This window comes from Carlito syrichta, unplaced genomic scaffold (genome assembly GCF_000164805.1).
Source record: "Carlito syrichta isolate Samal-C Ts95f unplaced genomic scaffold, Tarsius_syrichta-2.0.1 Scaffold308954, whole genome shotgun sequence".
In the NCBI taxonomy this organism is placed as follows: domain Eukaryota; kingdom Metazoa; phylum Chordata; class Mammalia; order Primates; family Tarsiidae; genus Carlito; species Carlito syrichta.
The window spans coordinates 207,072-276,157 of record NW_007253050.1 but is presented as its reverse complement, the minus strand read 5'-3'; the positions used below and the strand labels follow the sequence as shown (position 1 = coordinate 276,157).

General features: G+C 38.1%; 1 protein-coding gene across 2 annotated transcripts; it reads right to left on the bottom strand.

Moving 5' to 3' along the window:
• Window positions 1-16,206: 16,206 nt before the first annotated feature.
• Window positions 16,207-43,043, bottom strand: DUSP19 (dual specificity phosphatase 19). Of its 2 annotated transcripts, XM_008066472.2 has the most exons (4): window positions 42,638-43,043; window positions 33,713-33,759; window positions 23,523-23,675; window positions 16,207-16,621 (listed from the first exon to the last, which is right to left on the bottom strand). In XM_008066472.2, exons 1-4 carry the CDS (start codon window positions 42,861-42,863, stop codon window positions 16,382-16,384), a joined length of 666 nt encoding a protein of 221 aa, XP_008064663.1. In that variant the 5' UTR covers window positions 42,864-43,043; the 3' UTR covers window positions 16,207-16,381. The 2 variants fall into 2 exon arrangements, with proteins under 2 accessions (XP_008064663.1, XP_021572470.1); XM_021716795.1 differs by lacking the exon at window positions 23,523-23,675 and having other exon boundaries at window positions 42,638-43,027.
• Between the last annotated feature and the right edge of the window lie 26,043 nt (window positions 43,044-69,086).

Below are 69,086 nucleotides of genomic sequence, written 5' to 3'. Positions count from 1 at the left end.
TTTTTTTTTTTTTTTTTTTTGAGTTGGAGTCTCACTCTGTCACCCAGAGTGGAGTACAGTGGCCGCTCCTGGCCACCATAGCCTCTACCTGCTGGGGTCCGGCAATCCTTCCACCTCAGCCTTCCAAGTAGCTGGAACTACAGGTGCATGCTACCACACCTGGCTAATTGACATTAAGATTGCAACTCCTGCTTTCTTTTCTGTTCTGTTCACCTGAAAATTTGTTTTCCATCATCTTACTTTGAATCTGTGAGTGTCCTTTCTGGTAAGATGAGACTCTTGAAGACAACATAGTGTTGCATCATATTTTATCCAATTTGCCATTCTATGTCTTTGCAGAGGTGCGTTTAGTCCATTCACATGCAGGCTAATTATTGAAATGTGAGAGTTTATCCTTGTCATGAGGTTCTTATAGAGTTTGTTGTTGTTGCTGTTTGTTTGTTTGTTTATTTGTTTTTTTGTCTTTCTTTTGATATTTTAAGTTGATTTGTGTGTGATTTCAATCTTTTTCCTGCATTCTTCACAAGGGTGTTGTTGTTTTGTGTCTTCTGTGTTTAATATTTTCTTAAGTGTTTCTTGTAAAGCTGGTCTGGAGGCCATGTAAACTCTTAGAGATTGAATGTCTGGGGTGGATTTTAATTCTCCAACACTGATGAAACTTAGTTTAGCTGGGTAGGTAATTCTTGGTTGAAATTGGTTATCTTTAAGAACTTTGAAAATTGGACTCCAATCTCTCCTAGTCTTAAGTGTTTCTGTAGAAGAGACTGCAGTTATTCTAACTAGTCTTCCCTAGTAGGTAATCTAACCTTTCTCTCTTGTTGCCTTTAGGATTTTTTCTTTTATACCTACTTTGTATAATGAATTACTAGGAGTTGGTTTTCTCATTTGTTGTCTTGCAGGGGTTCTCTGAATCTCTTGTGTTTGAATGGCCATGTCTCTTATGAGATGAGGGAAGTTTTTTGGATAATTTCATGGAATGTTTGTTTCAGGATGGTCTCTGTCTCTCTATCTGCCTCAGGAATTCCAATTAATTTTAGGTTCAGTCTCTTGATATAATTACTCACCTCTTGGAGACTTTGTTTTGTCTTTTTAAGTTTTTTTCTATGTTTTTAACAGTTTGGGTTAATTCCATATTTTGATCCTTAAGCTCTGAGATTCCTTCTGCTGTTTGGTTAATTCTGCTTTCTATGCTTATCAGTTTGTTGTTTATTTCATTCATTGTATTCTTTATGCTGTTATCTCAGTTACCAACTCCTCCATTCTTTCCTCTTGTCTCTCCTTTTTTCTATTTATTCTCTGAATTAATATCTTTCTATCTGAGTTTGTGGTTTGAGAACAGTCATTCTGGGGCTCTTCATTGTTTGAGTTCTGAAGGCTGTATTCTCAGTATCTGACTTCCCAGTAGTCTGTGTGAGACTCATATTCTTCCTTTGGTTTTTCTTCATTTGTGTAGGTTTCCCCCCCATCTTTTTTTTAAACTCTTCTTTAATTCTGTTGTTCAGTGATGAGGGCATAGCTTTTACTTGTGTTTGCTCAGTCTCCTATTCTTCCTTATGTAGATCCTCTGACTTTGTTCAATTTTGAAGCTGGACTGGGGGGGTAAGGAGCTGTGCTTTTTGCAGTGTTGATATTTATTTAAGGGGAAGCTGTGATTCAGAAGCTATCTGCAAATCCCAGTATCTGCTGACAGGTGCATGGGCCCCCTGGAACCCACTTCCCACCACCTTACAATCTGCCCATGCAGTGGGGATGTATGTTTGCCCCTCTGAGAGCAAAATGAGATAAGAAAAAGGAAAATAATTGAAAAAGGAAGGAGGGAAACAAAAGGAAGATGGAGAAAGAGAAGAAGAAGAGAGAAAACAGGTATACCAACTAATGAATAAACAGAGAAACAAAGACAGAAAAAAAAACCCCAAAAGCATACAATCATACAAATAAACAGAAAAGCCCTTATAGATGTACTCACCATCAAAAATACTCCTACAGTAACAGAAAATTTTAAAAACAAAATTAAAATAACTAAAACCAAACAAGTGCAAAAATGTAATTAGAGAGAGGAAAAAAAACTAAAACAATTTTTAAAAAGAAAAAAACTTGCTCTGTGGCCATTTCTGTAACCTCAGATCCCTTTCAGCTACCACTGCTGCATTAAAGTGTGGCTCTGGTCTCCAGCCTGTTCCCTCTGCTCTTAGCACAGGCTGATAATGTTGTTCTTAGCATGGGTCAGATGTCCCATGGACTACTGTGGGAGGAAGATGTGTTAGAACCAGACTCACCCAACTGGTCTGCTGCTGTCACTGCTGTCAAGTCTCCCACAAATCTGATGTGTCTGTGCTTGTTCCAGCATGGGGGGAGGGGCATCTGTCTCTAAAATAAGAGCTGGACAGGGCAATGCACGTCTCTGCCCTGTCCCAGGACAGAGAAATGGCACTGGTCAGTGTCTCCTTACTGGCGGCAGGGCTGGGTTCCAGATTTTCACACCCTGCCTTCTCCATAGTTCCTGGGACTCATGCTGGTCTGCTGCTGCAGGTGCTGTCTTGCGCAGGTGCTAGGTGGTGAGGAGCAGCTGTTCTCTGCTGCCTTCTCTCAAGAAAGCCTGAGAACAGCAGATGATACTGTGCACCAGAGGCTCCTATCTCAGGGTGGTGGGTTGCAGTCTATGGGGGGCCAGCCCCTGCAGAGAGATTTAGAGGGTCCCTGGAAGGTGGGGCAGCATCGGTGATTATTCTGGAGAAATAAAGAGAAAGAAAGAGAAAGGGGGAGAAAGAAAGAGACTGGACTCTGTCTAGTGCAGAAGCCAATTTAATGGGGCAAACCGTAAGCCTTTTATCCTGAAGTTTCACAGGCAAGATCACAAGATTTTCACGCATGAGGAAGGACAATCCCAATATTATTTCACTGTTCCTTATGCTTGGTTAATGTTCCTCACAAACAATACAACAATTCTAACATCATAATATTCTAACAATCAATAACTTCTAAAACTTATGCATACCCAACACCTAATGACTGACTTAAATCATAATACCTTTCTATTCTGTGCTAATTTTACCTGTACTATAAAAAACTCTTAATTATAACTCAAACCAGTTCCTAAAGAATGTGGCCCAGTCCAAAGATCATGCTGGGTCGTTTCCAAGAACAATTGATTATGATCTCTTAACAAAATGGCTATTCTAAAATCCTATGTATCTATCTTATTTTCTATAAAAGTTTCTAATTCCTAATCCTAATATATAAAACTGATCATCAGCAATAAAGCTTCTAAAATAAACCCAAATACAAACTGTAATTGTACTAAAGCCAAAACTGCAATTAGTAGAAAGTGGGAACAATGAAATTTCTAAAGTTAGCTGTATTCTTATAAAACCTCAAAGTATCATGTTTGATCATGCTTGAACTAACATAATTCCCTGACATAGCATGACCTATTCTACAATACTTTCTATGAGTAAAATAAATTCAGCTTCTATAATAAGTAGAAAAAACCTACACTAATTGTAACTAAAAAACTGGTTTAAAAGAATGCAGCCCAGCCCAAAGTGGACGCTGGGCCCTTAGGAATGTGGCCCAGTTCAAAGTTTGTGCTGGGCCATTTCTGGTAACTCTAGATAATCATCTATACCATCTAAAGCTGGAAACAACTCTCTAAATGTATATACTAATTCTACAAATATACTTTTAAATCTTATAAAGAAGTTTTTATCATATATAAGGCTCCCAAATGTGACCCGAGTTTGAACTGTGTTAAGTTTAAAGCCGAAACCACAGTCTGTGAGAAATGGGAACAATGGATCGCTAGGGTCAGCCATGCCTGTCATACTCTCAGAACTTCATGCTTAGATCATCAAAGTCCCTGCTAGTGGGTCATGCCAAACAACAAAGAAGGGAGGAAGGAATGGGCCTTCAGCTCCTGAACCCAACCTGGTAGTCTCAGGGTCCGCAGCCCACCTGGATCCCTAATGCTCAGGTGGGCCTCCTCTGGAGGAGTCACCTCTGGAGGAGAGTCACCTCTGGAGGAGAGTCCCAGGTGCATGAACCTCTCAGTCTCCTCTCAGATGGATTTTCACTCACCTACCAGCACACACCTACTCACACAGAGAGTCTTTATGGACACTCGTTTTTATGGAGACTCTCACACTCTAACCTGTTCTGTCACCATCCTGCCTCTTGCCCTCTCTTTTCTAATATATGCCTATACATTTCCCTTTCAGCACTGCTTTACCTAAATCTCACACATTTTATCTTCTGTTTTCATTTTCATAAAGTTCAAAGTATTTTTATTTCCCTCGAAATATTTACAATATTTATCTTATGGATTATTTTGAAGTGTGTAGCTTTATTTTCAAGTATTTGGAGATTTTCCTGGTATCTTGCTGTTATTTATTTGTTATATTTTTTCATTGTAGTTAGGTTATACACTGTATGATTTCAATTTTTAAAAATATTTGTTGAGCCTTGTTTTATATCACAGATTATAGTTTATCTTGGTATATGTTTTATGGGCACTTGAAAAGGATAAGTATGGAATGTTCTATAAATTTCAATTAAATCCTATTGGTTGGTTTTGTTTTTGTTTGGAGATCTTGTTTTAAGCCATCCTTCTAAGGTAGATCTGATGACCACAATTTCTCTTAGTTTTCCTTCATATGAGAATGTCTTCATTTCCTCCTAAGTCCTAAAGGATATCTTCACTATATATAAGCTTATGGTTTGACAGTTATTTTCCTTAAGCACTTGAGAAATATGATGCCACTTCCTTTTAGCCTCCATGGTTTCTGATGAGAGATCCACTTTCATTCAAACTGTTAATATATAGACATAGAGATAGTGTCATTTTCTCTGCTACTTCAAGAATTTTCTTTAGTTTTTGGATGTTTAATTATGATGTGTCTTGGTGTGCATTTTGAAAGCAGGAGTATCCAATTAGAGTATGCTCTAATTCTTTAATCTATTGGTTTATTTCTCAGTTCAAATTATGACATTTTCAGCCATTATCTTTTCAAGTACTTTTTCAAGCCTGACTTTTCACCCCTCTTTCCAGGACTCCACTGACAGAAATATTAGATATTTTATTATAATCCTACACATTTTTGAGCTCTGTTCATTTTCTTCAGTTCATTTTTCTCTGTTCAGATAGGATGATTTTTATAGTTCTGTCTTCCAGTTCATTGAGTCTGTTCTCTGCCCTCTCCATTCTGCTACTGAGTGTGTTTTTTGAGATTTTTATTTAGGTTATTATATTTTTAAGATCTTGAGTTTTCATTGAGTTCTTCCTTATATTTTCTATTTATGCGATGAAGCTATTTTTTTTATTTGTTTCACTCACGTACATAATTGCTTATTGAAACAGTTTTGTCATGATCGCTTTAAAATCTTTTTTCAAATGCTCAATAAATGATAACTTAACTTCACAATTAATTTCACAAAAGAAGGCAGGAGTTGCAATCTTATATCAGACAAAACAACCTTTAAGTTATCAAAAATTTTAAAAGATGCAAAAGTACACTACACAATGATAAAAGGTTCAATCCATCAACAAGAAATATCCATCCTAAACACATATGCACCCAACACAGGAGCACCAGCATTTATAAAACAACTGCTAAATAAATTTTAAAAAGATATTGATGCTAACCATATTATAGCAGGAGACTTGAATACCCCTCTGACAGCCCTAGATAGATCATTGAGGCAAAAAATCAACAAGGAGATCCAGAACCTAAACTTGACACTCTACCAAATGGACTTAATAGATACCTACAGATTATTCTGCCCAACAACCACAGAATATACATTCTACTCATCACCACGTGGAGCATACTCCAAGATTGATAACATCCTTGGCCAAAAATCAAGCATAAACAAATTCCATAAGGTTGAAATCTTGCCATGCACATTCTCAGACCACAGTGGAATAAAAATAAATATCAACACTAACAACATTTTCCCAAAGCCCACAAAGACATGGACACTAAATAACATGATGCTGAACAACTACTGGGTCAACACTGAAATCAAAGCAGAAATTGAAAGATTCCTAGAAACAAATGAAAATGAAGAAACATCTTACCAAAACCTCTGGGATGTCCTGAAAGCAATTCTCAGAGGGGAATTTATATCTCTATGAGCACACATCAGGAAAATGGAAAGATCAGAAGTTGAAAGCCTAACAAATCACCTAAGGGAGCTGGAAAGAGAAGACCACCAAAACCCCAACTTTAGCAGAAGAATCCAAATCACAAAAATAAGAGCCCAAATATAAGACATAGAAAACAAAAATATCATAGAAAACATCACAAAACAAAAAACTGGTTCTTTGAAAGAATTAACAAGATTGATGGGCCCCTAGCCAGAATGACCAAGAAAAAGAGAGAAAAAGTCTAAATAAACACAATCAGAAATACAAAAGATCAAATCACAACTGACCCCGAAGAAATACAAAAGATTATCAGAGATTACTATGTATACCTGTATGGAAACAAACTTCATAATCTAAATGAAATGGAGGACTTTCTGACATCACCCAACAAATACAGGCTGAAACAAGAAGACATTGAGACACTAAATAGATCGATAACAACCCAGGAAATTGACTCTGTCATATGAAAACTACCTACCAAAAAAAGCCCTGGACCAGAGGGTTTTCCAGCAGAATTATACAAAACATAAAAAGAGGAGCTGATACCAATCCTACTGAAAGTATTTCAGGCAATTAAGAAAGATGGAATTCTCCCAAAATCACTTTATGAACATCACACTGATACCCAAACCAGGTAAAGATCCAACAAAGAAAGAGAACTACAGGCCACTTTATGAACATCACACTGATACTCAAACCAGGTAAAGATCCAACAAAGAAAGAGAACTACAGGCCAATATCCCTTAGGAACATAGATGCAAGAATTCTAGAAAATTGGATCCAAAAACACATCTCTAAAATCATCCACCATGACCAAGTAGGTTTCATCCCAGGATGCAGGGCTGGTTCAACATCTGCAAGACCATAAATGTCATTAAATACATCAACAGATGTAAAAACAAGAACCACATGATTATCTCATTAGATGCAGAAAAAGCTTTTGATAAAATCCAGCATCCCTTCTTGATAAAAACTCTCAAACACTTAGGTATAGAAGGAACATACCTCAAAATAGTAAATGCCATTTAAGACAAACCCACAGCTAACATATTGCTAAATGGACAGAAACTGGAAACACTTCCCCTTAAAACTGGAACAAGGCAAGGCTGCCCACTCTCATCCCTCTTGTTCAATATTGTGTTGGAACTCCTAGCCCAGACAATTAGACTAGAGAAGGAAATCAGAGGTATCCAAATAGGAAAAGAGGAAGTCAAGTTATCCCTCTTTGTTGATGATATGATCCTATACCTTGAAAATCCAAGAGAATCTGTCAAAAACCTGCTTGCACTGATAAAGGACTTTGGCAAAGTCTCAGGGTACAAAATAAATGTGCAAAAGACAGTTGCATTTCTATATACCAGCAACAGGCAGGCAGACCCAAATAAAAAGCACAATCTCATTCATAATAGTCACAATAAAAATGAAATACCTTGGCATCTTCCTAACCAGAGAAGTGAAAGACCATTACAATGAGAACTACAAAATGCTGCTCAAAGAAAGCCAAGAAGATACAAACAAATGGAAAAATATTCATGTTCATGGATAGGAAGAATCAGCATTATTAAAATGTCCATCCTACCAAAGGCAATCTACTGATTCAAGGCAATACACATTAAGTTACCAAAATCATTCTTCTCAGACCTGGAAATGACAATACAGAAATTCATATAGAAACATAAATGACCACGAATAGTCAAAACAATCCTTAGCAAAAGAAACAAAGCAGGAGGTATCATACTTCCAGACTTCAAACTTTACTATAAGGCTACAGTTATCAAAATAGTCTGGTATTGGTACAAGAACAGACCCATAGACCAATGGAACAGGATAGAGATTCTGGAAGCAAAGCCTTAATTCCTCAACCAACTCATCTTTGACAAAGCCTCCAATAACCACCACTAGGGAGAGGAGAACCTATTCAGTAAATGGTGCTGTGAAAACTGGCTGACAACATGCAGAAGATTGAAACACCATATACCTATCACCATACACAAAAATTAACTCTAAATGGATCAAAGACCTCAACATAAAACCTCAAACTATAAGAATCTTAGAAAATGCAGGAGACACCTTTATGGAAATTGAAACTGGCAACCAATTCCTATTCAGAATCCTAAAGGCCAATACCTTAAGAAATAAAATAGGCAAGTGGGACCTCATTAAACTAACAAGCTTCTGCAAAGCAAAAGAAACCATCAAGAGAGCAGGGAGACAGCCCACAGATTGGGAAAAAGTATTTGCCAATTCTATATCTGACAAAGGCCTAACATCTAGGATCTACAAGGAACTCAAACACGCCGAAAGGAAAAAAACAAACAGCCTCTTAAAAAGTGGGCAAAAGACATGAATAGACACTTCTCAAAAGAAGATATACGGGCAGCCAACAGACACATATAAAAGCGCTCAGCCTCATTCATCATCAGAGAGATGTAAATCAAAACCACATTGAGATACCACCTAACCCTTGTAAGAATGGCCATCATTAATAAAACAAACAATAACAGATGCTGGCGAGGATGTGAAGAAAAAGGAACACTTCTACACTGCTGGTGGGAATGCAAACTACTGTAACTTCTTTGGAAGACAGTGTGGCGATTTCTGAAAGAACTAGAAATTGACCTTCCATATGACCCAGCAATTTCCCTATTGGGAATATACCCAGAGGAACTCAAATCATTCTACAAAAAAGATATCTGCACGTGTATGTTTATTGCTACTCTATTCACAATAGCAAAAACATGAAACCAACCATGTTGCCCATCAAAGCTGGACTGGATAAAGAAAATGTGGTACATATACACAATGGAATATTATGCAAGCATAAAGAAGGACAAATATATGGACTTTGCAGCAACTTAGATGGATTTGGAGTCGATCATACTCAGTGGTTTATCACAGAAACAAAGAACAGAGTACCATATGTTCTCATTCATAAGCAGACCTTGAACAATTATACTATAAGAAAGCATTTGGCAGTAATGGGAAACTGTCAGGGGAGAGGGTATGGGATTCGCAGTTGAGGGAAACTGCTAGGAGAGGGAGGGGCATACCTCAGCAGCAAGGGTACCTGCATAATCAATGTTTGTATACCTAATCTTGAATTGTACTCCACGTCTTTATAATTAAAAAAAGATCAATTAGCTATTGATAAACTTCAGAACAGAGTCTCAAAATTTGCCTATTACATAGTTTTTTTCTTGTTACAAACAGCCATTCAACTTTTTGTACCCTCTTCCTACTAACATCATTGAAAAATGCTGTAACCCTGTGCTCTTCATCTATGGCTTCTACTACCATCTGTCATTCTGGCTTAATACCTAAGCTGTCTCTTATCCAACAACTTCTCTACAGCTTATGTGTCTTCTAATTATTTTTTTATATAGTCTACAATTATATTGAACCTTTTCCAAAAAAAAAAAAATAGTATTTACAAAGAATGAACAGCATGCTTGCATGAGCATGGGGGGTGGGTGCCAGACTATGTCCAAATAATCTCAAGGCAGTCATGATTAGAATATTCAGTAGTTTAATCTGACAGTAACTCAGTGTCTTCTCTAAATTTAAAGTACTATTTACTTGAAATAGAAAATTTTAAGTATAAGTTATTTTTTAAAATATACCAATGAAATCAAACCATACATTTGTTGACCGTAAATACCGTTGTATGTATTTCAAGAATATAAAGCTTCAAAATTTTCTGGGTTTTTCTTTTGTTTGTTCGTTTTGAGCCGGGGTCTTACTCTGTCACCCAGGCTAGAATATAGTGGCATGATCCCAGCTCACTGCAGCCTCGACCTCCTGGGCTCAAGAGATCCTTCTGCCTCAGCCTCCTGAGTGGTGGGGACTTCAGGTACCTGCCACCATGCCCAGCTAACTTTTGTATTTTATGTAGAGATGAGGCCTCCCTATGTTGCCCAGGTTGGTCTTGAGCTCCTGAGCTCAAGCAGTCCTCCTGCCTTCGCCTCCCAAAATGCTGGGATTACAGATGTGAGCCAGTACAACCAGAAGCAAAGTCTCTGGTTTAAATTCCCAAGTAACTACCGAGTAACTAAATATGCTCAAGATCCTTTGGATAGCAAAGTCAACTCTTTAACATCACCTGGAAAAACCAAATAAATCATCATGCTACATTTCTGTTGTTGTTGTTGTTGTTGTTTTTTAATTTATTATGGTTTTGCTTATAAAGACATTAATTCTTTGAGTTAACTGACTAGGTTAGGTTATAAGATGATATTCTGATTTATACTTGTTACATTTAAGAATATTTGGAAAAACAACATTTGAGGGGAACATTTTACATACATTTGAACAGTGTTAAAAATAATCAAGTTCAGAAGTTTTCTCCACCACCACTAAAATTATCAAATTCAAAGCCGAAAAAAAAAAAATCCAAGTGCTATATTTATACACTTCAATCAGGATTCAATAGGAAGAAAGGAAGAAAAAATAAAATAATAACAAAAACTTAAATACTATACTCCATTGCCTTTGAAATCTTTGTTTTTGAGTTCATATATTGGTCTTAATTTTGCCCCTAAAAATTTAAGAAAATTATTTTTTCAAAAATCTACGTTGCCTTTTGGGGTTTCAGTTCAAATTATATGTAATTACAAACCTATATTAAAGTACAAAGTCAGCAAAACATTTTTAAAACATTAATGTCAAACAAATAGAATTTTTTCATATGTTCCAGTGCATTTGCTCTACTCATCTTACTTTTAAAACATGGTAGAAAAAGTCTGTTTAAAAATAGAGGCAAAAACTCTGAAATATTTCTTCCTCTCCCTCAAAGCAGACCTGTGTTTGGTGCACATGTGTCTTTTTTAACTTGTAATATGGGAGATAGAGGTTCATAATGATAATGTTTCTTTTTAAAAGTAATTAGGTATGACAGAGTGACCTACGGGAAGTGCAATATACATATTATACATATGACCCATCACTGGCTTACATGGTACTGAGGACTAAACTCCACCTTCTTCTTTACCATGCTAAATTCCTAACTAAGGAACCTGGGGAGACACGTTTTTAAATTAACCCTATACAATGTTTACTTTCCAACCTGATTGTGCATTGTGTAACAGATAAGGAAAATCAAATATGACCCTGCAAAGCTGTCTTCTGGGGACTCTGGGAACATTTTAAGACACTTCTCTGTTTTCTCTGAAGTCTGCCACCTATAAAGCTTCATCTACATATCAAGAAACTTGGGAGCTCCTTCCCTCCACACCCTCCTCCCCCTTATTGCAACAGGACATCTCTACTGATTTCCAAATTCCTTAGATAGGAACTACAGACTGCCAGTCAGAAAATCTTTGAATCCACCTCTAACTTGCAATCCCCTGCTTGGAAATGTCCTACCTTCCCGGGCTGAACTAAGTTAAATCCTACATGTATTGATTTAAGGTCTCTTATAACTTCTGTCCCCCTAAAATGTATACAATCAAACTATGATTCAATCACCGTGAGCAGATGTTCTCAGGACCTCCTGGAGAAAGGTGTCACAGGTCCAAGAACACTGACATTTGGCTCAGAATAAGCCATCTTAAATATTTTAGAGTTTGGTATCTTTCATCAACAGTACCCCTAAGCCAGATGCAGTGGCTCAGGCCTGTAATCCCAGCACTTTGGGAGGCCGAGGTGAGAGGACTGCCAGAGTCCAGGGGTTTGAGACCATCCTGGGCAACTCGACAAGACCTCATTTCTATAATAAATCAAAAAATTACCTGGGTGGGGTGGCACACACCTGTAGTTCCAGTTACTTGGGAGGCTGAGGTGGAAGGATCGATCCCCTGTGCCCAGCAGGTCAAGGCTGCAGTGACTGTGAGCATGCCACTGTGCTCCAGCCTAGGCGACAAAGTAAGACAACAACAACCACAATAAAAAAACAGTACCCCTAATTTAGAAGACTGAATTATATTCATTGGTCTATTTTAAATGTAGTAAACTAGCATGATTTAAGATGAAAACAAAATTTGATATTCAAAGCAGTTTTGTAGATGATACAAAAGGTAAGTGTTTGAACCATAACCAGATCACTGCAGGCAACAACTAAGCGTACAAACCAAATACAAACATAAATATTCTATTAATTACGAACAAGTTTTACCAAGTCATGTGACAACATGTAATGGCTAACAACTACATAACACTCTGCAAAAGAAAATGTATTTAAATACTTTCATGTGAATAGAGGAGGCTCACCCAGTAAACTGGCAGCAATACTGACTGTAGATACAACATTATTTATCAGTCTATATTTAAAAGGCTTCTTCCTGCCTTGGTTGGTTTCACTGTAGGTAGATTATATATAGGTTGCTTCTTTTTTTAAAATTTATTTTTATTTTAGAGTTGTAGGGTACATGTGAGGATTAGCTATATAAGTGGATTGTGTGAAGGTGAAGTTTGGGCTTCTAGCAAACCCTCTGTCTCGCAAGTTGTGGACATGGTACTCATTGGGTCATTGTGTGTCCCTTATTCTCTCTCCCTCCCTCTCTCCTTTAAGCAGTGCCCAGTTTGTTGTTCCTGTCTTTGTGCTTGTGTGCATAATGTTTAGGGTCCGCTTATGAGTCAGAACATGCGGTATTCAGCTTTTTGTTTCTGTGATAGTTCACTTAGTATCATGGTCTCCAGCTGCATCCATGTTGCCATAAAGGATGTGATTTTGTTCTTCTTTATGGTTGTGAAATGTTCCATCATGTATATGTACCACATTTTCTTTATCCAGTCCACTTTCGATAGGCATCTGGGTTGGTTCCAAGTTTTTGCTATTATGATTAGTGCTGCAATGAACATATGTGTGCAGGTGTCTTTTATGGAAGCTCAACCTTTAGTTCTTTTGAGGAAACACCACACTGCTTTCCACAAAGGTTGAACTAGATTTCATTGCCACCAACAGTGAAAGCATTCCCTTTTCTCCACATAGGCCGCTTAACAGAAGCAAAATACTCATAGCACTGCAAGTGACTGCATCTTCTCAGGCTGTAAGTAATCTCAAAACATAACTTGTATTTATCACTTCTACTTTTTGCTCATGACAGCACAAAAAAGCTTGCCTTCTCCAATTCACAGATGTGTTCAATGTACACTTTCCAACTTATGCTTGCTGTCTGTAATGTGTCTTTAAGAAGAGCTCAGGATGAACCGGGCTCAGTGACTCAGCCTGTAATCCCGCACCTTTGGGAGGCTGAGGTGAGTGGATTGCCTGAGCCTGGGGGTTCAAGACCCACCTGGGCAACTTGGTGAGACTTCATCTCTACAATAAATCAAAAACTAGCCGGGCGTGGTAGTGCATGCCTGTAGTTCCAGCTACTTGGAAGGCTGAGGCGGAAGGATCACTGGAGCCCAGCAGGTCGAGGCTGCAGTGGCCAGGAGCGGCCACTGCACTCCAGCCTAAGCGATAGAGTGAGACTCCAACTAAAAAAAAAAAAGAGCTCAGGAATTCTTAATATAAAATCTACACGGCAATGATATTCTTAAGTCCTGAAAGGTGACATGAAAACTATTAAATTCCATCTTAATGAGTGTTTTAGGTAAAACTCCCACAGTATGTTTTTCCTCTTCTCTCACACCACCAGTGCAACAGTCATCAACACAGAGAAAGACTTCTGGGACCAAAGGTGTGAGGAGGTTCCTCCACACACCAAGCAGCAGACACAAACTGGGTGTCCTCTAATTCAATTCTGACACAATTTACCTGAAGATAATGTCAGATCCCATGGGGTGAGGGTTTAGTTCCCAAGACTGACCCCACCCCCTGCACTAGTCACAAGTCTGGGCCTCTGGAACTTCTCACTGACTGATTTTGAGTCGGGATTCCCACAACTTCCTCTTTGTGTTTGATTAATTTGCTGGGGCAGCTCAAAGATCTCAGGGAAGCATTTACTTAACCTTACAGTTTGTAATAAAGGACACATAAAAGATGTATAGGGTACAGTAGGTACAGTACAGGGGAAGGGATATGAAGCTTCCTTGTCCTCCCTGGGCTCACCTCCTCAGGGAACCTCCATGTGTTCAACTATCCAGAAGCCCTCTGAATCCTGTCCTCTAGGGTTTTTATGGAGGTTTCATTACCCAGGCATGACTGACAAACATATAAATGATTGGACAAAAAAGCATAGGATCTAAACCCAGCAAGCCCTGTCCAGACTTTTCTTGGCTTCTCTGTGAGTAAGCCTCTGTGGAGGGGTCCCCAATCCCCAGGCCACGGACTGGTAGCACAGCAGGCAGTGAGAGGTGTATGACTGGTGATCTGCTTTCTGTCAGGTGGGGTCGGGGGGGCATACAGGTCTCATAGGAGTGTGAACCCTACGGTGAACTGGGCATGCGAGAGATCTAGGTTACTTGCTCCTTATGAGAATCCAATGCCTGGTGATTCCCTGGCCCCTTGGAAAAATTGTCTTCCCAAAACCAGTCCCTGATGCCAAAAAGGTTGGATACTGTTGTTCTAGGGTATGGGACAAGACTCTGGAATGAGGATCTTCTGACCCACAATCATATTAGAGTCTTGCCTTGGGCAGGTGAAAGAACAGGGAAAAGTCAGAGGGAGAGATTCTGTGTCCTGAGACCTAAAGTGGTCCAACGTTATAACAAAAGACAGTAAAAAGGGCTATGGGAGTTACACCACGATTACTATGTTTAATTTTAAGTATACTTTATTCTGAAGAAAAAAATTTAAAATCTTTAAGCAAATTTAAAATGTACCAAGTTCAGTCTTGCCAATATGGAGCTATTAAAGAAAAAAAGAAACCATTGTGATCAGCCCAGGCAACTTGGCAAAACCTTGTCTCTACAATAAATCAAAAATTAGGCAGACATGGTAACGTGTACCTATAGTTCTGGCTACTTGGAAGGCTGAGGCGGAAGGATCATGGGAGCCCAGCAGGTCGACATTGGGGTGGTCAGTGAGTGTGCCACTGCACTCCAGCCTGGGTGACAGAGTTAGACTCCAACTCAAAGAAAAAAAAAGGACTTATACAAAGGCTTGGCCAGAGATAAAATTGTAAATGATTACAGCTTCCTAACAATGTACTTTAAATTTCTTAGAAAACCATAACTCACCTTTCCCTAAAAATATGTTCTTTGGTAGAATATTGGAATAGAAAACAAACCACTTAACAAATCACTTCTGAAAAATAATCTTTCAGTATAAAATATTTTCCCAAAGATCCAAAGAGATCAAAAAATTATGACATGGGACCCCAAAAAACAGACTGTTAGGCACCCAAGATAAAAAGCATAAAATGAAACAAAATAGACCACCTAATCAAAGAACCAAAAGCTCACAATCATGTAAGAGTGAACAGCTATACAAACATTTTAAAAATAAAAAAAGAAGTATAGGTAATATAATTAAATTTTGAAATCTAGGCCAGGCATGGTGGCTCACACCTGTAATCCCAGCACTTTTGAAGATAGAGGCGAGAGTATCACTTGAGCCCAAGGTTTCTAAGCCAGCCTGGGCAATTTGAATACCTCACCTCTACAAAAAAAAAATCAAACTATTAGCCGGGCACGGTGGCGCACACCTATGGTTTCAGCTACTTAGAAGGCTGAAGCAGAAGGATAGCCTGAGCCCAGCAGGTTGAGGCTGCAGTGGCCATGAGCATGCCACTGCACTCCAGCCTGGGTGTGAGTGAGAATCTGACTCAAAAAGAAAAAAAAATTTTTTTAATCTAAGTGAAAAGCGTTTATGTTTTCATAAGAGAACATAAAAATTTTGTGAATATTGTACCCACTACCTAAATATTCAGAAGACTTGAGATTCTGGTTATCTCTTTTGGGAGGTTTAAGGTATTAAATTATAATCTTAAAAGGATTCTTTACAAAGAAATTTACCTTCCTCTGAAATAGGATGTTAAATACCACTTCAAGTTTTTTCCTTTTTGAAAACAGTTGCTATGGAAATATATTTAAAGGCTCCATCAACTGATTTTTTCTTACCATACTCTAATATAAAATTTAAATTAAAACCCTTTTCTTCTACAGAAATCAATGACTGTAAGTACTTTATTATTTTCTCAATTTAAAGAAACATTTAATCACATATAATAACAGAGAAAAAGTAATATAATTTAGAATTTTATTTATACACTAGCCCAGGACAGTCAAATTGATTTGTGTTTATAGTTGAAAAAGCAAGAGAAAAGGAAATCTTTCCTCATCCACTCTCCAAAAAGGGGGTTGGCTATAGAGGCCAATTCAGAAATTACCATTGTCCATCATGTGCTAGAATGCAACTCATGACTTGTTGTCCCTTTCTAACTCCTGTATTTTGTCACACTTATTGCTTTCTTTGCCCTCTTGATATGTACGAAGCTGCTCCATGAAGCCAGGATTTGGACATATGGAAGGCCTTGCATTTTTCACCAATGAAAAAGCACTAGTGAACGACGTTTCTTCAGAATGCATCAGGAAGCCTATTACAATTGCAGCTGCCCTGGAAACTCCTGCATTACAATGAACAAGAACCACGCCATTCTGCAAAAAAAAAAAATCAAACAAAATTGGCATTATTCATTTGGGATAAGTTATTAAATCAATTATACATTCTATACTACTTAAAATTATAAAGTAACTACTCAGTTTTATTGGTTTATTTAATTTATATGATTAGTAAAATACAATTAATTACGAGCAATGAATGAAAATCCAATCAGTTAATCAATCAAGCAAGCAACCTACCCCTTCCTTCCCCACCCAGGATTGAAATACTTTGATGATATGTTTGGAATTTGAAAACAGTGTGTTTCATTAAACTAAAGTAATCCAGTAACGTACACATAAAAGCCTAATAACTTAGTAGCCAATGTGTATAAACAAGAGAAAAATCACAAGATATATAGGTAGAAACACAAATAAAACCATAATCATAAACTAAATAGAAAGCCAGAGACATTCTAGGTACTCACAGTGTTCCTATAAAGAAACTAGTGTCACTGGCTTAGAATTCTATGTATAAAATGATCATCAAGGAAAAATATTTCCTACCCTTGGACATATTTTATTCTGGAAGGAAATGCCTTAAAAATATTTAAACTTATGAGCTAGTAAAATGATGACACAAATAGCTCATAACAATGTGAAATGGAAAAGGCAATCAGATACCAGCATGAGGCCAATAAATGAAAAACGTTTCAGGTAACTTGCAAATGATACTTCCCAAGTGAAAAGAGACACAGAGAAGACCAGTGCTAGTGGGGGCAATATTTCATAAATAATAGATGTGATAGATCTGATGAAGCAGCACTGATACAGCTTGGCCTATCGCAGGCTTGTAAAAAGTTAATGATCTAAATGAAATGTAGTGAACTGTGCTGCATACTGTACAAAATTAGACATTTCAGTCACTTTGTTTCTTGATTCTCCAATTGGCACAACACACACACACACACACACACACACACACACACACACACACACACACACGGTGGGAATGGGGAAGGAAAAAAATCATACTACTGAAAACCCTCCACCCAAAGCATACATTAACAGTACTATTGTTATGACTCATTGGATTATTTTACTTTTGTAAGGCAATTCTGTTGCAAAACACCTTTCCCCAATCTGTTATAACAAATTTGCAAGTGTATCTCTTTTCCAAAAAGCCAAGCGATTACCAACAAAATTAGTTAATATTTTGAAAATCCTTATATTAAAAAAAGAAAATTTCAATTGTTTCCTTGTAGATATTTATGACTTATTTCCAAGCTTTAACTGTATCTACAAAAGAAAAGCAAGACACAAATATTTACTATATACACTGGGAACTTCTCACTTTGTAGCAACAGCTTATTTTTATGAAATTTAAGATGTTTAAAAATTAGCTGGGCTTGATGGCTTACTTTGTGAAGACTAGCAAGAAGACTGCTTAAGCCCTGGCATTCAAGACCAGCCTGGGCAACACAGCAAGACCTCATCTCTAAAAAAAAAAAAGAAATCAAACAAATTAGCCAGACTTGGTGGTGCATGCCTGTAGTCCCAGCTACTTAGAAGGCTAAGGTGGAAGAATTGCTTGAGCCTAGGAGATCAAGACTGTTGTGAGCATGCCACTGCACTCCAGCCTGGGTGACCAAGTGAGACCCCGAGTCAAAAAATAAAAATAAAGAAAAATAAAATTTATATTACAGTAATTGATACAAATTCTTAACAAGCTTCATTTAGCTCAAAACAAATTAGATATTCCAAAGAAGCTTGTGATCACAAGTTTAATAAGCAAGAGATACCCTTTAATGCCATTTATATTTCCTGGCTATATACTAGTCTTCTCTATTTTATGATCCATATATATGCCTTTTTAAATTTTCTGTCTTATATGCCATGCATTCAATTTTAGCTAATGTTTTAAGATGTTATTTAAGATATTATTTTCTTCTCTCTCCCTACTTTACATAATACCTGCTTTTCAACATCTTTTGAAAGTACCTACTTTTTTTCTTTTTATTATTCCCTAGGTATCCTATTGTCCTTTAAAGTGTTTCCAAAAAAATTATTGATTTTATGTCCCTTTTCCAGAACTCAAAACAGTGACAATAGTTTATAAAGCTTTTTTCTTTTCTCCTTTGCACTTGCTGTCATCCTCTGCCTGGAAGACCTTTGCTCTTCTTGGGACAGCTAACTCTGCTAAGAAGACTACCTCTCTGAGATGAGGGCAGGAGAAATGTCTTAGTCACCTTTGTATGCCTAGTACTTAGTACAGTTCTTGCCACATAGTAGGTATTGCATAAATCTTTGCCAAGTGAATAAATTAATTTGTTCTGCATCTCTGATGGTATTCTCTCCAAAGTTCAAATCACCATTTTGCTATGTGTGGATAGTAATTATGCTATGGTGTTTCCATTTTATACAATTTTCTTTGTCTTCATGCTGTATAAATAGCTTTTCAACTAGATTGCAAGCTTGAGGGCAGTAACATATATCCCTCACATCTCCTCAGAATAATTAACATTTGTTAACAGAGTAACTTAGCCAAGTGCATGTGTTTTTCCTCACATATAACTTCCAGTAAACTTGAGCATAATGTAGTCTTCAAGTGCTTGATGAGATTGCAGTGGAATGAAAATCAACTGTAACTAATTATAATGCTTAGTCCAGCTATTTCAGGAGCAGGCGTAGCCAGAATCTCTCAATGAAAGAAGCAATGTCTTCATTTGTATTCAGGCACAACCTCCCAATCTTGCTGAGGTCTGGTAGCAACACACTTTGAATAGCACAGGACAGAATGGTCCACTCATGACTAGCTATCCTAGCAGAGGGCAACGTTGCCTTGGCAAATACAAAACAGTGGTGGGTGGCATGCTTTGAAACAAAATGGAACAAACATCTAAAAACTTAGTGAATTTAGGTACTATTTAGACTCATAATATTTCTCTAGTGAACTTTTACTTATATTGAAAAAAAAACCAGAAACAGCTTACATGTCTCATAGTAGGAAATAAGATAAATAAATTATAGAACGACCAATTACTAGTATACCATGCAGAAATTTAAAATGGTTTGATATTAACCATAAAAGGTAGACTACAAAATAGTCTGAATTGTACGATACAATTTTTACTTAAATGTATATATGTTATATATATAATATAAATGAATAAATTAATAAATGATAAAGGTCTAGAAAAATACATCAAAATGCTAATAGCAGTTTATGTGTGTAAGTATGGTGATATTAGTTTTTAATCTATATTTTTCAGATTTTCTACAATGAACATGGACTACTTACACAATGTTTTTCAAGTCAGATTATAAAATAAATAACAAAGTAAACAGGGAATATAAAATACATAGCTTAATACTTTGTACCTTTTGCACATAAAAAGAGGGATCAAGTAAATTTAGTTCCAAAAGAAACTGTTGAGACTCTAGAGGTTACCATTATAGCTTCTCTCTCAGGTATATTTCTGCCTCTTTAGGCATAAAGGAAGGACAGAGAAACCAAACAGCATTGTACAAGTACAGAGGGAAATGAGGAGAGATATAGGAAAATGGAAGACACCCCATTTAACAACTATATGTGAAAAGATGAAAACAATAAACTGGGACCTAGAAAGGTAGTTTGAAACATGGAATTCACTGAGTAATTAGATTTAACTACACTTGAATAGACAAAACCATGAAGAGATTTCTTCTAGACCAAAAAAAAAAAAGAAAGAAAGAAAAGAAAAGAAAAAGAGAAAATTCAAGAATATCTATTACTAAAATAAAATATATATTAGTCTAAGAAATAAAAATTTTTTAGTCAAGGAAATATTGGCTGAGGTTAGGTTCCCAGTATAAAACACAAGGTTTAGGAAGCTAGAACATATTGTGGAATTCTGATTCATCTTATTGGAAATGCATTATGCACTCCTGGGAGTCTCGTGGTACCTCACCCTTGGCTTGCCCCACCTGAGCAGCCAGTTTGAAGGCCCATTGCTCCCGGGGCCTGGCTCTTCCCCATGGTTCCCACAGCACAGGCAGTCATACCCTGAGTTCTGAATTCTCTTGCTAGCTCTGAGTTTGGGTGAAAAGTCACATCACACGACCCTGGATAAGGCTTCAGGGTGGCTGCTGAAGGGGTGGAACCTGGAATTGTTGCAACCTGCAATTGTTGGGCAGTTACCACCCCATGGGCAAAGTGTGACCCCTGGGAAACGGGAACTGACAAAAGCACATAAATACTCCTGCTTTTCTCCATCCCAAGTGTGTATTGGGGAATAGTCTACTTGTACTCCCTGTTCAGAAGCGTCCTGGGTGGCAGGGCAGCTGCACCTGCTGAACACCCAGTTGGTTCCTTGTCCACCAGTGGTGAAGTGTGCTCAGCTGGTAAATGTATCACCTTGCATTGCTTCTCATTCTACCTTGAATCACCTTCCTTTCTTCTCACTCTCACTACCCAGAAATGGTACCTCTCAAATTAAGCATCAGCACTTAAACCTCGACTCATGCTGTTTTTAGGAATCCCAAACTAAGATCTATTCTCATGAATTATCAGCCCAGATTAAGGCAAAGTGTATTTTACAATTTTTTAGAATTCCAAGCTTACTAGGGTACTCAATTTTTTCCTTTTCTTTCTGGATACAATTACCCTCTCCAATTTTGACTTGCAACATGTACATATCTTCCAATTGTAATATGAATATGCATGATGTCTACATTTTATCTTCTAAGATATATCCTACATTTCCTTAGAGAAGCAGCTAATACATGTTGAGCATGGTGGCTCACACCTGTAATCTCACCACTTTGGGAGGTTAAGGCAGGAGGATTACTTGAGGCCAGGGGTTTGAGACTATCCTAGAAAACATAGCAAGACCTTGTCTCTACCAAAAAACCCCAAAAGCCTAGTCAGGTGTGATGGCATGTGCCTGTAAGCCCTAGCTACTTGGAAAGCTGAAGCAAGAAGACTGCCTGAGCCCAGAAGGTTGACACTGCAGTGATCCATGATCATGCCACTACACCCTAGTCTAAGAGACAGAGTGGGACCCCAAAAGAGAGAGAGAGAGAAGCAGAAAATATAGAAATGTATCATTTTTAACAGTATTAACTGGTACAACTGGTAGATTATAATATTTTTCACAAGAGAATAGAGCAGCCAATATGGGCTTTGAATTAGAAAACCTCTCCCTTTGCTTCATCCAAATACAGTCTTGCACTGCTCAATGACAGGGATATAGTCTGAGAAATGTGTCACTAGGCAATTCTATTGTGTGAACATCACAGAGTGTACTTACATAAATATGTGTAGCATATTACTGTAGTGAACACTTTAGGCAACTATAACACAATGAGAAGTATTTGTGAATCTAAACATCAAAAAGTATGGTAAAAATAAGGAATTATAATTTTATGGAACAACCACTGTATCTGCAGTCCATCATTGACCAAAACATCGTTATGTGGAATATCTCCAAATTCAATAAAGTTAATCAACAGTAAAGTTGAATAATTTTAAATTTTCCAGGTAATCTAGTAGGAAGGCACCTAGAACAGTGTTGGGTACATAAGGCACTCAATAAATATTACTAAATGAAAGGAGGGGTGAAAGGGAGAGAAAACGGGAAGGAAAGAAGGTAAAAGGGAGACTATTAGGCCAGAATTAAATTAAACTTGACTCTAATCCTGTTATTGTTAGCTGTTCCTGAAGAGTTACTTCTGTAAGTGCTTCTACTTTTCCACCTATTTATCATACATAAATTTTGTAAGAATTATCTACTGACCAAAAATAATGCCATTTCAAGGTATAATTATTGACAACAGTCAGCCCAGAAGCCCTGCCAGTCAGAATGTTGACTTGGATCCATCAGCAATATTAAAGTACTATATCATGCTGCTTACTGGTCTTTTTTTTATTTTAAAGATGTGTGGTACAATTCAGGGTTAGTACATATGTGCTCATTGTACAGGTAAAGTATGGGCCCCCCTTTGGTCCCTGCTTTGTCCGGTTTGAGATTGGGTACCCTTATTGATGTTATGTGCCTCCTTCCCAGCAGTGCCCCACTACTGCCAGTCCTTTCTTACAGTATTATGATATATATACTTGGTCTTCTAACATCAGCAAACCAATGAACAGCTTCTGATCAGCATTTTCATATAATCTTAGTTAAGCAATACACATTTAGTCCTTAGAATGACTTAAAATTTTACTGCGAAACATGCAAAGATTCATGATAACTACCTCAGTCATTAAAATGATGCATATTCATCATAAAATACACTAACATGTCTAGAGCAGTCTCTGCCCTATAGCCCTCCTGATTATCTTGGAAATTGGTCAGAGGGAAGTTATTATAAACCCTCAAAGGAAATCTAACTGTATGTTTATAGAGAAAAACTAAGTAAGTAGAGAATTTTATCTCCTAACATTTGTCAGTAAGGCATAGGAAGATGAGAAACTGAATCAATGTTAAAAGTAAATATATTGGCCAGGCGCGGTAGATTACACCTGTAATCCTAGCACTTTGGGCGGTCAAGGTAGGAGAATCACTTGAGCCCAGGAGTTAGAGACCAGCCTAGGCATCATAGCAGGACCTCATGTCTACAAAAATTTAAAAATCAGCTGGACATAGTGGCACACACCTGTAGTCCCAGCTACTTGGGAGGCTGAGGTTGAAAGCCTAAGTCCAGGGGGTCAAGGCTGTAGTGAGTCATGATCATGCCACTGTATTCCATTCTGGGCCACGGAGTGAAACATCCAACTCAAAGGGGAAAAAAAAGTAAACATATACTTGAGAAAAGAGCAATTACAGAACCAAATAATTGTAGGAATTAATGAAATATTGTTGGAGGAAAAATTTCATAATAGTTTTTTACAGATTCATTATAGAAAAAATAAAGATTGGGCAATGGATCCTTACTTTCAAATTTCTGCTTCTGAATTGTGAATCAAAACAAAACTTACCATCAATTTTGCTTGTTCAATAAATTCAAAACATTCTGGAAAATAAGACAGGATATTGGTTTCAGGAAGATCCAATACAGAAATGCTCTTATATGTAAAGTCACTGAGGAATGCATTTTCAACTCCATATGCAACATTGAGAATATGAGTCACCTTGAAGGAAAAAAAAAGATGATTTTTTTTAAAAGTCTTATAAATTAGGTTATCTAAAAAAGATACTTGGATGTATAGTAAAACGTTTAAACCTGACTCATTTTAATGAAAATACTCCCTTATCCCTTCCCAGAAGTGCTCCTTCTACACATACTCATAGCCTCCTGTGCTTGCCCTGTTCTAGCTTATGCCACTGCCAGACTGTCTGTCTCACTGCACTAGAAACTCCATAATGGTAGAGATCATGTTTAATTTACTATTATAAGAGAGTGAGTTTAATAGAAAATACCTAAAATGAGGCTGGATGTAGTGGCTCATACCTGTAATCCCGCACTTTGGGAGGCTGAGGCAGGAGGATTGCTTGAACCTAGGAGTTCAAGACCAGCCTTGAACAACAGAGTGAGACCTCATCTCTACAAAAAAATACAAAAATTATCTGGGCATGGTGGCATGCACCTGCAGTCCCAGCTAATCAGGAGGCTGAGTCGACAAGATCTCCCGAGCCAAGGAAGTCAAGGCTGCAGTGAACCAGGATCGTGCCACTGCATCGTGCCACTGCACTCCAGCCTGGGCAAACAGAGTGAGACTCTGTCTCTCTCTCTCTCTCTCTCTCTCTCTCTCTCACACACACACACACACACACACACACAGAGGAAAGAAAAGAAAAAGAAAATGCCTAAAATGTTTGCTGAATAAATCAGTGAATATCCATATAAAAAACTTAAATGGCAGTATATCAGTGCTATACAACTTCCTTTCAATAATTATTTCCCTATTTTCCTTCATATTGCTCACTGAGAAAGTGTGGCTGCACACTGGAATCACCTAGGGAGCTTTTAAAATCTATCAATGCCGCAGCATCTCATACCTAGAGGATCTGAATTAGTCTGGAAGTAAAGTGGGAGGGGAGTGGTCATGAAAGATTTTCTTTAAGATGGCACACTCAGAAGACTTCCTCCACCATCTGTGTATTTGAGCCCCTTTCCTGAGTCCACCAAGCATGCAGAAGCAAGACAGGTTGAAAGGCCATTAGAGATACCAAGGCTAAATGAATAAGAAAAAAGTATCTGTTTCTTTTCCTGACAATTCTTCTCACTGTATTTATTCTATTTCCTCAGTGTGGGTCTTAGGTTTTGCCTAACCTCAGTATTTTCATAGTTTTCATACATATTCTAGAGTATTTGTCCAGTCCTGCCTCTCTTGGCCCCACCACCCTCACAGGTATGGATCTGGCACTCCTCCCCTCCCCCAACATTGTTGACTAGATTTAGACACTGACTTAAATGAGGTAGATCAGATTATCTTTAGGAATTTTAAAACTAGGTTTAAAAGACAGTTTGAAAGATCTTGAGAGCTTTACCACAGCCATTTCCTGTAATGTACTCAGAGAAGCTGAACAATTCCGCTGCAAACTGAGGTGAATGGAGATATGCAGAATGCAGAATGTGCTGTAGTGCTGCAGAAGACGGGCCCATCTTGGATGGCCATCCATTTCCTGGCTCTAGTCTCTGATGAGGCCTAGCCACTCCCTGTCTTGGGTTCACAGATCCTCTTGTATCATTATACACATTTCCTTCCATCACTCAGGCTGATCAAACTGGTTTCTGTGGCTCACAACCAAGAGTATTAACTAAGGCACTCCAAGAGCTGGTCCTCATGAAGAGAGAGTCATCAGCCTTTTGTGAGCCTAACTTCCTTGTAGAAGAAAGACAAGAAAAACACTCAGAAGTCTCTTAGAGAGGAGATAGGAGAACTAGAAAGTGAAATGTTACCTGACTACATCAAATCACTCTCACACCTCTGGTGCACTCCTAGCTAGGACTGTATGATTCTGCCCTTACATCTATAACATATTCTAGCATTTTATAATATTGACTTGTTTGCTTTGTCTTCACAGTTATATTCTACATTCCAAAGAGGTCAGAAAGGAAGCCTTAATACTTACAGAATTTATATACATCATTGTCCTATATATCTTCTCTATATATCACAGGATTATGGAGACCAAATGAGAATCTCGGGAAAACTCACTGAAAGGTAATTGTGCTTTACAAATATTGTGGACTATTAAACTACCTAATGCCTGGATAGTTTAGCTGTTTAGAAGTACAATTTAGAAAAGCATTAATTGAATTATACTGAATGACAGGAACTATAATGCATCACAAATGATGGAAGACCCAGCTAAAACCTTTCTAGTAATAAAACATGTTTCTAAAACTTAGTTATAAAAGCTCCTAACAATGCTTGCCCTTGGGATTGGAAGCCCTTGTAGTAGTGTTACTAAGAATAGCCCCTTTATTGAGTACTTAGGATGTGCCAGGCATACAGGTTATCTTACTTGTCACATTTAGGTATTGTTTATTCCATTTTTAATAAAATTTTGTTTTTTAACTTATTAAATATCAAAACATTATAAAAGGAAACAATAAAAATCTTCCTCTCAACTTTTCTTTACTCCATTATCTCCCACCTTAATGGTAACCACTTTCATTGGTTTCTTACATTTTTTTTTAGAGTTTATTTATTTATTTTAATTTTAGATTCAAGAGGGACATGAACATATTTGTTACATGGGTATATTGCATGATGGTGAGGGTTGGGCTTCTATTGAACCCATTACACAAATAGTGAGCATGGTACCCATCAGGAAGTATTTTACTTTTTGCCCTCCCTGCCTCCCTCCCCATTTTAGGAGTCCCCAGTGTCTGCTGCTCCATCCTATGTCCTTGTGTACCCAGTGTTTAGCTCCCACTTATAAGTGAGAATATGCAGTATTTGTTTTTCTGTTCCTATGTTAATTCACTGAGAATAATAGCCTCCATTGCTGCAAAAGACATTATTTCATTATTATGACTGCACAGTATTCTATGCTGTATATGTACTACATATTAGAGTTAGTTTATGCATATATTTTATTTATTGACCTTCTTACACAAAGGCAGCATCATTGGGTTTTTCCCCCTATTTAAATGTGTCCTGGATATAGAGTCCCTTTTTTTGTGGTGAGTGTGTGTGTGTATGTGTATGTTTATAGCTATACTGTACTCTATAGTGTAGGTATAATATTGCTTATTTAATCAGTTCTCTACTGATGAACAGATGGGTTGTTTTCAATAATTTGTTATTAAGGACAATTGCAATAAATAACTTGGGTATTTAACATGTTGTACTTCATTTCATTTGCATAGTACCTTGTTAGCTATTCATGCAACACTTTATTAATAAAGCAACCATTATTAGCATCTCTAAACATTAGAATTAAATCCCTATAGAAATTTCTGAAATGGTCATCCACAAGAGAATGTCTACTAGTTACATACAGCACTTTACTAAAATCTTAGACTACCACTTTGAAATGTGCCATGTATTTAAATCAATAATTTTGTTTTGTAGCATCTTAAATTTTTCTAGAAACCTTTTTAGTGGCTATTTATTGGCTCAGTTTAGTTTTGTTTTTCCCAGTCTTCATGAACAAGATCACTATGTACAGAGATAGCAGAATCTTTTTTTATTTTATTTTTTTTGAGACAGAGTTTCACTCTGTTGCCCAGGCTAGAGTGCGGTGGCGCCACCATAGCTCACTGTAACCTCCAGGAGTTCCTGGGCTCAAACAACCCTCTTGCCTCAGCCTCCTGAGTAGCTGGGACCACAGCGTACAGGACCATGCCTGGCTAATTTTAAAATTTTTTTGTAGAGACAGGATCTTGTTATGTTTTCCAGACTTGTCTTGAACTCCTGGCCCAAAGTGATCCTCCCACCTTGGCCTCCCAAAGTGCTGGGATTACAGGATTGAGCCACCATGCCTAGGCAGCAGGATCTTGTCTCCCATCACCAGGATAAAGCTGAATTTAAACTAGTGTATCATAAGAGAGAAGAGATGATAAAAACATTTGCCAATACAAACATTGATCAGTTTCTATTTGTCATTTTTACCCTAAGAAATATAATTTAGTGTGTAAGCAAGACTTTGAAACTTGTTCTACTTTTGTTAAAATAAAGATATTTGCCGTTAGGAAATACAGTGATTCCCTTAACCTCATGCAATTGAAGGTCATTATTTCTTATTGTCAGGCAATCATTATTATAACAAACCAAGAAGAGTCTGTTTAAACACAAGTCAGTAATTTGACAAGTAAAAATATCAAACTAGTTAACAAGCTAGTTAGTACATAGTTATTCCCTTAGAGAAATAATTGTAAATGTTTATCATATAAAACTTTTTATCTTCAATTCAAATTTTTCTCAGAGCTGTAGGTGGCAAGGATAAGTAGGACAAGGCCTTTATCTTCTAGTAGTTTGCTCAAAAACAAAATAGGGGAGTGTAAAACATGTTCACTGGTAATGCAAGGCAGAAAGTGTTAAGAGCTAGAAAAAGAACAATGAGACCAAAAAGGAGGTATAACTACTGAACTGCACCCCCCCCAGCCTTCGCATTTGCTGTTTTCTCATAAAGTGCTCTTTCTCCATCTAAGCATGGCTGACTCTGTCATAAGTCCCAGCTGAAATGTCACAGCCTCACAGAGCCCTCACCTAACTCATGATATGCCCTGCTATTCCTCTCATTGCCTTGTTCCGATTCTTTTAGAGAATAGATTATCTTCTGAAAGCAACATATTTTAATAGCAGGGACCTTCCTGTTTATTTCCATATCTCCTGTAACTAGAAAGGGGGTTGGCACAAAGTGGGTGCTCAGTATTTTCTGGAAAGATATATGAGTGAGTGAGATACAAAATGTTATACTACCACATTACTTCAAGTAGAGGCATTCAGGCATACCCCATTGCCTTGTGGGTGAGAGTTAGGATTCCAGTCTTTCTGGATAACCCCTGCTTCTTCCAAATCATGTCTTTTCCAGCCAACAGTAAAAATCCTTGCTCACTGGAGTTCATATAAACTGATTAATCCATCTTCTACCCACTCTGTCCCTTGGGAATTTCTTAGTTTGCTGAATCCTACCCCAAGTCCTATCGTCATCCTGACATCAACTTCCATTTGGGTTTGACAGTTTCCTACCCATCTTACCTCCAAAGGCCATCATCACTCCACTTCTATCACCCTCCTTCAAGGTCAATGCCAGAACTGCTGCTGCTCTGATTCTACTAACTTAGGCATCCCACTCTTACCTTTCCAGTTCTCACTCAGTTACACTGGACCTCACAAGGGCCACCAATTCCTTGATCCTTCTACTATTTTCTTATGTGCCAGCCCCTCGTATCTTCATTTCCTTCCCTATTCAGCTATGGTTCATGGTCCTCCACTACTTCCTTTTCTATTCAGTTGACAGTTCATGGTCGACCTCCTCTATACCCGTCTGGCAAAAGTTCATTCTATACCAAGACTGCTAAGCACTGCTGGAGAAAAGTCACCAACAGTGCATTTCATGCCCACCATAAATTCACGAGAACCAACCTCTCCTTATCCTCAGCAATGCTTAACCACTTTATTTCCCTAGGAGGCTTTCTCTCTCTCTCTCATTCTCCATATCAGCTCTTTCAAACCTTCCCTATGCCTATAACCTTTTAACCCTATCACCTCTTCCTTTTTCTCAGCCATTGACCTCACTGTTAGTTTACAATAAAAAGAGAAGCCATCACATAGGAACACCCACAACTTACCATCAAGTCTAACATCCTTGCCTACACCTGCACCCACTCTTTCCTTCTGCCTTTGCATTTCAATGATGTGCCCCTGTATCCTTTATAGGACTTACTCCAATACCTGTGTTAAGGGTCACTCTGCCTCCTACTTTCCTGGAACCTTCCTCTAACCATCAATTCTTGCTCTCCTGTTTCTTCAATTCCTTCCTCTACCATCAGCCTTAAAACAAGTTTAAAATTCTCCCCTCCCTCTCCCTCAACATCAGCTATGGCTCCTCTCCATCATTCTTTTTCTTTTTTCCCCCTGCCATTACTTCCCCACTTTCCCCCCCACTGCTCCTCTGTTTCTCAATCTTCTGAAATCCAGCGTTGGCCTCCAATTCAAATAAAACTCTTCTCACCAAGGGTACCAACAACCTCTTTGCCACAAAGTTCAGTGGTCATAATTTAGACCTAATTGTACTTAAACTTCTGCAACACCTGACACTGCTGACTCTCTCCTCCTTAAAACACTCTTCCCTCTTTGACTACTATACTTTTTGACCTTCTTTTGACCTCTCTTAGCTCCTCCTTTCTCACTGCAGATTATTCTCCTTTGAGTATGCCTTTGAAGTTGGTATCTGTCACAGACCCTTCTCTGCTTACCTTACGCCTTTCCCCAGGTGGTTTCATCTACTTCCATGATTTTAATCACTACTTATGTATAAGCTGAAGATTCTTAAATCTATATTTTGACCCCTCTCTTGAACTTCAGATTCCATATATCAACACTGTCTACTGAACAACTTTACCTAGGCGAGCCACGGCACCCAAAATTAAAAATGTTCAAAACTGAGCTCATTGTTTTTCCTCCAAATCCTGTTCCTTCTACTTTGTTCTCTATTTCATGGAATGACACCAACCTTACTTGGTTACCAGAGAAAGCTAGATGTCAGTCTTGACCCTTCCCTCTCTCTCAACCTCACTCCCTCTGCCCCATAAGTAATCAGTCACTACCCTCAAAAAAAACTCCCTCAAATGCATCCAATTCTCTCTCTCTCTCTCCTCACTGCATCCTAGTCTAAGCCACCACATCTTTCTAAAAATTATGTAATAGCTTCCTAACTGGTCTTCCCATCTCCCTCCAATCTACTTTCCATACTGCTTCTAATGAGCAATCCTTTCCAAATTTTTTCTTGTTACTTCCCTGAGTTAACCTCTGAATGGCTTTCCACTGTCTTGATTCCACTGGATCTAGTCCAGACAACTTACTCAAGCTTACATGGTCTTTCAAGATCTACCTCATGCTTACCTCTTTGGCCTTCTATCTCTCTCTCTCTCTCTCCCTCTCTTCCAAGGTTTCTTAACTTATTTTCTATTCCTTAAAGTATCAGTCTTTCTCTTGCTTCCAGGCCTTCACACATACCATTTCTTCTATCTGAACACTTTCTTTCTGTACCTTCCCCACCCTCTTCAGAGCAAAACTTCAATATCACTTCCTCCTGGAAGCCCTCCCTGACCCTTCTATCCACCCCAAATCAAAACAAACATGGGTTAAGCCAACTCATGTTTGACAAAGGCTCCACCACCAACCACTGGGGAGAGAGGAACCTATTCAGTAAATGGTGCTGGGAAAACTAGCTGACCACATCCAGAAGATTAAAACAAGACCCCTACCTATCACCATACACAAAAATCAACTCTAAATGGATCAGAACTAAATGTAAAACCTCAAACTATAAGAACCTTAGAAAATGCAGGAGACACCCCTATGGAAATTGGAACTGGCAACCAATTCCTGATCAAAACCCCAAGTGCCCATGCCATAAGAGATAAGATAGACAAGTGGAACCTCATCAAACTGATGAGCTTCTGCAAAGCCAAAGAAACCATCAAGAGAGCAGGGAGACAGCTCACAGACTGGGAAAAATATTTGCCACTGTATATCTGACAAAGGCCTAACATCTAGGATCTACAAGGAACTCAAACATGCTGAAAAGAAAAAAACAAACAGTCCCATTTACAAAGTGGGCAAAAGATATGGATAGATATTTCTCAAAAGAAGACATATGAGCAGCCAACAGATATATGAAAAAATGCTCAACTTTACTAGTCATCAAAGAAATGCAAATTAAACCACACTGAGATGCCATCTAATTCCAGTCAGGATGGCCATCATCAATAACCCCCCTCCCCCCAAAAAAAACAGATGCTGGAGAGGATACAGCAAAAAGGGGACATTTCTACACTGTTGGTGGGGGTGTAAGCTAGTACGGTCTCTGTAGAAAACAGTGTGGCAATTTCTAAAAGATCTAAAAATCGACACTCCATACAATTCTGCAATCCCCCTACTGGGAATATACCCGGAGGAACTCAATCACTCTATGAAAAAAATATCTGCACACGTGTTTATTGCAGCATTGTTCACAATAGCAAAAAACATGGAACCAACCATGCTGCCCATCACAAGAGGACTGGATAAAAAAAATGTGGTACACATACACAATGGACTATTATGCAGTCACAAAGAAGGACAAAATTATGAACTTCATAGCAACTTGGATGAACTTATAGTCTATAATACTGAGTGATCTATCACAGAAATAAAGAACTGAGTATCATGTTCTCACTCATAAATGGGCTTTGATCAATTACCGTAATACTGTAAGAAAAGATTTGGCAGTAGTGGGAAATTGCCAGGGATACAGGATTGGCAGTAATGAAAATCTGCCAGGAGAGATGGGGGGCACACTTCATCAACAAGGGTATCTGCATAGTGAACATTTGTATACCTAATCCTGTATTGTACCCCACATCTTTAAAAAAAAAAATTTTTTTTAAGTAAACATTAGAAACTCAGCTGAGAACAGCCATTACTGGCATGAAAAGAATGCACAAGCTTTCTGACTCAGATTTTTCGGCCTCTGAAAGCTACGAATCAGTTCTCAAGAAGACATCAGATAGAGATCTCTATCTTGCCAGAACAAATGTCATGTGATAGCAAATATAAATAAAACCTATGAGAAATAATTTAAATAACTAATGCTGAACTCAGAAAACAATAAAATCTGTCACAGGCTAAGGAGACACTCAGTGCAAGTACAGCCACAACCACTCCCGCCCCTTCTAATTTGCCTTATATCACTGGTTGAAGACAGAGCCACTGGTTGGCAAATAATTTAGCGTTTTGAAATTAAATCCTTAGTCTCCAGAACAGGGAATGCTCACACACTGTTGGAGGGAATGTAAGATAGCTCAACCTTTGTGGAAAGGAGTTTGGAGGTTTCGCAAGGAAAAATAGAGCTACCATTCAATCTAGCAATCCCACTTCTGGGACTATACCCAGGGGAACACAAATTGCTCTACCAAAATGACACCCACACTGGTAAGTTTATTACAGCACTGTTCACAATAGCAAAAACATGGAACCAACTCAGATGCCCATCAAGGTGGGCTGGATAAAGAAAATGTGGTACATATACACAATGGAAACCTATGCAGCCATAAAGAAGAGCAAAATTGTGTCCTTTTCAGCAACATGTTTGCAACTGGAGATCATTACCCTAAGTATCACAGAAACACAAAAGCTAAATACCACATTTTCTCCTCCTAAGTGGGCATTAAACACTGAGCATATATGGGCACAAGGATGGGCACTGCTAAAACGGGGAGGGAAGAAAAGGAGAATACGGGATACAAAACCACCCACTGGGTACCATGCCCACTACTAGGGGGAGAAGATGTCATCAAAAGTCCAAACTTCACCTTCACACAATATACATGTAACAAAATCACGTGTAACAAATTCTCACATGTACCCCACGATTTTTAAGTTAAAAAAAATTAAAACAAACAAATGAACGTCAGTTAAGGGCATCATCTCCTATGCATTCCTACAGCAGCCTGCACTTCCCCATCAAAGCACACAACACACTGCAATGTAGCTGCTTATGTGTCTCTTTTCCCTCTCTGCCACTGAGGTCATAAGCTTCTTATGAACAAGAATCTCTTATACTCCATAGCAATTTCATGACCTGAAAGAAACAATGCTTGACAAAATGGTAGCTGGCTAAGAATTCTTTTGAATAAAGATTGAAATAGTAACAAACCATATCAGTTATGTGGAGGAGAGTGGGAAGAAATGGCAGTAGGGAAGAGGTGGCATATGAGTTGGGACTTAAGGCATGAGTAAGTCTTTGACAAGCAGAGACAAGAAAGAGGAGCTTCCAAGTTCAGGTTCATGAAGTAGATTAAGAATAAAAAACTGGAAAGATGGATTACAGAGTCACATATTTGAATTAGGTGAGATTTTTGCAACTTTATTAACATGACAAACAAAATGTTACCAAGTAAGCTCTGAAATGTGCCAAAGATGGTCCAAAACAATTTTTCATAAATAAATGTAACAATTACATAATTTCCTACATGTGGTACCACACTCAAAGCAGTTTTTTTTACCTTGTGCTTTTTCAGTGTTTCCAGATCATGAGCAGCATCTTGTGACCCTATAAGAAATAAATCATATCACCTTAAACATAAATATGATCATCTTGACTTTTTATATAAATTTGGGCAACAATTCTGCTATTCAATTATTTGGGAAAAAAAACATGGGAGGACCTCAATCCAACTTTCTTAAGGGTAATCATTTTAAAAACTTCACATTGTATTTACTCTTAGATTCTGAATTCCCACTTCTAAGAATTTGTCCTAAGAGTTATAGACATTACAGACTAGTATAAGGATGTTTACCATATATTGTTTTTATTTTTATTTATTTATTTATTTTTGAGTTGGGGTCTCACCTGTCACCCAGGCTGAAATGCAGTGGCATGATCACCGCTCACCACAGCCTTGACCTCCTGGTCTCACATAATCCTTCTTCCTCAATCTCCCAAGTAACTGGGACTACAGGTATATGCCACCATACCTAGCTATTTTTTTTTATTTTTTGTAAGGACAAGGTCTTGCCATGTTGCTCAGACTGGTCTCGAATTCCTGGGCTCAAGCAATCCTCTTGTCTCAGCCTCCCAAAGTGCTAGGATTACAGATGTGAGACACCACACTAACAACTAAAAGCCAAATAACCGGGGTTGGGTTCAATAAAAGATGATACAATTATGTAGTGAAATATGCACAACTATCACCGTTAGAAATAAGAAATGTGGCAGATATTTATGGTAAAGAAATACGTTCTCAATATATTAGGTGATAAAAGTAGTTTATAAAATACCATCATTCACTTTTATAAAAATAAAAACGTATATACTTAAAATGGAGAGAAAGTATATGGAACGAAAGGTTAATAGCTTTCTTTTGTAACTTATAAAAGGGTATTTTGAAAATCAGACACCCACAAGGAGACTGAGTGCCTGCTGGTTTGGGAACACTCAGTAGCTTAGAGCAAATGCTGTTGGTCTGTAGGATCCCACACACTCCATGCACCACTGGCGCTGTACCCTGCCATAGACTCTTCCTGTCACAGTTGGCTTCCCAGAACCAACACTTGGAAACTGGCTCTAGTTAATAAGCAAGTATACATGGGAAAATAACTAGTTAAACTAAGTTTCACAACTGAAAAAATAGGGCATTGATATTTAAAGATATAATGCCTTCTACTTTTCTGAACTAGGTTCTTTTTTTTTTTTGAGTTGGAGTCTCACTCTGTCGCCCAGACTGGAGTGCAGTGGCCGCTCCTGGCCACCGCAGCCTTGACCTGCTGGGCTCTGGCTATCCTTCCGCCTCAGCCTTCCGAGTAGCCGGAATTACAGGCATGCGCTACCACGCCCGGCTCATTTTTTGATTTATTGTAGAGATGAGGTCTCACTTGCCCAGGCAGGTCTCGAACCCGCGGGCTCAGGCAATCCACTCACCTCAGCCTCCCAAAGGCATGGGATTACAGGCTGAGCCACCGAGCCCGGCTCAGGTTCCATTTTTTAAGTAGTGTTTTTCTTATCCTATTTATCTGGGAAATCAGCCAACTTTTATTACATGATTCTAGGTAGCTGGAAGGCCAGCAAGTATGCTAGTTATCCGATTGCCTCTTGATAATGCCAAGCTCACAGGCTCCTTACTGAATTCATTCAGCTTTATTCTACTTAGAAGTTAGCCTATCAAAATACTAACATTTGGTAAAGTTGGATGGTGGGTGAGTAATTCTGTTATATTATTTATACTTAATCTTTTAAAAATTATCCATTTTTTTACTGTAGGAAGTCCTAATCATGTCCAGGGAAAAAAATAGGTTCAAATAATTTCATTTAAATTTGATTTAATATGCATACCATACTATACATATTAATTTTATGCTATGTCTTAAAACAGCAAAAGCCTGAAACATGACCTAAATTAAATTCTTTTCTTTTTTCACTCTAGACTGTCACTATTATAAATATTTATCAACACTGGATGCTTTGATCATTTCCATTAAACACACACACACTCGCTAAAAGTAGAACCAGCAATTATGTTTCAGAGTTGGCCGCCATATTTTGAAAGTGACTTCCAGAATATGACATATTGATATGTTACGTTGATGTATAAGTTCATAGTGTTTGTTTTTGGCATGGCAACACTGCGGTGTTGGGAGTTTCTTATTTGCTATTTGGAGCGACAATGTTGTGCTTGTAAACATGCTTTGCATTTTGCTGATTTGAAGAAAGTTAGTGCTAATTATGGGCTATAGAAAATGAGAGTCAAGTGGGAAAAAACAAACAGTTCTGACATATACTTCTGAAGGGTAAAGGCAGCAGAGGTGGTGCAAAATATTTGTGCTGTGTACAGGGAGAATGTCACAGTGGAAAACACAGCAAGAAAATGGTCTTGTGATTTCAAAAAGGGTCACTTTGACCTGAGTGAGTCTCCACATTCAGGAAGACCATCAGGGTTTGATGAAGACCGTTTAAACACTTTAGTCTATGATGATCCATGTCAACCAACCTTGAGAATAGGCCAATGTGATGAACTGTCACCAGTCAACCATTGTGCAACATTTGCATTCCATGGGCAAGCAAAAACGCTATGAACATATGCATCAGCCCAACATATTTAGTATTCTTGAGACAAAAAGTGTAACTTGTATGTTCTTCCTTTTCAGACAATAAGAAAATTAAATGTGTTAACAGCACAGGGAACAGTTTAAGCACAAATGAACTTCATGTACTCAGCTTGTGTTCTTCATCTACTACTTAGTGGTATTTGGTTCAAGTTAATTATCTCTAAATTCTAGATATAAACACCCATTTCCTCCTACCAAGTCAATTTTACTGTATTTTAATTTTTTTTTTTTTTTTTTTGAGTTGGAGTCTCACTCTGTCGCCCAGACTAGTGTAGTGGCCGCTCCCGGCCACCGCAGCCTCGCTCGACCTGCTGGGCTCCGGTGATCCTTCCACCTCAGCCTTCCGAGTAGCCGGAATTACAGGCATGTGCTACCACGCCCGGCTGATTTTTTGATTTATTGTAGAGATGTGGTCTTGCTTGCCCAGGCGGGTCTCGAACCCGCGGGCTCAGGCTATCCACTCACCTCAGCCTCCCAAAGGCGCGGGATTACAGGCTGAGCCACTGAGCCCGGCTTCTGTATTTTAATTTTAAAAATAATTTTAAAAAAGAAGTTGACGTACTACCCAAAGCAATCACAGTGTCGATGTAACTTCTATCAAAATGCCAATGACATTCTTCACAGAAACAGAAAAAAATTCTAAAATTTTTATGGACCCACAAAAGACCCCAAATAGCCAAAGCAATCCTGAGTGGAAAAAAAACAAAGCTGGAGGTATTATACTACTAGACTTCAAAATATACTACAAAGCTGTAGTAACCAAAACAGCATGGTAATGGCATAAAAACAGACACACAGAGCACTGGAACAGAACTGAGGACCCAGAAATTAATCCACATATCTATAGCCAACTGATGATTAATTTTTAAATTTTAATTTTTTACAAAGGTGACAAGAACATTCACTGGGTAAGAAACAATCTCTTCAATAAATGGTCCTAAGAAAACTGAATATCTACATGCAGAAGAGTGAAACAAGACCAACCCTCCATTCACTCTATACAAAAATCAACCACATGTAATACCTAAATGTAAGATTATGAATACTAGCACTACTAGAAGAAAATACAGGGGAAATACTTCAGGATATGAGTCTAGACAAAGATTTTATGAATAAGATCTCAAAAGCAAAGGCAACAAAAGCAAAAAAAAACCCAATGGGCTAATGTCAAAATAAAAAGCTTCTACACAGCAAAGGAAACAAATAGAGTAAGAAGACAACTTAAAGAATGGAAGAAAATATTTGCAAACTATCCATCTGACAGGGGATTAATATCCAGAATACACAAGGAACTCAAACAACAAAAAAACTAACAACTTGATTTTTTAAATGGGCTAATGACCTGAACAGACATTGCTCAAAAGAAGATGTACAAATAGCCAACAAATATATGAAAAAACAAATATATTAATAAGCCAACAATCTTTATCCATTCAGGTGTTGTTGGTTACCTAAGTTGATTCTGTACTTTGGCTATTGTGAATAGTGCTGCAATAAACATGGGTGCAGATGACTCTGACACAATGATTTCCTTTCCTTTGGTTAAATTCCCAATAACTAGATTGCTGGATCATATAGTAGTTCTACTTGTAGCTTTTTGAGGAACGTTCATATATATATATATATACACACCATGGGAAAAAATTTAAAAATGAAAAAATAATGAAATTCTGTCATTTGTGGCAACATGGATGGAACAGGAAGACATCATGTTAAGTGAAATAAACTAAGAACAGAAAGTTAAACAGAGCATATTCTCATTCATAAGTGGAAGCTAAAAAACTGATCTCATACCATAGGAGTAAAAAGTAGAACAGAGAATACTTGGCTGGGTGCAGTGACTCACACCTGTAATCCCAGCACTAGAGGCTGAGGAGGGAGAATTGCTTGAGCCTAGGAGTTCAAGACCAGCCTGGGAGCATAGTGAGACCTCATCTCTAGAAAAAATTTTTTAAAATTAGCTGGGGACGGTGGCATGCACTTGTAATCCCAGTTACTCAGGAGGCTATAGCTGAAGAATCACCAGAGCTCAGGAGATTGAGGCTGTGGTGAGTCATGACTGTGCCACTACATTCCAGCCTAGGCAACAGTGTGAGACCCTGAATCAAAAAGTATAAAAAATAAATAACAACTAAAAAAAGAACAGAGGATACTAGAGGCTGGGAATGGGAAGGGGAAGAGAGGGATAGGGAGAGATTTGTTAAAGGGTGATAAATTACAGCTTGACAGGAGGAATAAGCTATAGTGTCCTATAGTGACTATAGTTAAAAATAATATATAGTTTCAAATAGCTAGAAGGTAGATATTGAACATTCCTAACACAAGAAATGATCAATGTTAAGACAATGGACATGATTATTATCTCATCACTATTCATTATATGTCTTGAAACATCACTACATACCCCATGAATGTGTACAATTATTATTTGTTAATTAAAAAACAATCAGAAAAGAAGCTGGTGAACTGGAGTACAACTAAACAAGGAGATCTAATAATAACAACTTATAGTTATGTTTTACATTGACACAAATCATGCCAATATTTGTTATACAAGGATTATTACACAAATGTTACAGATGAGGTCATTGATTATTTATTTATTAGTTGGAGTCTCACTCTGTCACCCAGAGTAGAGTGCAGTGGCATGTTTACAGCCACTGTAGCCTCCACCTGCTGGGCTCTGGTGATCCTTCTGCCTCAGCCTTCTGAGTAGCTGGAACCACAGACATGTACCACCATGCCTGGCTAATTTTTTAACTTACTGTAGAAATGAGGTCTTGCCAAGTTGTCCGGGCTGGTCTCAAACCACTAGGCTCGGGTAATTGTCTCATCTCAGTCTCTTAAAGTGCTGGGATTATAGGCATGAACCACCCCGCCAGGTCCGAAGTCACTGATTTATAAAGAACATCTATTATACGCTATGGGAGCTGGTACTTCTAACAAGTTCGATATTTTACATGCATAGTATATGTATCATAAAATATAGGGTATGTAAGATCCCTAGAGGCTGTTTCTATCTTTAAAAGATCATTTTAATGAAAATGCCAAATAATGTATAAACTTTTATGTATCGTATCTTAACTTACAAATTACTATTTTCATAATCACAAAAAGAAAAAAAAAAAAAAGTATCACATTACTGAAGAGGGAAATAAATACTATTCCAAAGATAAATGTTCTATTTTTTTAAATTTATAGTAATGAACATTCATAAACGGATAGGAATGGATAGGAATAGCAATATAAATTGCTATGAGGATTAGGTAACATAATATTTGTAAAAATAATTTTACATAAAAAAAGCTATTCAAGCTTAAAAACTGATCTCATATCAAGAATACTGGGCTTCCTAAATCTTTGAAATTCTCTATAACTTCACAAAGTAGCTAGAACTTTTCACCTGAAATTGATGAGAAGATCTCAAAATGTTACCAGTTGGGACTTCTGAGCAAAATGGATATAATAAATAATTAATGTGCCTCTTAGCTACCCCCCAAAATGGGAATTTCTACTTTTTCAAATCAAGTTAGATTTAAGAAAACTTCTAGTGATTTATTTTGCAAAAATATAATTTCCAAAGCCTCAGATGAAAACACTTTCTAAGACCTTTATTCCACCCATTAGATGGTTCAAGGGCCTATGTAAGATTTTTTAAATGCAGTTGCTTGTTAGAGTTTATAAACTAAAAAAATACAAATTACAGTTTTGGAGAGCCACATTTTTTTTTTTTTTTTTTTGAGTTGGAGTCTCACTCTGTCGCCCGGGCTGGAGTGTAGTGGCATGCTCATGGCCACCCCAGTGTCGACCTGCTGGGCTCCAGCGATCCTTCCACATCGGCCTTTCAAGTAGCCAGAACTACAGACGCGCACTACCACACCTGGCTAATTTTTTATTTATTGTAGAGACAAGGTCTCGCCAAGCTGCCCGGGCTGGTCTTGAACCCATGCAGATCCCCATTTTCTTTATTCCTCACCCAAACCAAAGCTGTTTGTCATGCAATGCTGGAAAGAAGCTATGCTGCTTTGGGGAGATGAAAGAAGCTCTTAGAATCAACCTGCAAACCATCCCAATCTCCCAGACAGAAACCAAGTCTGGTCAGAAATAACCCCTTCATCATTCATGTGGAAGATCTTTAGATGTAAATCTATGGGTCCCTCAGGAACAAGACACTTGTACCTAGGCAGAAACATGTAACTAGTCTACCTTTTGGAAGAAAGGAAGGTATGACTGATGAAAGTATCCATTTCCTGTTCCAGAGAGATCTTATTTGGACTAGTTTTAGAAGTTCCTCCTAGGACTCTTATGGGGGAAGATTCCAATCCCAATCTATGACCACTTCACTTTGGATAAATCCACATTAAAAAAAATAAGCAAAGTTCATGAAGACTCTGAATTGGTGAATGGTATATGAAAATTCTACTATAATTATAATATTTTAAACCATTATTACTAAAATCGAAGCCAAATATCTAAAAATGTGCCTGGACGTATTTTATTTCCTAGATATGATGAAAAAGACCTAGGTGAATCTCCCAGATTAGCTAAATGACTCACTTAATTTTTCACTGTTAACTTCGCAAGAATATAGCCCCATTTTTCAGATATTTCGTGAATTTAAAGATAGCTTATATAACAATTCATATAACATATAATACAATAATAACTCATATGTACACTGCAATTGATTTGCATCTAAACAATTTCACAACCACCTCAGTACTAACCCTATGAGATAAGCAGATACTGTTACTTCAGCCTTACAGATGGTTATTTGGAGGACCAGAGAGGATAAATGACTTGCACTAGTAATATAGTAAATTAGAGGTAGAGTAGAGCTGAAAATTTGTTCTACCTGAGACCCTCCAGTTTAACGATAGAGAGAAGTCAACCAGACTTGGGCTTGATGCTCAGTTCTGTTACTTACTATGTGTGTTACCTTGTGTAAATTACTTAACCAATCATAAATCCCAGTTCCCATTTGTAAAATGAAGCTGAGATTCCCTACTTGACATGGTTCTTCAAAAGAGTGAGACTCTGGATATACTTCACATAGTAACTGGCTTATTTCCAACTCCCAGTTCAGTGTTCTCTCTACTCAAGAATGTCTCCGCTGCATAAATATTGACATGTCATTAAATCTTTCCAAGTATTGATTTCTCTACTTATAAATGAAAAATAGGCTGGGTGCCGTGACTCACGCTTATAATTCCAGCACTTTGGTAGGTCCAGATGGGAGGACTGCTTGAGCCCAGGAGTTCGAGACCAGCCTGGGCAACACAGCAAGACCTTGTCTCTACAAACAAGCAAACAAAGGTGGTGTTGTAGATCCAGCTACTTAAAAGGCTGAAGCAGAAGGATCACCTGAGACCAGGAGGTCGAGCTGTGATGAACTGTGACCGTGTCATTGCACTCCAGCCTGGGAAATAGAGAGTCCAACGGGAAAGGAAAGGGATAGGAAAGGGAAAGGAAAGGGAAAGGGAAAGGAAAGGAAAGGAAAGGAAAGGAAAGGAAAGGAAAGGAAAGGAAAGGAAAGGAAAGGAAAGGAAAGGAAAGGAAAGGAAAGGAAAGGAAAGGAAAGGAAAGGAAAGGAAAGGAAAGGAAAGGAAAGGAAAGGGAAAGGGAAAGGGAAAGGGAAAGGGAAAGGGAGAGGAAAGGAAGAAAGGAAAGGTAATTCAGACCTACTTGAAAATATTGTTGACTATTTTTTAAAGAACATCATACCTTATTCTTGCCAAATTAACAAGTTTGTACTTTTATAAGCTTTCTTCGTTTGCAATTTGTGGATTTTGTTTGTATAGGGACTCAATATTTTCATAATACAAAAAAATCATAAAACCCTCAGGTTCATAGTTAGAAAATACCCCCCCCAGACATTCCAAAAACAGATACCATCAACAGATGTGGCCATAACTATTTCAAGTATTAATTTTCTGTAACTTTAACCTTTGTCACTTGTAGTTTTGCCTGATAAAAGCATTCTTTTTGATTTTTTAAAAAGCTGTGTTTTTTTAAAGCTACATATACAAGAAAACACAATATCAATGATACATCCTCCAGAGAAACTGGAAAAACAGGAAGAAAGCTTTGCTAAAATTCAAATACGAGATGCCAAGTGCTCTTACTAGAGTCTATGCTTCTTTGGGACATATTTGGGGGCAGAAACGGTCTAGCTGGCTAACGGAAGTACCATAAACAAAAAAGGAAGCATTGTAACTTTTCAGCAGGATAGCTGATGATAGAGACTATTCCACATAAAGGGGGAAAATGAGAAAGTCATCTGGCTAAAAGGACTCAATGACTTAGTGGCAGGTCGATATACTCACCCAGGAGCAACCAGGGCTTAATGACGCCAACCTGCAGGTCCAAGCTAAGGTCCTGCACGAAACCACAACCACCCCCACCGCTCGGCTCTACTTCTTCCACAACATGAATGCGGGCATCTTTCCACGTTTCTATGATTTTCTTTCCAGTAAGCGTTGTCACCCTGGTGCATTGCTTCCTGAGGTTATTCCGGGAGAATGCTTTAATTTCCTGGTTAAGGGAGTGCATTACATGAGCAGTGGCTGGGAACAAGGACGAGCAAAGGCAGCACGCAGAAACCGGCTGCACTTCTCCTCCTTCAGTGCTCAGGTAACAAACACAGCCTCAGGGTGCAGCCCATCAAGATGACTGCGGCAGCCGCCAGTCGGAGACTGCTATGTCCTGGTCGGTTTCTGCCGGCGCCTCAATGTAAGGCGAGCTCTGATTGGTCGTTGAGAAACGGGTGTTGATTGGATGCCGCTGTTTCTTCCTGTCACCGAAAATCTGTCTTTTCTCCCAAAGGCTCAAGGGATCCGCTGGGGAGTTTCCTTATCGTTGCTTTTTAAATCGAGATTTATTATACACAAATCGGTAAAAATATAAAACAGTTGGAGAAAGGCCTGATATTTCCAGGCTCTTTTTTTTGGGGGGGGGAGGGGCTCAAAATCTAGCTCTGTCTTCCAACCCGGAGTGCAGTGGTGCGATCATATCTCACTGCAGCCTCGACTTCATGGGTTCAAGAGCTCCTTCTTACTCGGCCTCCTGAATAGCTGGGACTACAGGCACGCGCCGCCGTGCCATTCTATTTTTTATTTTTTTATTTTTAGTAGAGACAGGTTCTCACTATATTGCCCAGGCGTCTTGACCGCCTAGGCTCAAGCAAGCCTTCCACCTCGGCCTCCCAAAGTTCTGGGGTTACAGGCGTCAGCCACCGTGCCAGGCCTTGGCTCTTATAAAGCCAGTGGTCTTCTGGATATGTTCGATTGGTGTCATCATTCATGTGGTGACCATGAACGGCACTGGCCGACCCGTATCTCGCTCCTGCTTCTGTGACGTCGGCTGAGTCACCAACAAACCTTCCTGTGTCGCAGAGCCTTCCCTGCCCGCCTGCTTTGGGGCTAGTGCAGGGTGGCTACAGCAGACGTTATTTCTCGCTTCCTCTGTCCCTCATGCTTTCTCTCTGCTGTCACTAGCAAGAGGAAGGCGTACTACATAAAACTATTTAATTTTTGTTGTATACTGTTGTGTATATTTGTGAGGCAACAATGTAAGTACTTTTTAAAAAATGATATTTCTTTTAAAAAATTTGTATTGCTTCTATAGCTTAACAAGAACTGAAGTTTTGTGTATTTTTTTACTTTCCGCCTTCATTTTCATTTTATTCACAAATATGCACTCTATTTATAAGAATTGCAGCAAGTCCATACAGAGAATTAAGAAATCAAGTGTGCATGCATTCAAATTTATAAAACAGATAAATTATAGAATGGTGATTCTGATTACAAAACAAAATTTGTTTTGCAAAAGAAACCACAAGTTCCTTTAAATAGGAATGTTTTAACCCCTTAAAGTAAAATGCAATTTTAAATAGATTTTGACATAATGTATAAATACATATATAAAATGAAGAAACTGCACTTAGGAGAACCTATTCCACATCACATGTTAAAATTTTTGTTGTTGTTGAAACTTTCTGACAAAAAATTAAAATAAACTGTTATGGGCTGACTATTTGTGTCCCCCCAAAATGCATATGTTGACGCTGTAACTTTCAAGGTGATAGTATTTGGAGAGGGAACTTTGGGATGTAACTAGGGTTAGATTAGGACATAAAGGTAGGGCCAAATGATGGGATTAGTGACTTCATGAAAACTGGAAGAGAGCTCCCTGTTCCCTTGTATGCACTATGAAAAGACCATGTGAAGATTTAAGAAATCAGCAGTCTCTAAACCAGGGAGAGAGCCCTCACCAGGAACTGAATAGGCTGGTACCTTGATCTTGGACTTCCCAGCCTTCAGAACTGTGAGAAAATAAATCTCTGGTGTTTAAGACATGAGGTTTGTGTGTGTGTGGGCGGGGGGAGTTGTTTGTTTTGAGTCAGAGTCCCACTCTGTCACCTAGGCTGGAGTGCACAGTCACAGCTTAGCGCAGCCTTGACCTCCTGGGCTCAGGTGATCCTTCCGCCTCAGCCTCCCAAGTAGCTGGGACTACAGAAACACTACACCAAGCTCAGCTAATATTTGATTTTTTGTAGAGATGAGGTCTCACCAAGCTGCCCAGCCTAGTCTTGAACCCTTGGACTCAGGCAATCATCTCACCTCTGCTTCCCAGTGCTGGGATTACAAGCATGAGTCACCACGCCTGGCTAAGAAACACAGTTTATATTATTTTGCTGTAGAACCTCAGCAGACTGAGACATAAGCCAAATTTCTCTAAATTTTCTAAAAAGAGGGCAATATCATCCCAGGCTGATATATACGGGACACTTTCTTTTATTCTTTATTGTTTCTTTTTTTTTTTTTTGAGTTAGGATCTCACTCTCTTGCCAAGGCTGCAGTTGCAATGCCACAGTCACAGCTCAACACAGCCTTAATCTCCTGGCTTCAGGGGATTCTTCTGCTGGAAGAAGAACTACAGCTGTAAGAACTTCTGCTGGAAGAAGAACTACAGCTGGAAGAAGAACTGTAACTGGAACTACAGGAGTGCACCACCATACTCGCTATTTTTATTTTTTTTAATTTCATGTAGAGATTAGGTCTTACTATGTTGCCTAGGCTGGACTCGAATTCCTGGGCTCAAGCAATTCTCCCATCTTGGCTTCCCAAATTGCTGGGATTACAGGCATGAGCGATGGCACCCAGCCTATACAGGGCACTTTAAAATAAAGAACTAAAGAAATTATTTACATCTTATAAGCAACCACAGGCTCATCGAAGGCCACTCCATAAATCAATCCATATATTTATCATAATGATGATTTTAAAAATAACTACTATCTATTAAGCACTTACTACATACTAGGCACAGTGCTTATAAACAATTTTAGAATCTTGGTATTATCTATTACGTGCTTAACAATGGTCCATCACATTATCCTATTTGACCTCACCACAAGCTTACTATGAACGTATTATTATCATCATGCACATTTTATAACTGGGAAAACTCAGATACAGAGCATAATACATATACTACATTTCACAGTTGATATGTTTAGAACCACAAATAAAACCTAGGTTTGCTTCAGTCCAGTGCCTCAGCTCTTAATTACTCTGGAATATTGCCCTGCCCCTCAAATAATTGTAATTAACAAATATTTGTTGAGCACTAACTATGTGCCAGGCACTGTTGTAGCCATTGAGGATATAGCAGTGAATAAAAACAAAATCCCCTCTCTCATGGAGTTTATGTCTAAGTAAAGGCAACACATAGATAAGAAACAAGATGGTTATATAATATATATAATCAAACAAGATGGTTAAATATATATAAAACTATCTTGAGTCATAATTTAAATACTAAAAAAAATTAAGTGAAATAAAGGAACAGAGTGAAAGGGCAATGTGCTATTTGCTACAGGATGGTGAGAGAAAGCCCCTCTGATAAAGTGAAAATTTGACAGAGATATGAATAAAGAGCAGGAGCCAACCTTGTACATATCTGGGGAATAGCAGGTGTCTAAACCTTCTAACAGAGTTAGCCTTTGCTGAGTGGGGAGACAGGAGTGCACTAGTGGGAGGTAGGAGGTGGGGCAGTTCAAGAAACATCTGTGTGGCTAATATAACTTTACAGGAGTGAGTTAGGGGAAGAGTTGGAGGAGATGTGGGTAGAGAGAAATGGCAAGAATTTAGGACTGGATTCTGAGTGAGCTAGGAAACCACTGGAGGGACCTGGAGAGGGGAGGAGTAATATGCATCATGTGCTGTGCTGCCCAGATCCCCCTCCAATGAGGATTACTCTGTTAAATCCACTATTACCTGACTGGCATCAATCCCTTCAGGGAGGACTGCCACAGCTGCATAGGGCTCCCTCATGGACGAGACGATATCCATGACTGATTGATGAGAGATTTTCGAGACCTACATTTTAGCCCAACTTGGGACATCTCTGAAGGTCATCCTAGCTCTAAAAGACTAACATGTGTTTGCCAAGCCTATCATTGGGTTTGTATAACCACTAGCAGTCTCCATCCAATCCTGCTTCCTTATTCCCTTCTGTTGGTGTTGATCTCAAGGGTACTCTGTTAAAAAGTCTTGCATGCTAAACTCTTACCTCAGTAAGCTTCCAGGAAGTCTTAATCTGTGACAAGTGACATGGCATTGCTTATGCTGCAGAAGAATCTTTCCGGCTGCTATAAGGAGATGGAGCAGGAAGGAAGCAGGGAGATTTGTTAAGGGGTTACTGCAGTGGTCCAGATGGAAGATGACAGTTGCTTGGGCTAGAATGACAGCAGAGGGGAGGCAACAAGCAGTCAGATTTTATATACTTACAAGAATCAAGTCAAAAGGATTTATTGGTAGATTGATGTGGAAATGAGGACAATTCCGTAGTTCTTGGCCTAAGTAACTGAAGAATAGATTTGCCATTTTCCAAGAAAGGAATAGAAAAGCAGTTTGGGACATGTTAATTTTGTTTTGTTTTGTTTTGTTTTGTTTTAGTCAGGATCTCACTCTGTTGCCCAGACTGAAGTGCAGTGCCACAATCATGGCTCACCATAGCCTTGACCTCTTGAGCTTAGGTGATTCTTCCATCTCAGCCTCTTGAGTAACTGGGATTGCAGGCACACATTACCACACCTGGTTAATTTTTTTTATTTTTTTGTAGAAACAAGTGTCACTACGTTATCCAGACTGGTTTCAAATTTGGGGGCTCAAGCAACCCTCTCATCTCAGCTTTCCAAACTACTGGGACTACAGGTGTGAGCCACTGTACCTGGCCTAAAGCTTAATATGCCTATTAGTCAACCAAATGGGGATGTTTAGTGGGCAGCTGCACATATAACTCTGGTCTTCCTAAGACAGATATCTGCTGGATGTGTAAATATTGGAGTAATCAGCTTAAAGATGCCATTTAAGCCATGGAACTGAATGAAATGATCTGGTAGTGAAAGCTGATAGAACAGTCTCATATATGCCAGGGAGACTAAGAAGGAGAGGTTGGGGAGGTAGGAGAAAAAGAAAGAGTTCTGAGAGTACAAGCAATGAAAATATTATAAATTGGACAGTGTCATCAGCTGTCACATGCTGCTGAGAGTATTGAGTGAGATGAAGACTGAGCTCTAAAGTCTCCTTCAACAAAAGCAGACCTTTGCCTCAGTAACATACAAACATTATCTGATTCAATCCACATGAAGTCCTAATGAGGTAGATATTATCTACTTTATTTTTATAGAGAAGGACATTTAATTTGGAACTTAAAGACCTAGTCTCTGGTCACATACTTTAGATTTATTTGTTAGGTTCTAGTAACAAGGTCGGTTGAACACAATTCTCTTATTCAAGAGCCCTGTGTTCTCTATAGCACATCTTTCCACAAAGTGTAGGTAGAATTGTTGGTTACCCATTGATAGCTGCTGCCCCTGCTGATGATACTGATAATACAATATGCCTGGAGTAGCACGAGATGTTAACACACTGATTCTTAGACTCTATCCAACTTGACTCTTCATTCTACAAACGAGGAACCAGGGTCCAGAGACCTAAATGAATTTGCATGAGGGTGCATCACTTGTAATCCCAGGCCCCTTGACTCAATATAGAATGCTTGTTCTTTTGCACTGTATGACCTCACTGAAAGTTCTTCAGAGCAAAACTTTTCACAAAGCTAGCTTGGGTGCAGAGGTGTTAAGAGAAGCAGCATCCTCTCAGGCCTGGGGTGATGACTGGAGAGAAATAAGAGGCAAAATGTTATGAGAGGGAGAGGACACCATTCTACCCCTTGGGGAGCCATTGCCTATGCCTGGACATGCTTGGTAAGGGATTGTTCTGGAAGAAAGCACACATTCCCTACAAGGACTAAGGGAGTCTGAGTCTGGGGAAAAGAGAAAATGTAAATATGTTCCTGTGTCCTTCATATTGTTTTTCCCTCATAACAGATTTAGAGTATCTATGTCAAGTGCTATGCCAGGAACTTTCTGAGTATTACCTCTAATCCTTGCAAAATCCCACTGTGAGATAAAGTAACAAAAACGCAAAGAGCTAGTATGCAGTGGATCTTGTATTCAATCTCAAGTCTGTTGGACACTAAGACCCACTCTCATTCCACTATGTTATACACTCTGACATATTACATAATAAAATCTGTTATGGGAATATGTAATCTTCATTAATTCAGATGTGACTTATATGGGTAAAAACATTCATAGATCATCACAAATCCTCCACTTTGCATTATAATTTCTGGACTGAGTTAGTAGTCTCCATTCTGCACCTCACTAAAAGCCTGCAGACACAGGCTGAAATAAATACAGAGAAAAACCATACTTCTTTCATGATTATGGCACCTGCTTCCTGTGTGATCTTTTAAAAAAACAGTTTCAAAAACATTCATTCAATTAAAACAAGTTTGAGTGCAAATTTTCTTTGTGAATGCAATTCCTTGTATATAAATTTATTAGAGTATTTTGACTATACAACATTTTTTATTATGTACACATGGTTTTTGTTACTTATAGTGGTAGTAGAAATAGAAGCGATACAAACAGAGATAGAAACCTTCTACATATTCCAAATATTAATTATTTGCATGTCTGTGGTAATATTTAAGGATCTTATATTGTCCAAAACAAGTGAGATCTTTTCCAAGATCAGAGAAATAGAGCCTAAGATATCTTTCAGAAATTTAGAATTTCATCTATTGTGATATACATTTTTTTAAGTTGGTTCTATGTACTTATCTATTTTTTATCTTTTCTATCTTACTTCAAAAAACAAATCATTTAAATATTTAATTTAATTTTTAAATTAATGATATGCTAGATATGTGGTTATCTTTATTGTAGCCACATATGCCTTAAAACCATATAATCAGGAAATAAGTCAACCAACAAACATTTATAAAATATCTACAATAAACTAAATATCTGCAATGAGCCCTTAATACCAAGGGTTATGAAGGTATCAAGAAAATAGTATTTCATTGAGTTTAAGGAAACACTGATTGTAAGACACACCATTATTTTATGTAACACCAAGAAAAAATTGTCAATTAAATTGTGTTAAAATGTTTAAAACATTATTAATTATAAGGTGCATCCTGATTTCAAAGCAGTTAATTATAAGAAAATACATCCTAGAATTGATAAAATCCAACAACTTAAAATAGATTCTGATTTCCAAGTGCTTACAATTCCATTCGGAAGGGGAAAGAAAAATCAACCCAGAAAAAAAGAGCATAGGTATTAGCAAAAACATAAAAGCAAAAAGTATTCATGGCAAAACTTTCTAGCTTCAAGAAGGGTGTTGTTGAGAATAAAATCTCGATTTTGAAAACCTCAAAAACCAGATGGACATGTTTGGGCTAATACAGTGTCTATAAACATTAGGAATGACATGATAAAAAATATTATACAAGCTGAAGAAAATAAATCAGAGGACCAACTCAGAAACTATGGTAGTAATCCCGGTATTGCCAGGATTAACAATTAACAATTTGAATTATGTTGAAGGCCATAAGAAGAATTGATGATTTAAAAATACTTTTTTAAAAAATGAAAGTTTATTGAGACAATAAATATAGGAATTAAAAAAAGAGGCAGATCAAAGTAGAATTGACAATTTGTAGCTAAGGTCATTGGGACACAAGTGTTACAAGGGTTATGAGTTGTGTTTTTCTAGGATGTTGAGGAGCCCAAGTTATTTATTTAATGCCCATTACATTGTAAGCATTAGATAAATATTTCATGGATGGATGAATGAGTGAGGGAAGCCAGGACATCTGAATTGAGTTGAGGTCATTCACACAGAGGTGATGATTGAATAAAAAGACGAACTTCTTAAAGGAGCCAGTTTAGAGAAAGTAAAAAAAAGACAATGCCCTAAAGGCCAGAAAGCAAATGAATATGAGAAGGAACCAGATGAAGAGAAGTTATAGAAGTCATAGAAACCAGTAGAACACCTGGAACATGTAATCAAAGGTAAAATAGAATTTCAAAAGCAAAAAAATCAAACACTCGTTCAAAGGTGTAAGAAGTTACAGAGAACCCGGGATAGAGAGAATGAAGAAAGGTTAAATTGATATGGTAAAATGAGGGCAACTGGTGATTTTTTCATGGAATAGTTTTAATAGTATGCTATGTTCTACCATACTATTGTCCTGTCAGATTAGAGGGCTTGCAGGAATTTGCTGGATTAGAAGTAGAAACAGTTGTAGATCATGTTCCAAAAGTGCTACATTGTCAATGACAGAAAATTTACTTCCAGAGCATCTACCTCAAGGAATGTTGATCTCCCATCTTGTTCCAGGAATTTATCCTCCTCTAAACTTTTAATATTTTATTAATTATTAAAAATATATATTTATATAAAACATATATAACATTTTAAATTAAAACGGTAAAAAGCTAGGAAGAAACATAATCAAATTATTTAAAAGAATCAGAAATAATATGGATAATGTGAACTAAGTTAATAAAGTCCGGGGATATCAAACATACTAAGGTTATAATTTGAAAATTAAGGCCGGGCTCTGTGGCTTAGCCTGTAATTCCAGCACTTTGGGAGGCTGAGGAGAGAGGATTGACTGAGCCCACAGGTTCGAGACCTGCCTGGGCAACTTGGTGAGACCTTGTCTCCACAAATAAATAAAAAATTAGCTGGGTGTGGTAGCGCACCTGTGGCTCTGGCTACTTGGAAGGCTGAGGCGGAAGGATTGCCGGAGCCTAGCAGGTCAATGCTGGGTGGCCGTGAGAGTACCACTGTACTCCAGTATGGGCGACAGAGTGAGACTTCAACTCAAAAAAAAAGAAATAGAAAATTAAAAGAAGGACTTTTATGTCAACTAAAAAGAGATAGTAGGTAGTAAAGTTATTGAATACATTGTCATGCACTAGTATAAGCAACAACAGAATAGTAGTCAGGAAGCGTGGGGAATGTTTGCAGTATACATCTATTGATCTAGTTCATTGGGAAAACTTCCTTATTTCTAGATTTTTGGTTGATAAATTAGAAAGCTATAGTACTTTCCCTCAAAATGTGTCTTGGTGTCAATATTCAGCAGGTAACCATTTTGTCCAATGCAATATGACATGTCTTCTATTTTTATCTTCAATTCCCTCTCTTTCAATTAAGTCAGGAGTTTTTGGTAACTCCCCCCTCCCCCCAGAAATACTCCTAAAGAACGATCTCTGGAAATAAGCCTATAAATACTTTATAATGATGAATAGTAAAGGCTAGACTCACTAGAACTATAGTAAATATGAAGCACACATTTCTTTAAGCAATGGTTATTTAAAATCTTACTAATTAATTTAAGATGAGGCAATGCAGAAAGAAATTTTTTTCTGATCTCTGAGAGTTCTCTCATTCTATGACAAAATCTTTTATTTCTGAGACTTAGATTTAAAACACTAAGTATTTTTATATTTTTAAATAACTGGATCTAATTATTAATACATTGATAAATAAATATGTAACAAGAATAAACTATATTAGATGGGAAAAAATTACAAATTTCACAAATCATTCAGTACCGAAATTCTAGAAAGCAATGCCCCAAGAGTACCAAAATGAAAGTGAATAAAAGTTATATTACCAGCATTTTTGCTGACCTAAGTATTACATTTTGCTGATTTTCTTTTTCTTTTCTTTTTTTTTTTTTTTTTGAGTCGTAGTCTCACTCTGTTGCTCAGGCTGGAGTGTAGTGGTATGCTCACGGCCACCTCAGCCTTGACCTGCTGGACTCAGGCGATCTTTCTGCCTCAGCCTTCAAAGTAACTGGAACCACAGATGGGGACTACCATGCCTGGCTAGTTTTTGATTTATTGTAGAGACGAGGTCTTACCAAGTTGCCCAGGCTGGTCTTGAACACCTGGTCTTGCCTTGGCCTCCCAAAGTGCTGAGATTACAGGCTTGAGCCACCGCACCAGCTTTTTTTTTCATAATTGAGACAGGGTTTCACCATGTTGTCCAGATTGGTCTCAAACTCCTGGTCTCAAATCATCCCCCCATCTCATCTTCCCAATGTGTTGGGATTACAGGAGTGAGCCACCACACCTGGCTGTTAATAGTCAGCTGAAGAATTTATCCCATTTCTATGCCAGTCAGGTGACTCTCACCTGTAATCCCAGTACTTTGGGAGGTCAAGGTGGGAGGATTGCTTGAGCTCAGAAATTTGAGACCAGCCTGAGCAACTCAGCAAGACCTCATCTCTATACAAAAAATTTTTTTTAATTAGCCAGGCATGGTGTCAGGCACCTGTAGTTCCAGCTACTCAAGAGGCTGAGGCAAAAGGATCTCCTGAGCCCAGGATGTCAAGTCTGTGATGAGTTTTGATGAGTCACTGCCCTCCAGTGTGAGCAACAGAGTGGGATCTAGACTCAAAAAGAGAAACGAATGTGTATCTCATCTCTAAAACTATAGGATGTTTAAGTTTGAAAATGGCAACAAATATTGAGAAACTGTTCCTATACGGCTATTTTTATGAAAACTGTGAAAGATGATGTGCTGTATATAGTTGTACTTTTTTGTGTACTCTTTAACTATTATAGGATGTTTGTTTACTCATCAAATATGTTAAAATAGCTATCTTTAAAAAAGGAAAACCATATTTACGTTGTTTATTTGATGTACATTTATTATGTTTCTATAAAACACATTAAGGTACATGACTTTCTTTAAATATACTTTTAAGCCGGGCTCGGTGGCTCAGCCTGCAATCCTGTGCTTTGGGAGGCTGAGGTGAATGGATTGCCTCAGCCCGTGGGTTCGAGACCCGCCTGAGCAACTTAGCGAGCCCTCATCTCTACAATAAATCAAAAAAATTAGCCGGGTGTGGTAGCGTGCACCTGCAGTTCCAGCTACTTGGAAGGCTGAGGTGGAAGGGTCGCCGAAGCCCAGCAGTGGGAGCGGCCACTGCACTCCAGTCTGGGTGACAGAGTGAGACTCCTACTCAAAAATATATATATACTTTTAGATACACATGCACTAATTAGTTTTGAAACAATTAACTGATGCATGAGAAAGGATTTGTTTTCACATAAGAAAAATGTAAATGAATAATGGTGTGTAGTTTCAAAGATAAATGTGGCTAAATCATTGGAATATTAGATTGCATGTTGTAGGAAGCATTATTTTTATTCCAATTTTAGTCATAATTACATACACAACTAAATTTTGTATCTCACATTGTACCCTATACAGATTGCAACCTTTGAAGTTTCCAAGAAAAGGAGAAAAACTTCAAATTGTAGAGAAAAAAAGGTTTCTTTTTGGTCAGTGCAATTAATTATTCAAAGTAATTTTTATCATGATGTTTTGCATTTGATTCAAAAGATGGGGGATGAATGGTTATAAACCAAAGAGAATTAGCCTCTGTTCATAAGTAATGAGACTGGGTGATGGGTACCTTAATTTTACTGTTGTTTCTCCTTTTGTTTGAAAATGTATTAACATCTATTATAAAAAGTAAACAAAAAGTAAAACTATTAAAGCAAATTAACTTTATCAGAATATATGCCTTTGTGATGCCCTGAAAGCAACTAGTCTCTTGGAAATTTAAGTATCTTAAAAATTATATTTCCTTTGCAGATTCACTCTGCATCCAGCAAGTGCTTCTTTTGTCTGTCAGAGGACATTCCAGGGTGCTGTGGCCACCTTAACTTGTCAAGAGTGATGCAGCTGCATTGGGAACACAGGAAGGAAAAATTCTTTTTTGAAAGAAAAAGAAAAGGTCAAGCAAGAAAAGAAAACAAAGGGGGGAAAAAAAAGAAAAGAAAGGACCTAGCTAGCTGGGGAGTTGGGGGGGGTAGGTGGGGAGAGAAAGAGAGAGAGACAGATAGACACTAGGTAAATAACTGTGCCCGATGTTATTGAGTGCTTTGGGAAAAATAACTCAAGAATTTTTGCAATCTGAGTTTTTTTTAACGTTCTTATTTTTATATTTCTACTTTTAATAGCACTGAGGTCTAAGAAGTGTGTTCTCATTATTTATTTTAGTGTGTTATTAGTCTTCAAACTTGATTCAGACTACTATGTCTTTAAAAAATGATTTTTTTTTTTTTTTTGAGTCAAGGTCTCACTCTGTGGCCCAGGCTGGAGTGCAGTGGCACATTCACGACCACTGCAGCCTCGACCTGCTGGGCTTGGGTGATCCTTCTGCCTCAGCCTTCCAAGTAGCTGGAACTACAGGCGTGCGCCACCATGCCTGGCTGAAAAAGTGAGTTTTATATCATTGTCTATTACATTTCAAAACATCTAGCGTTTTCAGACCCTTTCACCACCAGAGGCCAGCACTGCACAGAATTTTATTATTATTATTATTCTACAAACAGAGGAAAAATATAACTTCTTTGTGCATGTGTGCATGAGCTCTTGTGCATCTGTGTGTATATATAGCTATTTGTGTCAGTAGCATAGATGACTAACTTGCAATCACACAACGTGTGCTCATCTCCATGGTAACCATTTCTAAGATAAATGCACTTCAGAACAATGGTCCCAAAATAGTCTATTACCCATTTTTGTAGATTTCCATTGTAGCAGCAAAGAATAATTTTGGAAAACCTTGATCCATTCTTTAACCAACAAAAATAAAGACAACAAACACACATCCAAACCTGCAGAGAAGATATGGTTTAGTGTAATGACAATTTCTACAATAAACTCAAGATTTCATTTTATGGATTATCTATACTTACTGCTTCTCCTACAACTTTGGTTTCCTGTATTTAGCCATATATCCTTTCTGAGGTTTCTAATCTATAAAATAAAGGGGAAGAAATGATCTCCCAGGCCTCTTTTAGCTCTAAAATGTAATGATTTTTATGATTTCTTCATTTACTTGAACCATTAGAAGAAGGTGAGCAGGGGAAATAAAAACAAGTGAAACTTAAGTCTGGGAATCTTTGCCCTTTGTTATGTTAAATAAGGCAGAATATGTTGTTGTTTTTTGTTTGTTTTTAGAAATAGGGCCTCCTTCCATTGCCCAGGGTGGAGTACAGTGGCATTATCTTGGCTTACTGCAGCCTCTAAATTCCTGGGCTCAAGGACCTCCTGCCTCAGCCTCCCAAATAGCTGGAACTTACAGGCATGAACCATCACACTCGGCTAATTTTATTTTTTGTAGAGACAGGGTCCTGTCATGTTACCCAGGCTAAAGGAGAGTTTCAAAACTATTTACCATAACAACTGGATTGCATCCCAAAAGCTGAAAATATCTTAGTCTTTTTCCCCCCATTAAAGTTGTCCACATTTTCTTAAAGTTTGGAGTATCTTAATTTTCCCCAATGAGGACAGATTGGAAAGGGTTCTCCCAATGGGAAGAGTTTCTGAGTTTTAAAGATGCTCATTTTAGCCGGGCTCGGTGGCTCAGCCTGTAATCCCGTGCCTTTGGGAGGCTGAGGTGAGTGGATTGCCTGAGCCCGCGGGTTCGAGACCCACCTGGGCAACTTGGCGAGACCTCATCTCTACAATAAATCAAAAAATCAGCCGGGCGTGGTAGCGCATGCCTGTAATTCCGGCTACTTGGAAGGCTGAGGTGGAGGGATCGCCAGAGTCCAGCAGGTCGAGGCTGCGGTGGCCGGGAGCAGCCACTGCACTCCAGTCTGGGTGACAGAGTGAGACTCCAACTCAAAAAACAACAACAACAACAAAAAAAAAGATGCTCATTCTGCACATACACTTCCACATCATCTCTGCTGCGGTTTCAATATCAGACTCCTCCAGAATGGCAGGAAATCCTTTGTGATCCTCAAATGGGCAGGGCCAGAGTAGATGTTGATGGAAAGAATGGGAAAAAGTAGGGCTTTTTTTTTTTTCTACCCAACTCTTTTCGGCTCCTAGAAAATGGAAAACTGGCTGGCTCCTCGGGTTTTTGTTCTTCTACTGCTCTGCCTTAACATTGCAACCTCCAGTGCCATTAAATTCTCTAGGCACCAAGACTTAAAGGGATACGGAGTAGATAGGTCCTTTATTTTTATAAAAGTAAATCTTTATTCAGAGGAGTCTCTGGCAGAGTTGTGACATCATCGTGTTTCCTTGGAGAGCAATCCATCTCAATCCTTCTTTAAGGCCCAGCTATGAGTCAACGCCTTTTAAATTGTTCCCTGCCTTTTAGAGTGCACACCTCCTCTCACAGCATTCCTGAAGGTTGACAAGTCCTCCCCTTTAGCTCTCTTCAGTAAAGGAGAACTCTCTTCTTTTTTTATCAGGGCACAGGGACTCCTTACAGCACATTCTGGCCAAACCAAGACAATTGTGGCTAATTCTTTTCCCAATCTCTGACCCGCTCCCAAATAGACTGGCCCTTTGTGGATCCTCCCCGTCAGTACATGGCTGCCTACTGACTTAATTCTTGCTTACAAAGGAAAAGTAAGGATTGGAGAACTTGCATCTTCCTTTTGGACAGATTTGTTTGCTTGTTTTTGAGTAGGGGCCTCACTTTGTTACCCAAATTGGAATGCAGTGGTACAGCTCACAGCAGCTTCAACCTCCTGGGCTCAGACAATCTTCCTGCCTCAGTCTCCCAAGTAGCTGGGACTACTGGTGCAAGCCACCAAACTCGGCTAATTTTTTGATTTGTTTGTAGAGTTGAGATCTTGCTATATTGCCCAGGCTGCATAGGTACATTTAGAAAGCCGTGCTTTGCAGTCAGTGCCACTACATATTCTGGCTGAAATGAAGAATGTTGGGAAATTAAAAGGGTAGAGATGCACCATAGAATGCCTATGAAAAAGACGGTTGCTGCAATGGGCTCCTCAGTCTGTGGTTTCCATTAAGGTGCCACAGAGGATGTAAAATAGCCCAAGTGCAAAACCTCATTTTGGTCCCCATAAACTAGTTTGGATTTTTTATTTTTGTTAAAAGAAAAAAACTTAAGACAAATTAAATTTAACAGAGTTTTACTGAGCAAAGAACGATTCAGAAATCGGCAGCCTTCTGAATCAGGGTAGTCGCAGAGACTCCAGAGCAGCCACATGATGGAAGAAATTTATAGGCAGAGAAAGGAAAGTCAGGTACATAAGATAGAAGTGAGGTACAGACAGAAGCAGCTGGGTTGGCTACAGCTTGGTGTTTTCTTTATTTGATTCCGGTTTGAACACGTGGCCACTTTTGATTGGCCAAATCTCAGTGATTGGCACAAAAGAAGGATAAGCAGTTTACATACCCAGCTAGGTTGCAGTTCACCAAGTGAAAGGTTGCAGAGAAACCTCTAGGTTTATCTCACAACATACAAGGAAGATGCTTTGGAGTAAACTATTTAATACCTCAAAAGTCCAAACCAGCTGGGTGCTGTAGTTCACACCTATAATCCCAGCACTTTGGGGGGCTTTCACAGAAGGATCACTTGAACCCAGGAGTCTGAGACCAGCCTAGCAACATAGTGAGACTCTGTCTCTACAAAAAAAAAAAAAATTAAAAATGAGCCTGGTGTGGTGGCATGTGTCTGTAGTCCCAGCTACTGGGGAAACTGAAGCAGGAGGATCACTTGAACCCAGGAGTTAAAAGTTACAGTACAAGGTTACAGTGAGCTATAATGGTGCCTAGGCAACAGAGTGAGACCCTATTTATTAAAAAAAAAAAAAAAAATCCAAACCAATCAGTCATTACCCATAAGCCTTGCGATTACTGTGTCTGCCTCGTCCTGAACCCTTGTCAGACCACCATGTACAGGTATACCTCTCAGAGGGTTCACTTGTCTGAATTACTTAATCTTTGGTTAGGATCCTAGAGTCCTTTAAAGAGGCAGACATCAGGTTTTAGTAGGACCTGGGTACCTGTGTTTTCTTTCATTGAAAATGAAATTATTATTAGAAATTCCTTCGTGTGAATGTACTCTAACTCCTGTAACTCTTCTCTGTTGTGAGAATTTAAACAATGTATAATCTATATTATTATAAATAGCATCTCTGTAATCCCTGGGTGAGTATTACTGTAGACAGGACAGGTAACAGAAGGCCTAGTGACTTCATGCCTGCCAATCCTTAAAGAAGAATGAATTACCTAGAAGAAAAAATGTGATTATTCAGTAGGTGGTTTATGTTTCTCTCTTTCAACCCAGTGACTCAGCAAAATGAAAGCACCGGGTGCCCTCTTTATTAGCTTCTCAAAGAAATCAAGATTTAGGAAACACTACTCATATAGTTATGCTATCACATGCTGTTAGCCTACCTTCAGTTTGACAGATATGTCTTTAATTGATCTTAAGATTTCCCTTCATTTGGCTATTGCCAAGAGTTTTACTTGATGTTTTTTTGTATTAGCTCCACTTTTCTAAATGTTGCTAAAAGTTACCATTAAGAAATGTGAAAATTGCCAGTGTGTACTCACATCTCTGAGCACTTTGGAAAGCTGAGGCAGAAGTATTGCTTGAACCCAGGAGTTTGAGGCCAGCCTGGCAACATAGCGAGATCTTGTCTCTACCAAAAAAAAAAAAAAAAAAAATTAGCCAGTGTGGGAGTATGTGCCAGTGGTCCCAGCTATTCAGGTGGCTAAGGAGGGAAGACTGCTTGGGCCCAGGAGTTCAAGGCTGCGGTGAACCATGATTGTGCCTCTGCACTCCAATCTGGATGACAGAGTGAGACCACCAACTAAAAAATAAATAAATAAAAGAGAGAAAAATAAAAAGAAAGAAATGTGAAAATAAGGCCAGGTGCTGTGACTCACACCTGTAATCCCAGCTCTATGGGAGGTGGAGGTGAGAGGATTGCCTGAACCCAGGGGTTCGAGACCAGCCTGGGCAATCTGGTAAGACCTTGTCTCTACAATAAGTCAAAAAATTAGCTGGGTGTGGTGGTGCGTGCCTGTAGTTCCAGCTACTAGGAAGGCTGAAGTGGAAGGATCTCCTGAGCCCAGCAGGTTGAGGCTGTGGTGGCCATGAGCACGCCACTACACTCCAGCCTGGGAAACAAAGTGAGATCCCTACTCAAAAATAAAAATAAGGGCAACCCCTTCAGGGCCTCTCCACTGTGGGAACTATTCTGTCCTCTCAATAAATCCTGCTTTCTTACTTACAAAAAATGAAAATGAAAATGAAAAAATTAAAATTAAAAAATTTTTAAAGTGAAAATAGCCAGGCATTGTAGTTTCAACTACTTGGGAGAATGAGACCGAGGCTGGAGGATCATTTAAGGCCAGGAGTTTGATGCTGTAGTGAGCTATGATCATGCCTGTGAATAGCCACTGTACTCCAACCCATACAACATAAGGAGGCCCCATCTTTAAAAAAAAAAAAAAAAAGTGAAACCGGGTGCTATGGCTCAGCCTGTAATTCCGGCACTTTGGGAGGCCTAGGCAAGAGGATCGACTGAGCCTGGGGGTTCAAGATCAGCCTGGGCAGCTTGGTGAGACCTCATCTCTACAATAAATCACAAAAAATGACATGGCGGCATACGTCTGTAGTTCCAGGTACTTGGAGGGCAGAGGCGGAAGAATCGCCTAGGCCCAACAGGTTGAGGTTGCAGTGACTGTGAGCATGCCACTGCACTCTAGCCTGGGCTACAGAGTGGGACTACAACTAAAAAAGAAAAAAAAAGGGGAAAATAAAGTTAACCCCAATGTTGAGGATACTGTTTATAACATAACTCTAGTGTCTTTCTGAAGGAACAAAAAATAGTTATTTTTGAAAAAATAATTCAGAGATCATTTTCAAGAGTTTCTAATTATTTATTGTTTATATTATATTGTTTCTATTCTAATTATAGACAAACTAAAACTTTTTAAATTAAAGTTTGGAAAAATGTCTTCAAGTGTCAAAGCTGGGTGATGGGTACATAGGAGGTTATTATATGCTTCTCTTTACTCTTTTTATGTTTGAAAATTTTTGTAATAAGTTTTTAAAAAGCAACACAATCTTTTCACTAAAGGTAGAAATATCTCTTGAAAGGAAAAGGACATGAAAGAAACATAAATCTTGCACATGAATTAAGCTAATCTATCTTCAATGGAGAGAAGAAAGTAAATATCATATTCTTAGTATAGTATTTGATTACATTTATATATATGTATATACATGTGCCAAAAAAAGTATACACATTTTAAGTATGATGTTTGCTTAAAAGATGGTGTTAATCAAATGCATGCTGTGTCACCATGTGATAGACAGGACAGTCAAAGAAAATGGCGGAAACACAGTTGAGTGAATGTCATACTACATATTGCTGCCATAATTCAATTTAACTTTGAAAAGTAATACATAGATAACATAAAATACGTAGATAACATCTCTTAAAATGTGTATACATTTTAACACTCCTTGTATACATGTATGTGTGTGTGCATATACATATTCTTTATTTCAGTAACTTTAGGGGATACAAATAGATTTGGTTACACAGATCCATTGTATAGCGGCAAAGAAGTGTGGGCTTTAAGTGTACCCACTATCGCCACCTATGCACATTATACCTGGAGTGATTTTTCATCCCTCCATCACTTCCAACCCACCCCTTTGTGAATCTCTAATGTCCATTATACTATTCTCTATGCCTTTGCACATCCTTAGTTTAGCTCTTACTTATCAGTGAGAACATGTGGTGTTTGGTTTTCTGTCCTGATTATATTTTTACATGACCTCATTCCACAGAATTTGAGGTAGCTTAGCTAACTCTGATAATTATAGTAAGTCCATTGCTTTGTGTCAAACTGATATTTAATGTTAAATGATGATGGTAGTGATATATCCTTCATATTTACTTTTTCCCTACAAAAACAATAGCAGTACAAAACACAAGGCCAATCGTATGTTGGTAGAGTAGGATTTTGCCACCTAGCATAGATGTCAAGATGGGAAGTATTTTGCTAACAAAAGAATATTGTCAACACTCACACACATGAATGTATAGGTATTTGAGAACCTAACAACGCTGAATATTTTTAGAACCTGTTGCTTCTTCTTCCATTTTTGTGATTCTTTCACATATCTTTGCTGCTTCTTCCTCATGGACTAGGACTAGGATATGGTATGAAGCTTTACTTCTTAGGACTAGGATATGGTATGAACAGGGTGTACCAGTAACAGATTTCCAAATGTGCTATTTTACACAGAGCAGCTTTGAATGCTGAAAAGCTGGCAAGGTCTACTTTAGCAGTCGGTTTCTAAGACTAAATTTACAATATTTCTGCAATCATTCTGAGGCAGACCAACTATGGCTTATGTAAGGTGCAGAATCTGCAAGATCTCTTTAAAACACTGTACATTTCATTCAGGAAGCATCCAATCCCATATTACCTATAGCAATAAGAGAAAGGGATAGACAGACAAATGGTAACTGCAAACAATTCAGATTTATTTGCCAAACAGCAGTTTCCATCTCTTCCTTGCCATTAAACTGTTTAGTCAAGGTGTTCAATTGAAAGCAAAATGAAACAACTTGAGTTTCATGTTTTCAGTTCTCCTTCCCACCTTCTGTTGGAGGTGCCAAAGGTCTGGCAGCCAGGGGGAGGCAGATAAAGAAGGAACCTGAGTAAATGATCTACAGTGGGATATTTAGTCCTGATAAAATGTTGATTACAGAGGCTACCCTATTACTACTGCGGAAGGAAGATTACCATAGGGTAATGCATTGAACAGATCAGGAAAGAGATGCTTTTTATAGTTCTGGACAATGTTCTAAAAAGTTTGCTTTTTAACATTTAGATTTAAACCCAAATACATAACTACTGGGGTACACAATTGTTCCTGTTGTGCTAATTTTGATAGACTCATTACAATGCAGAGTAGCTCTGAATCTAGGGTCTCTGGAGCTTTATATAATCTTACTCAGATGAGTAAGTAACTCATATTTGTACATTTTTCTGGAAAGGATGCATAGCTTCAGAGTAGGTTTATACAGGGATCCATTATCCAAAGTTAATTAGAAACCCTAAAGCCAGTAATTAATTTGGCCAATAAATACCAGCACGTAAAGAATAGATGACTTCAGCTTTGATTTTATTTCTGTTTTGATTCCTTGGGGAATATGAGTAAAGATGAGTTGCTCATTCCTATCTTCTGATTCATTCATGGACTTTAGGTCTATCTCATTCTTTTGTAAGACAGGAGGATGAGCTAGATTAACTCTCTCTTATTTCCAGAATCAATTGCACAAGGTTATCTTCCAATGTTTGAAAGTTCTATCGTTTGTAATGTAGCAGTTTCATTTTTAGCTCATGTAGTAAAATCGAGCTACTAACATTTTTGCTAATATTTTAATGTAACTATTTTATTTAAATCTGCTTACAAATACTTACTGCTCAAGCCAAACAATTTTGTAATTAAAATCTGGCATAAGAAAGTATTTATACACATATATATGTATATACTAAATTTGCTTTAATGTGTTCCTAATATTTTAACTGTAGAATCAGCTATGTGATATAATTAAATAAATTGGACACTAGTTAGGAAATGTGGTTTCCTCTTTCCACATACTAAAAGTAAATTGTTCATCCTTTCATTTCAAATACCACACAAATGGAGACCATTGTGAATGTAAGAAATACAAAAAGTAATCATGGAAAATGTGAATAAATTCTAAATGTTTGTGCAAAGAGTAATTAATTGAAGCAGTTAAAAATAATGCTTGTAATGGTAAAATTTTAATATGCAAACACTCTATATGGGGCAGTACATTATCATTGTTTTCAAGCAGAAAAACAGTATTTGACAATAGTAGCTCAGTTTGTATGTAAGTGCATAAGTAACACTAGATATGAATTTAAATGGGAATACAAAGTTGACTTTAAGCATCAGTAAATGTTTTGACTTTGGTGATGTTTTAAAGGGGGAAAACAATCTTATAATGAATTTATGATATTTTGGCATAATGTATATTTTTATAATAAGAAAAAATTTTATGTCCTTAACATTTGCACATAATCAACACTTAGAAGTATAATGATTGTGGTATGTACCTAACATGAAATAGCGAAAATGTCATTTTCAAACATTATTACTTTAAAATAGGAATTTGTCAAGCACAGCAATTTTGATACAATTAGGTCGATTTTAAATTTTTTTGATTGAATGCTAAAACACAATGAGTTAGCTATTTAAAGTAGGCTATTATTTTCTAACCACCACTTTCAATTCTTTTGCCACTCTCCCATTATTGTTCATCTAAAAAAAGAAATATTAATAACCCTCTATCTTTTCTGGGTCTGAAGCCACGTACCAACATAGAAAATCACAAAATTGGACAGAGTGGAGCAATCATAATAATAATAAAAGCAACAATAATCATAAAAGTAGCACAAGTAGCATTTATAGCTGAAGTGCTTGTATAAGACACAATGCTAAAAATGATCGCATATATTCCCCACAATAATCTAGTAAGGTAGGCACAATTATCCTCATTTAAGGTAAAAAACAAAGAATTAGAGAGCTTTAGTAATGTGTCCAAGGTCATACTACTGTAAGTAGCAAAGCCAAAATTTCTTTTATTTTTTATTTTTATTTTATTTTAAAATTGTGCGGTACAGTTAAGGGTTAGGTATAAAAATATGCATTGTGCAGGTACCCTTGTTGATGAGGTGTGTCCCCCCATCCCCAGACAGAACAAAATTTCAACTCTGTCTGCCCAGGCTTTTTTCTGTGAACCATTTATTATTTTTTTTTATTTTATTTATTTATTTTTCTGAGTCAGAGTCTTACTCTGTCGCCCAGACTGGAGTGCAGTGGCCACTCCTGGCCACTGCAGCCTCGACCTGCTGGGCTCCGGTGATCCTTCCACCTCAGCCTTCCAAGTAGCCAGAATTACAGGCGCGCGCTGCCACGCCTGGCTGATTTTTTGATTTATTGTAGAGATGAGGTTTTGCCAAGTTGCCCAGGTGGGTCTCGAACCTGCGGGCTCAGGCAATTCACTCACCTCGGCCTCCCAAAGCGCAGGATTACAGGCTGAGCCACTGAGCCCAGCCTGCGAACCATTTTGATACATAACACCACGCTAAAATGAACAGTTAATATTTACTGTCACATAACCTCTTCTTTTGGATGATGAAATATTCCTATTTCATTGAGAAAACAGAAGTTATGAAAAAACTTCCTCATCTTCCCAAAACCAATTCTACTGACCTACATCAATGCACACAAATAGGTAAATGTGCGAGCTCTGCTCCTTACCAGTTGTGACCTTAGGAAAACTTCCTCATCTGTGTAACAGGAATGATACTGTATACCTACCTCAAGAGTTTGCTATGGAGATAAAACTCAATACATGGAAGACACTTGGTACAGAGCATGGCATGCTGCAAGTGATCAATAAATGTTAGCTAATAGCTTTGTCTTGTCTCCCCTCTCTCCCCTCCCCATCAAAATCAGGGTGGCATATATTGTCTGCTTCCCATTCATCTCTTTCTTTCTTGTTCTATCCAGGCCTCTGATCCCTTGATTGTCCTTTCTTTCTCTATCGAATCATAAACCTCTACCTCTCTGCTGGATGATCTGGGAAATCCCACTGAAAATAACCAAACAAAACTCCTCCCTTAGCCCTCTAGGTAGTGCTTCATTCTCAGGTCCCCTTTACCATCAAAAGTCTCAAAAGGCTTACCCACATATGCTATTTTCATGTTTGCCTCCCATTCTAAACTTAATTAATCTCCACCACTTTGTGGAAGTTGTTTTTCTCAAAGTGCCAAAAATTTATAGGTTGCCAAATTCAATTCAATACATTTTCTGTTTAGCAGCTCACGTCTGTAATCCTAACAATTAAGGAGGTGAAGGTGGGAGGACTGCTTGAAATCAGAAGTTAGAGACCAGCCTGGGCAACACAAGAAATAGAAAAACTAGATGGGTGTGGTGGTGCACATCTGTATTCCCAGCTACTCGGGAGGCTGAGGCAGGAAGGTTGCTTGAGCCCAGGAGTTTGATGTGATCGTGTCACTGCAATCTAGCCTGGGCAACAGAAAGAAATGTGTCTCAAAAAAAGGCTAGGTACAGTGGCTCACACCTGCAATTCCCAGCTACTCGGGAGGCTGAGACAGGAGGATTGCTTGAGCCCAGGAGTCAGTTCAAGAGCAGCCTAGATAACACAGTGAGACCTTGTCTCTACAAAGAATAGAAACATTAGCTTGGCAAGGTGGCGTGTATCTGTAGTCCCAGCTACTTGGAAGGCTGAGGTGGAAGGATTGCCTCAGTCCAGAAAGTTGAGGCTGTGGTAAACTGTGATCATGCCACTTCACTCCAGCGTGGGTGACAAAGTGAAACCCTGATTTAAAAAAAAAAAAAAACTCACCTTTGGAGTAGACCAAATGTAAAAGAGTAAATGGATCATTTTTGTTCAGTGGTATTATCATCATAAGCTTAACTTGTATTCTAATTCAAGTTTTGTTCTACCACTGATAGTGTATGGTATTCTAATATTTAAAAATTTTTAAATCAAACCAAAAAAATCAATCAATATTTGTATTCACTGATATCGGATGTGAGGGTGATCTAGCTGCGACATCTGCCACCCCATTGATTGCCAGGGTTGATTCAGCTGATCTGGCTGGCTTGGCAAGTGTCCTCTTCCTCCTTCACTACTCCATGTGCATCACTCCTGAAGCTGCACACTCAGTTGAAGAGGGTGACCAACACTGCTAGAGGAGGATCATTCTTCACTCAAGGGTATATGAGTAGCTGCGCTCCCTGCTAGAACCTCTAAACAAGCTCTCAAGGTCCATTTGTATTCACTGATATATATGCCATCATATGCTGTTAATGCATAAGTCTAGAATAATACATTTCTAAAATAAAAACTCATAAGTCCTTCGCACTGTGAAAATAATTGAGAAAAATTAAAATCAATCATAAACTTGAATTGTTCATTATTTTAGAATTTCCCACAGAGAAACCTAAAGTTCTTTGAATGACTTTAAAAGAAAAGCTAAATCTATCTATAGTGCTTTTTTTTGTTGTTTTAGTTTTTTTGTAGAGCAGAAGCAAATAAACATGTATGAGTTACATTACCAAAGATCGGGTAGGTGATAAAATGAACATAAGATGAATCTAATTGGATCTGGATGGTCAAGATCGAGGCTGCCATTAATTTTTCATTGTTTTCTTTTTGAACTTTTCGGATCGGTTCTATTTCTGGCATCTCTCTTCTCCTAACTACTGGAGACATCTTATGTTTCTTTAGATCAGGCTTAGTTTATCTTCTGCTATACCAAGTTGCAATCTCTGGCTAAGTCATCACTCCTTACTACATTTACCTGCAGATACTGGGATACTGTTGCTTCATCTTTTCCTCATTCTCTTCCTTACTCATTTTTAGTAGAGTAAATTTCACACCTTGTGGTCTTTGCCATGTAGGAGAATAGAACTTGAAGTACCGACTTAACATACAGCTTACTGAATATCCTTTCTATGACCACTGTTAAACTATAGGGACAACTTCTATCCTCCCTAGTTCTCCTAGAGTTGCTTCCTCTGTTTGCAGCATAGTCTGACTTTTATGCAGTCTCTAAAGCAATTTTTTAAAAATGGCAACTCCTTGAAAAACTCTAGTATTATTTAGGTATGACTCCATGCTTGAGTCAGCCTTTTCTCTGTGCATTCAATTTTGCCAAAAGGTAGCAGCTTCCCAAAGGAAGGAATGAAGGACAGACAAAATTAATGTCTACCACTCTGTCTAGGCTCTTTCAAAGATGAATTTGTCCATACTGTTCTCGTCACATCTAGCTAGTTTGAAGTACCTGGCTTGAAATCTGATGGGAGGAAAAATAATGCATTTGTTTTTAGGAACAAGTGAAACATTCCTTTGACAGGAGACATCCTAATCAAAGGGTTTTATCCTACAAACCCATGGAGATGTACTTTAATTTTTCTCTCTTCTTGCCTCATACAGGGAAGCAACAGTGGACTGGGTAGACTAAACAATTAAAAAAAAAAAAACTAAAACATTCATTGATTAGCAAAAAGCATTACAGAAATATTCTCATGCTAGTTTCTGAAGAAAGTAAAACTAAAGAAAATCACCTTAAAAAGATCGTGTATTAGTCAGGGAAAAACATGGCTGACCCTAACCAGTGAACTGAAGAAATTCCATTGAGGGGACTATATATAAAGACAGAATTAAGAGTCTCTACAGCATACTATAGAATTATGTTCACTGGATTCATAAAAAATGTAGTACCATTCAACTGGTCTGTCACAGTATTTAAGAGCGTGCGTGAACTTTGGAATCAGACTGATAAGGGATTCGATACCAGCTTTACCAGTTTTTACGGGCGTGACTTTTGGCAATTTAAAAAAGTTATCTGCATTTCAGTTTTCTCACCTGTAAAATTAAAGATGATAATATCTCAAAGGATTTTTTGAGAGAGGTAGATGAAAAAATGGAACTGAAATAGTAGCATCTGGCACAGTGCAAAACACTTAATAACTATTAAATTTTGTTCTCATTCCTTATTTTATTCCTAGCAGAGATATTACAATGTTGGCCACAGAAACTTACTATTGAGGATCAAGTTTGGCTGTGAGCAATAAAAAAAAAACTTAAAAGAAGCTAAAACAAAAACTTATTTCTCTTTCACAGATCTAGACAGGCTATCATTGATAGGACAGTTGTGCTTTAAGAAATCCACATGCACCTTCCATATTTGCCATCCTTACTGAGTGGCTGTTGTTTTTCCGGTCCAAGATAGTGGTCATTGCACCCTCTTTATGTGAGGCAGAATGAAGGAAGTGGGGAAGAACTGGTGATTGGAGAGTATTAGCAGTCTTTAAAGGAGGGTTCTTGGAAGCTTATTTCCTATTGGCCAGAACATCAGTCATACGGCCATACAGAGCTGCAAGGGAGGCTGGAAGATGTAGTCTTTATTCTATTTCTAAGAGGAAAAAAAAATCTTCGTTATTAAGATCTATTTCTATTACAAAGGAAATTGTAAAGAATAACTTTAAGAATATTTGTTAAAGCTACTACATCTACTTTTCTCACAGAAATCTTCATTTTAATATCCCAACAAGAGAGATGGAGTGGCTGGAATGGACTTGATTTAAGGGTCATTAAAAAGAGCCCTGTTCCCACACAAAAAAGTCATAATCACACCTGCAATTGTGCTTGAAATTCTATACACAGAGCTGCAGTACCTTGATGAATACTTTGTACCTAAAGAGTCTTTTTTAAAAGAGTGTTTCATTAAAAGTTCAATGATGGCCTATTACTTTTAGAATGTCTTTTACAGAAGGTGGCAGGGCACTTTGTTACTGACGTAAAATTAATGACTGTAACATAAAGGATTAAAACAACGAAAAAAGGCAAAGTCAAAAATATCAAAGCGGCTTGAGTCCCCTTTGTTGAAATTTCTCACTCCGGCCAATTACATAAGTTCTAGATCAGTTCACTTTTAAAACCAC

Excerpts from the sequence above, each read along its gene's own strand:
- DUSP19 (XM_008066472.2), bottom strand. The coding sequence starts at position 42,863 with ATGCACTCCCTTAACCAGGAAATTAAAGCATTCTCCCGGAATAACCTC. Across the intron at positions 23,676-33,712 it reads AAACACTGAAAAAGCACAAG|GTGACTCATATTCTCAATGT; the intron begins GTAAAAAAAACT and ends TTTTCCTTCAAG. Across the intron at positions 16,622-23,522 it reads TTGAACAAGCAAAATTGATG|AATGGCGTGGTTCTTGTTCA; the intron begins GTAAGTTTTGTT and ends TTTTTTTTGCAG.